Here is a 72,089-nt window from a genome sequence, read left to right on the forward strand (position 1 = left end):
CCCGTGCGAGTGCCGTTGCCCTGGACAGGTGGGTGGGCCCACTCTTGGGCGACAGCACTGGCACAGGGTCCCTCATAGTACAATCAAGTGTCTCTGACGGTGGGGGTGCACACCTGCCATCAGACACACCGGCGTACTATGAGGGACCCCGTGCCAGTACTGCCGCCCACGAGTGGGCCCCCCCTGCTTGCTCAGGGCCCCAGCACTTGCAATACTTACCTCTCCCTGCTCCACCGCTGTGTAGTATGGACTGTTAAATCCTTCACTGGGACTGCCAATACAAATTTGGTGAACTGAGAGATGATGGTTAAGACGTAGCTATGCCCTGTCCTGCTGGGCTCTATCTTCAGATGATCAATGGCTTACATTTGTTATGGACGTCGACTCACAATGAGATGCAGTGGTGGTTTATCATCAGCTTTCACAGTTTTCCGACCCACAGACGTGTGACATTCTTGCCCACATTTTTAAATGTGTCCTCTCATGCCAATCCAATAGAATCGCCTACGGCCTGTGGCTTCTGTCTTTTGCACTCCAAAGTTACCTGACAGATGATGATAGGCAGTGAGGACAATGTCTACATCTCTCCCTGTGATCACAATATTGATGGAGATGAGTAACGGTGATGATATCCACGGTACTGCGATACAGCAAACCTTTCTTCACAAGAACTGTTTTCGCTGTCTCCACAGACAAAGTAATTGAGGGTCAGCATCACCTCTGAGAATTCTCCGGGGAGTTTTTCCCGTAATTAGTAATTCCCAAATTTCTGCAATCACTCGACTTTCCGTCTGTACTTGTATCCATCTCGTTTCCTCTTGCGGAGAGTCTGGACTGTCTTACGGAGACTGAAATATATATGAAGATTGAAAAATACCCCAACAGTGAATACTGGTGTATGCTTCGAATATATTACCCTTTTTCTACTTTTTGGATTCTTGTCTAAACCATACTGAGGCTGTGAGTGTCTTTGTCGGACTACGGAAATATACAAGGAGATTTTTAATGTGTAAACTATGCTACATATATACCTGTTGTCCGGTGATACTGTACCCTTTCTGAACTTTCTACAATCTTGTCGAATTCATACTGGGCCTGTGACCGTCTGAGTCTGCCTCCTGATATATAGACATAGATTTGTAATGTGTAAACTATGCTACATATATACCTGTTATCCGGTGATACAGTACCCTTTCTCAACTTTCTACAATCTTGTTGAATCCATACTGGGCCTGAGACCGTCTGAGTTTGCCTCCTGATTAGAGCACAAGCACAAAGCACACATCAGACACATCACACAAGCATAGAGCACACATCAGACACATCACACAAGTACAGAACACACATCAGACACATCACACAAGCACAGTGCACACATCAGACACATCACACAAGCGCAGAACACACATCAGACACATCACCAAGCACAAAGCACACATCAGACACATCACACAAGCATAGAGCACACATCAGACACATCACACAAGTACAAAGCACACATCAGACACATTACACAAGCACAGAGCACACATCAGACACATCACACAAGCACAGAGCACACATCAGACACATCACCAAGCACAAAGCACACATCAGACACATCACACAAGCATAGAGCACACATCAGACACATCACACAAGTACAAAGCACACATCAGACACATTACACAAGCACAGAGCACACATCAGACACATCACACAAACACAGAGCACACATCAGACACATCACACAAGTCCAGAGCACACATCAGACACATCAAACAAGAACAGAGCACACATCAGACACATCACACAAGTGAAGAGCACACATCAGACACATCACACAAGAACAGAGCACACATCAGACACATCACAAAAGTCCAGAGCACACATCAGACACATCACACAAGAACAGAGCACACATCAGACACATCACACAAGCACAGAGCACACATCAGACACATCACCAAGCACAAAGCATACATCAGACACATCACACAAGCATAGAGCACACATCAGACACATCACACAAGTACAAAGCACACATCAGACACATTACACAAGCACAGAGCACACATCAGACACATCACACAAACACAGAGCACACATCAGACACATCACACAAGTACAAAGCACACATCAGACACATCACACAAACACAGAGCACACATCAGACACATCACACAAGCGCATAGCACACATCAGACACATCACCCAAGCACATAGCACACATCAGACACATTACCCTAGCATAGAGCACACATCAGACACATCACACAAGAACAGAGCACACATCAGACACATCACACAAGCACAGAGCACACATCAGACACATCATCAAGCACAAAGCACACATCAGACACATTACACAAACACAGAGCATACATCAGACACATCACACAAGGACAGAGCACACATCAGACACATCACACAAGCACAGAACACACATCAGACACATCATACGTGCACAGCCCACATATCAGACACATCACACAAGCACAGAGCACACATCAGACACATCACACAAGCACAGAACACACATCAGACACATCACACAAGCACAGAGCATACATCAGACACATCACACAAGCACAGAACACACATCAGACACTGTAGAAAAATATATATATATATATCTTCTTGCACGGTTGAGAATCAAAAAGTAAAAGCAATGTTGAGTTGAGGATAAAATAAATCTTGTTTTTAATTGTTCATTCAAAAAGTGATTACAAAAATGAAGAAAAGTAAGTTCATGACATGCAATAATTATTTGAAGAGAAAACGAGCAGTTCTTACATATAGTCTTGAGCAGCTGTCCGGGTGTTCGAGAGTCTCAAGGGATATGAGATCTCCTGAACAAGAGTTAGACCGGCTTTATATACTATTCTGCCCTATAAACTATAACCACATATGGTGGCTTGCCACTATGTTCAGAAGTTCTTCCATATTAAGTGAACCGTAGTTATTTTAACAATATGCATACAGTTATTTATGCATTACCTTAGTCTGAGATATTTAAGCCTAAAGTCTGAGATCTTTAGAACCATTCATTATCTCTAAATAGTCACATTTTGACAGCTTTGACTATCTTGACCTATACATTTGACAAGAGAGACAGCTGTGTGAGCCAAGGAACTCAGAATAACTCAGTCACACTCTAACGTAAGCAAAGCCTGTTAGCTAGATTCTGTATGAGAGAATTAATCCATATATTTTTTATTATAGAAATACTGATATTTTACAGTCCCCCCTGATTATGATTTGAGACATATCATAATCAATCCTAACTCATTCTCTCACCATTCGTATCACATTCATTCTTTATTCTGAAAACCTTGTATCACCATCTGCCCTGAATGTCATCTGAATTTTCAAACCTATTGTAAAAACAAAAATTAGATCAGAGAGTTATATTTTTTTCGTTTTAACATCTCTCTTAAAATATCATCTTCCTTTTTCATTTCTACCTTTATATTCTTATAAATTCTCCTAATTTTACACATAATAATTATTTGATATATTATACACAGCAAAACTATGATAAATAAAATAACGATCGGATTAGACAATACATTTCCTGCTGCCATTTTCGCTGAAGACTGTGACCAACTAGTTACAGATTTTCCTAAATTTCTCCACCAAGATGAGCCTGACATACTCGTCCATTCATGTTCAATATCATTTAGATTACCTTGTTCATGTCTAAATACAATTTCAGCTTCTTTTAATTGTTTTGTCAGCAGATTTAATAAACCCTTGTCTTTCTTTATTTCATTTGTCCACAAATCCCAAGGGAATTTATTGACTTGTGACAAATTGAACTGGATCGGAAGGATTTTCAGACGTCTTGAGCCTATTGACGTAATATTAATACTTCCTTCCTTCTTTGTGAGAGTTTTAACATTTCCCTCAATACAATATAAACCCATTGTCAGATTTTCGACATGTACACAAGATGAGAAGAATGCAGAAACTGCTTCTCTTCCTGACATGACTTGGAAACAAGTTTTGTTAGCGCTTACTGGTGTCACCAAGTTATGTATCGTGTGGACATTCTCAACTCTGGCATGACAAGAAGTATGATTATGGAAACATGAATGATAAATGACTTTATCCTGTCCAGGTAGACACATTACCTTGGAAACAAAATTTAAGCATGACGAAATGTCTAATTGTTCAGTGTTGATACCATCAAATGCAAAATCTGTGTACTGTAATTGATAATATAACAATTGTGTAGGGCTGACAGGAATTCCCAGAACACCTATAGGAACCAGGGTTTCTTCTCTTCCTGACACTGGAATCAATGATGTTCCTGCACAAATGTTCTGTTCACATCCTAACCACTTATTTACCCACAAATCTGTATGGTTTAACGCAAAGTTATATTCTATGGGCAAATTTCTTATTAGCCCTAAAGGGGTAATTCCACTTTGTAAGGCTTGTGCAATCATTTTCAGATTGGTGGAATATTCAATCTGAATTTCTAGACATGTTTTGGCCACTTGAGATTCCTGTTCACTTTCCATTAAAGCTAAAGTAGCATCTTGAAGATGTGATACAGAAGATCCCAATACAGTAGCAGTGTTCAAAACCATCTTTTCAAGGACTTGATTCAAACTTTTCTGAATCTTTACCCCTTTTCCTCCAATATACCCAATATTTTCCAGATCTGATTTAAGTGTATGAATGTCCATAGTGTTAATTAAACTTCCTACTGTTCCTAATCCCCCCAAAATACCTTCAAACACTCCCCTCTTACTCCTAACCTGTGTTGAAGTTCTTTTCCCAAACCATTGTTCTATTCCCATCTCCATGTTAGTGAGATGTGGTTGACACTGGGGATATCTAGAAGAGATTTTCCAGTTAGACATGTTAAAGGTCCATACCATGGTCAGAAACACTCCATCACGTAACAGAGGTTTAGTTTGGAACTGATTGATCTGAAAAGGAGTAGATGGTTGAAATCTTGTCTGTGTGCATACATTATCTACTGCTGACCATATATTTACCTTTACATCTCTACATTGTTTGTAGTTATATTTCGTTAAAATGCAACATTGGTAAAGTCCAGAATCCTTAGGAGATGGATTATCTACAGAAAAAATAAAATCCTTATTTAACCATCTCACGTTACCGGATTGACCTCTGTGTATAACATTTGTTGGACCATTTGAAAAACTTCCCAAAAATGATTTATCTTTGGTCCATATTAACAAAGATTCTGAAGGTAGCTCTAACCTCGTGCTGCATTTTAGTAATAAAGGAGACATATTTTCTTGACTATATACTGCTTGTGGTGTAACCCTTACTTCTGGAGCTATAGTATTTGAAACTGTAAAAACTACAGATACCTGTACTTGTACTGGTTCTCTGGTTATCTGAAAATTCCATGTTTTTACCCAATCCTCGTCTCCTTCTGTAATAGAAAGAAATGCAGGATCTAAAACTTTCCCAAATAGTTGTGTCCTTAACCAAGCATCTGTTTTGGATGTTTCAACTTTCCCTTTTGCGATCATATCATTTGTAATGTCGCCTGACCACACAGCTTTCTCTTCACCTCTTATCTCTATATTCCAGAATAACACATCTGTAGGACTACATTCCCATGTGCCTGTCTTATTATTGTGTATATAATCTCCTTGTAACTGTGTGAACTTCGTCTTAGGTCCTGTGGCTGCGTGTAATATTATGTCAGTGTCATGTATGAAGTGTAGCTCAATACAGCATTTTGCACCAAAACCCATGCAAATGTTTCCAGTAATATCTACTGAATCGTCCGGTATGTCCTCATCTATTAAGCTTTGTAGATTCGTTCCTCTTGGTTTCCTTGGATGTAAAGTTCCTTTGAAAAGTTCCTTCACTTCACTAGTATTTGTTCCATGGTGTGAAATATCTTCAGCGTAGATCACAGTTGAAACAGTACAAAACAGCAGAAATGTGATTCCCATCAGATAGTAGCTTTTCCTGGGAAATTTCTTTTTCTCCTGAAGGATTGGTGTTGAATCCCTTCCATCAAGGACGTGGAGTTTCGTATTCCAGTTCTTATTGGAATCCATTTCTTCCTAAAAGAAATGCAGTATCATTATTTTGCAATATACAGTTTGCATTGATCAACATGTACCCACAATTTTTGTTGTCTGCGGGTATTTTTAACCACCTTAGATGCTCGTTGCACAAGTATCATCACTTGTCCCATGGTTTCGATAATTTCAAAGGGACCTTCCCAATTACTTTCCCAAGGTCCATTCTTCCTGAAAGTTTTAATCATCACTAGAGCCCCTTTCTTGAATTTGGATACATATGGTGGCTCCATTCTCTGCATTCTTGATGCAGCATGTGGAAGAATCGTTTTCAAATTTTCCTGTAACAATTGCAACCATTTGGACCTTGCAACAGCATCTTTTTGTGGTGTAGACAAAAATGGTTCATGAGGAAAAATCAATGGCATTTTTCTTCCTGTCATCAGTTCAAAAGGAGTAAACTGAGTTGTGGCAGAGGTTGTTCCTCTTACACTCAACAGTACAAAAGGTACTGCATCAACCCAAGTATTGCCTTTGTCCAATAACATCTTGGCAATTCTGGATTTTATTGTTCTATTCATCCTTTCCACAATACCAGCAGACTGTGGATGGTAGGGTACATGAAACTGTTGTCGTACCCCTAGAATAGCACAAACGGCTTGCATGATTTTTCCTGTAAAGTGACTTCCTCGATCAGAGGTGATCATTCTTGGGATCCCCCAAGTACAAAAGACATGATTAACTAATGCTCTAGCTGTAGACAAAGCATCATCTTTCCTGACAGGTAAAATTTCAACCCACTTAGAAAAAACATCTACCACAACCAATGCATACCTGAGACCATTTTTACCTGATGGTAACGGTCCAATGTAGTCGATTTGCAACGTAGACCATGGACCATCTGCAGGTGCGATTCGGAGTAGTGGCGGTTTCTGTCCTTTTGGTCTTGGATTAATTTGGGCACAAATGAGACATGATTGAACAACACTTTGCACTGTCTCTTCCATCTTTTCCCAGTAAAATTTCTCTCTGAGAATGCCTAACAATTTTTGTTGGCCCAAATGACCCAAACTTTCATGATTGTATTTTGTGAACTCAACCTGTAGATGTCTTGGGACAACAGGACGCAACTCCCCGTTTAAGTCATGACACAAAACCCCGTTTTCACAAACAAAGGGAGGTTTTGGATCAACCCGGGAAGCAACAAGAGATGAGTCTTTTTCTTGTTCTTCCGCAAAAGAAGGGATATGCGTGTCTGTTCTTTGAACTGCTGAAACCTCGAGAGGTTCAGGTTCAAACACCTCTTCTCCTGTCAGGGCTGCCTCTTTGGCTAGCATATCTGCGGTTGCATTTCCAACAGATAATTCATCATCAGATTTTTTATGGGCCGGAACCTTGACAATAGCAAAACCATTAGGGTTTTTTGATGCTATCCTGAAAATTGTCTTCAGTGTGTCACTGTGTACAAGAGTCTTATTAGATGAATCTACATAGCCTCTTTTTTCCCAAACTGACAAGTAATCTGTCAGTGATCTTACAACATAAGAGCTATCACTGTAGATCACAATGGGACACTGATCATCTGCTTCATTCAGCTGTAGTACCATTTTTACTGCTTCTAGCTCTGCTCTTTGAGCTGAAAAATGACTCGGTAATTTGTGCTTCACAACCTGTCCTCTTTTGGGATAAAAAATGGCATATCCTGAATAATAGTGCCCATCTGAATAGAATCTGGAACCATCTACAAAAATTGGTTCGTCTGTTACCTCTGCTTTCCGTCTGAAAAGTGATGGACTTGGATCCTGAAAAGACTGTAAACAATCATGAGTTTGTCCTTCATATTGCATCAGCTGAGGAAGAACATATTTGGCCTTGTAATCTACCTCAATTTGTTTGGGAGACAATGACAATAACCAATGAGCAAATCTCTGATGTGACACACCTGGGATATTATTCTCAAAGAGAAGTTTTAGTGTAGAGTGAGGAGTTTGCAAAATGATTTTGTTGAACCCGACAATATGTTCGGTTGCTTTGACTGCAAAGTACACACCTACCAAGTGTCTTGCACAGGTCTCAAAACCTTTTTCAACAGGTGAGAGAAGTTTTGAAAAATAGCCCAAAATTCTCCACTCTTCTCCCTGTAATTGCAGTAATACAGCAGAAACAGATGTTCCTGATGTATGCACTTGCAAAGCAAATGGAGCCGAAGGATCTACTGTGGACAAAGCAGGTGCATTTTGTAAATTCATTTTCAATTGTTCAAATGAGGTTTGCTGTTCATCACCCCAAGGACCAAAGTAATCACTGTTTTCACCTTTCAAAAGATCATATAAAGATCTGGCCTTATCTGCAAAATTCTCAATGAAATCCCTTGAATAATTCATAAGACCTAAAAAATGTCTCAATGCCTTGTGTGATGTCGGAATTGGTAGGGAAGCAATTGCCTCAATTCTTTCCTGCAGTGGCTGCCTTTTTCCTGGACTCAACAGCACTCCTAAAAATCTGACCTCAGTCTGCATTAATTTGACCTTTTTGGTGTTCAATTTCAACCCTGCATCATGCAGCAACTCAAACAATTCTGTCAGAAGAGAAACATGTGTCTCTTTATCCTCTGTAGACAATAAAATATCATCCACATATTGCAGAATGCAATCAGGCCTCGAAAATCTGGATAATACCTTTGCCAATGCCTGATGAAAAACACTAGGTGACAAATGTGCTCCTTGAGGTAACCTGCAAAACAGATATTGCTCGTCCAAGAAAGTAAATGCAAACTTATACTGACAACTCTTTTCAAGAGGTATACTGAAAAAACCATTGCTAATGTCCAGTACAGAGAAGTATTTGGCCTTTGCATTTAACCTTGCCATCATGTCATGAGTATCTGCCACAATTGGTGCGACATTGGGTGTATGCTTATTGAACATCCGTAAATCCAATATCATTCGATAAGAACCATCAGATTTCAAAACACACCACAAAGGATTGTTACTTACAGAATTAGCCTTTCGGATAACACCTTGATCTAACAATTCCTGTATGATCTTTGACATAGAGTCAATTGATTCTGGAGGCAATTTATACTGACGCTGTGGCGGGGGATCACGCCCCTCCACATTCACGATAACGTCCTTCATTGTTCCAACCTGATTCCTGAACTGAGCCCAAAGAGAAGGAAAAAGCTGTACAATTTCTGTCAATACCTCGTCATCATTAGTGTCAGGCCACAAATGGTCTGATGACACCACATCATTCAAGCAAATACTTCCAACATGGCTATAATCATTAGGATCAATGACTACCGGTTTACAACCATTGGAATCTTTCCAGATCACTTGATTTCCTAGGTCAACTACCCATCCGAATTTCTGCATAAAATCTGTGCCAAGTATATTTTCAGAATCACGACAATACCAGATGTCAATTTCTGTTTTGAAAGAACTAGGTATTTCCAAAATCACATTGGGAACTAAGGTCGCTTTAGTTCCACCTTTTCCACTGAAACCGACAATTGTACAAACTGGTGAATCTGGGTTTAGCTTCAAATCAAGGTTTGTAACACTTAACTGAGCTCCTGTGTCAATGAGGAATACAGCATTCTGTCCTGCTAAACTTACTTTGATAAATGGTCTTCCACAGTCATCCAATGTAACCCGAGTCACAAATTCCAATGGATGTGGTACAGGAATAGTCTGTGATTGTCAGAAAGATGAAGGAGATGGGAGAAGACCAGTGTCCTTTTTAAAAGACCTTGGAATTCTATCCCTTGACTCTGTTTCCTTCACTGTCATTTCTCTGATCTGTCTGATTAATGGTGCATATGGTGACTGTGTTTGTCTGTTGGCAGTATGAGCAGGTGCAGATGATTGTAATGCAGGTGCGGAAGGTGTGTTGTGTGATTTTGGCATGAGTCCGTTTTCCCTTCCAAGCTTACCTGTTCCTTGTGTACCCATCTCTGATTCTGCTCTCAAAAATTTCCTGCACTGCCACTTCAAGTGTCCAGGTATACCACAAAAATAACAATGGATATTGTTCCTTTGTGTAGTATTTTTACCTCTATGCTCAATGTAATCCCTGCTCTTGGAGAATACTGTGGCTCTAGGTTTCAGTTGACTGTCTTCCTTCTCATGAACTACCGCTATTTTAGCCTTGACCTGATTTTGTTTCATGGATCTCCTTATTCTGTCAATAAAAACTGTTGCTTCTTGCAATGATGGCTGAGTGTTAGCCAATTGCACTGAGGCAGGATCTAAGTACTTGAACTTCTTTACAAAAAATTTGATCATGGATGCTGGCTCTTCGTGAGGCCTGAGATCCATTACCATCCTATAGGCCTGTTCAAACTTTACCAAAAAAGAGAATGGGTCTTCAGAAATATTTGTTTGTAAACTCCCTAAAATATCAACTGTAGGCATGTCTTCTCCGGTTGTAAACAATACTAATTGTCTAAGTCTGTCTTCTTTTGTACTATGTGCCATTTCATTCTCATCATTTAATCTGGGTGTGGTCTGTAATCTTTTTCCCATATGTGAAGGTAACCAAACTTTGAATATTTTATTCTTTTGCTCATCATTCAGATTGTATTTGTCTGTGTTTGATTCAAAAGTGTCCGCATTATAAAAGGCATCCATCTTATCATTGTAATTTGGAATGTCTTTTACAATTTTCATTAGCTGATCGTGTATTTTCAGATTAATGCGTGCTGCTCTGTCATGTAATTTTTTCCGTTGTAATTCTACTGCCTCTAATTCCTCTACTGAAGCATCTGGATTTTGCATATTTGGTACAAATGAAGAGGCAACATCGTCCTCCTGTTTACCTGTTGATCTTGTGTTAACAGAAACCCTCTTTATATCTTGTCGTAATTTAGACAATAACACTGTCCTGGTATCTATTTGATCTTCCAATTGTTCTATATGTTCTGACAAAATCAAACAATTTGGACAATCAAAGTAATCCCCGTCAGACTCTTGTGTATCACCTGGTGTGTCAGTGTGATTAATGTCTTGTGTGACAATGCATGTTTTATAGGTGTTAGGTTCAGTTTTCTCAAAGACTAAGCTATTATACACATGGACTAGCTGCATAACATTCTGAAATTTCCTTTGTAATTTTCTAACTGAAAAAAACCTTTTGTCAATTTTAACATTTTCTGCCTCACATTGATTATACAAACTAGACCATAATTGGGCATCCGTATGATTATGAACAAACTTGAAATCTATGTTACTTTTCTTAGCATAATCATGTATAAAATCCATTATATTTTTTTCTCACCTATTGAGAGTCTTTCCCGTCAATGGATGGTCCTCTGTGTCCTTATGCAATCCTCAGATCTCCGTCTGGATGAGACGCATGCAGCTCTTTACGATCCTCACCCGTCGTCTTCAGGTTCAGTGTGATTTTTGTGCCGTGAAATAGTAGAATTCCTGAGGAAGCTTGTACAACAGGTGGTTTTTAGCAGAGTTCGTGCTCCCCCCTTGTACAATCGAGGAAGGAATGCCAGCCAAAATTAGCACAAAAGATCAGTCTGGCTACGGCTCGCCAAAATGTAGAAAAATATATATATATATATCTTCTTGCACGGTTGAGAATCAAAAAGTAAAAGCAATGTTGAGTTGAGGATAAAATAAATCTTGTTTTTAATTGTTCATTCAAAAAGTGATTACAAAAATGAAGAAAAGTAAGTTCATGACATGCAATAATTATTTGAAGAGAAAACGAGCAGTTCTTACATATAGTCTTGAGCAGCTGTCCGGGTGTTCGAGAGTCTCAAGGGATATGAGATCTCCTGAACAAGAGTTAGACCGGCTTTATATACTATTCTGCCCTATAAACTATAACCACATATGGTGGCTTGCCACTATGTTCAGAAGTTCTTCCATATTAAGTGAACCGTAGTTATTTTAACAATATGCATACAGTTATTTATGCATTACCTTAGTCTGAGATATTTAAGCCTAAAGTCTGAGATCTTTAGAACCATTCATTATCTCTAAATAGTCACATTTTGACAGCTTTGACTATCTTGACCTATACATTTGACAAGAGAGACAGCTGTGTGAGCCAAGGAACTCAGAATAACTCAGTCACACTCTAACGTAAGCAAAGCCTGTTAGCTAGATTCTGTATGAGAGAATTAATCCATATATTTTTTATTATAGAAATACTGATATTTTACAGACACATCACACAAGCACAGAGCATACATCAGACACATTACACAAGAACAGAGCACACATCAGACACATCACACAAGCACAGAGCACACATCAGACACATCATCAAGCACAAATCACACATCAGACACATTACACAAACACAGAGCATACATCAGACACATCACACAAGCACAGAACACACATCAGACACATCACACAAGCACAGAGCACACATCAGACACATCACACAAACACAGAGCATACATCAGACACATCACACAAGCACAGAACACACATCAGACACATCACACAAGCACAGAACACACATCAGACACATCACACAAGTGCAGAGCACACATCAGACACATCACACAAGGACAGAGCACACATCAGACACATCACACAAGAACAGAGCACACATCAGACACATCACCCAAGCACCTAGCACACATCAGACACATTACCCTAGCACAGAGCACACATCAGACACATCACACAAGCACAGAGCACACATCAGACACATTACACAAACACAGAGCATACATCAGACACATCACACAAGCACAGAACACACATCAGACACATCACACAAGCACAGAGCACACATCAGACACATCACACAAACACAGAGCATACATCAGACACATCACACAAGCACAGAACACACATCAGACACATCACACAAGCACAGAACACACATCAGACACATCACACAAGTCCAGAGCACACATCAGACACATCACACAAGAACAGAGCACACATCAGACACATCACACAAGCACCTAGCACACATCAGACACATTACCCTAGCACAGAGCACACATCAGACACATCACACAAGCACAGAGCACACATCAGACACATCACACAAGCACCTAGCACACATCAGACACATTACCCTAGCACAGAACACACATCAGACACATCACACAAGCACAGAACACACATCAGACACATCACACAAGTCCAGAGCACACATCAGACACATCACACAAGAACAGAGCACACATCAGACACATCACACAAGCACCTAGCACACATCAGACACATTACCCTAGCACAGAGCACACATCAGACACATCACACAAACACAAAGCACACATCAGACACATCACACAAGAACAGAGCACACATCAGACACATCACACAAGTACATAGCACACATCAGACACATCACACAAGAACAGAGCACACATCAGACACATCACACAAGCACAGAGCACACATCAGACACATCACCAAGCACAAAGCACACATCAGACACTTCACACAAGCATAGAGCACACATCAGACACATCACACAAGTACAAAGCACACATCAGACAGATTACACAAGCACAGAGCACACATCAGACACATCACACAAACACAGAGCACACATCAGACACATCACACAAGCGCAAAGCACACATCAGACACTTCACACAAGCATAGAGCACACATCAGACACATCACACAAGTACAAAGCACACATCAGACACATTACACAAGCACAGAGCACACATCAGACACATCACACAAGTACAAAGCACACATCAGACACATCACACAAGCGCATAGCACACATCAGACACATCACCCAAGCACATAGCACACATCAGACACATTACCCTAGCATAGAGCACACATCAGACACATCACACAAGTCCAGAGCACACATCAGACACATCACACAAGCACAGAGCACACATCAGACACATCACCAAGCACAAAGCACACATCAGACACATCACACAAGCACAGAGCACACATCAGACACATCACCAAGCACAAAGCACACATCAGACACATCACCAAGCACAGAGCACACATCAGACACATCACACAAGAACAGAGCACACATCAGACACATCACACAAGCACAGAGCACACATCAGACACATCACCAAGCACAAAGCACACATCAGACACATCACACAAGCATAGAGCACACATCAGACACATCACACAAGTACAAAGCACACATCAGACACATTGCACAAGCACAGAGCACACATCAGACACATCACACAAACACAGAGCACACATCAGACACATCACACAAGCACAGAACACACATCAGACACATCACACAAGTGCAGAGCACACATCAGACACATCACACAAGCACATAGCACACATCAGACACATTACACAAGCACAGAGTGCACATCAGACACATCACACAAGGACAGAGTACACATCAGACACATTACCCAAGCACAGAGCACACATCAGACACATCACACAAGCACAGAGCACATATCAGACACATCACACAAGCACAGTGAACACATCAGATATATCACACAAGCACAGAACACACATCAGACACATTACACAAGCACAGAGCGCACATCAGACACATCACACAAGGACAGAACACACATCAGACACATCACACAAGCACAGAACACACATCAGACACATCACACAAGTGCAGAGCACACATCAGACACATAACACAAGGACATAGTACACATCAGACACATCACACAAGCACATAGCACACACCAGACACAACACACAAGCACATAGCACACATCAGATACATTACCCTAGCACAGAGCACACATCAGACCCATCACACAAACACAGAGCACACATCAGACACATCACACAAACACAGAGCACACATCAGACACATCACCAAGCACAAAGCACACATCAGACACATCACACAAGTACAAAGCACACATCACACACATTACACAAGCACAGAGCACACATCAGACACATCACACAAGCACAGAGCACACATCAGACACATCACACAAACACAAAGCACACATCAGTCACATCACACAAGTACATAGCACACATCAGACACATCACACAAACACAAAGCACACATCAGTCACATCACACAAGTCCAGAGCACACATCAGACATATCACACAAGCACAGAGCACACATCAGACACATCACCAAGCACAAAGCACACATCAGACACATCACACAAGCATAGAGCACACATCAGACACATCACACAAGTACAAAGCACACATCAGACACATTACACAAGCACAGAGCACACATCAGACACATCACACAAACACAGAGCACACATCAGACACATCACACAAGCACAGAGCACACATCAGACACATCACACAAACACAAAGCACACATCAGACACATCACCCAAGCACATAGCACACATCAGACACATTACCCTAGCATAGAGCACACATCAGACACATCACACAAGTCCAGAGCACACATCAGACACATCACACAAGAACAGAGCACACATCAGACATATCACACAAGCTCAGAGCACACATCAGACACATCACCAAGCACAAAGCACACATCAGACACATCACACAAGCATACAGCACACATCAGACACATCACACAAGTACAAAGCACACATCAGACACATTACACAAGCACAGAGCACACATCAGACACATCACACAAACACAGAGCACACATCAGACACATCACACAAGCACAGAACACACATCAGACACATCACACAAGCACAGAGCACACATCAGACACATCAAACAAGTCCAGAGCATACATCAGACACATCACACAAGTACAAAGCACACATCAGACACATTACACAAACACAGAGCACACATCAGACACATCACACAAGCACAGAACACACATCAGACACATCACACAAGAACAGAGCACACATCAGACACATCACAAGAGTCCAGAGCACACATCAGACACATCACACAAGAACAGAGCACACATCACACAAGAACAGAGCACACATCAGACACATCACAAGAGTCCAGAGCACACATCAGACACATCACACAAGTGCAGAGCACACATCACAAAAGAACAGAGCACACATCAGACACATCACAAAAGTCCAGAGCACACATCAGACACATCACACAAACACAGAACACACATCAGACACATCACACAAGAACAGAGCACACATCAGACACATCACACAAGCACAGAGCACACATCAGACACATCACCAAGCACAAAGCATACATCAGACACATCACACAAGCATAGAGCACACATCAGACACATCACACAAGTACAAAGCACACATCAGACACATTACACAAGCACAGAGCACACATCAGACACATCACACAAGCACATAGCACACATCATACACATTACCCTAGCATAGAGCACACATCAGACACATCACACAAGTCCAGAGCACACATCAGACACATCACACAAGCACAGAGCACACATCAGACACATCATCAAGCACAAAGCACACATCAGACACATCACACAAGCACAGAGCACACATCAGACACATCACACAAGCACAGAGCACACATCAGACACATCACACAAGCACAGAGCACACATCAGACACATCACACAAGTACAAAGCACACATCAGACACATTACACAAGCACAGAGCACACATCAGACACATCACACAAACACAGAGCACACATCAGACACATCACACAAGCACAGAACACACATCAGACACATCACACAAGCGCATAGCACACATCAGACACATCACCCAAGCACATAGCACACATCAGACACATCACACAAGAACAGAGCACACATCAGACACATCACACAAGAACAGAGCACACATCAGACACATCACACAAGCACAGAGCACACATCAGACACATCACACAAGCATAGAGCACACATCAGACATATCACACAAGTACAAAGCACACATCAGACACATTACACAAGCACAGACCACACATCAGACACATCACACAAACACAGAGCGCACATCAGACACATCACACAAGCACAGAAAACACATCAGACACATCACACAAGCACAGAACACACATCAGACACATCACACAAGCACAGAACACACATCAGACACATCACACAAGCACAGAACACACATCAGACACATCACACAAGCACAGAACACACATCAGACACATCACACAAGTGCAGAGCACACATCAGACACATCACACAAGAACAGAGCACACATCAGACACATCACACAAGAACAGAGCACACATCAGACACATCACCCAAGCACAGAACATACATCAGAAACATCACACAAGCACAGAGCACACATCAGACACATCACACAAGCACAGAACACACATCAGACACATCACACAAGAACAGAGCACACATCAGACACATTACCCTAGCACAGAACACACATCAGACACATCACACAAGCACAGAGCACACATCAGACACATCACACAAGCACAGAACACACATCAGACACATCACACAAGCACAGAGCACACATCAGACACATCACACAAGTCCAGAGCACACATCAGACACATTACACAAGCACATAGCACACATCAGACACATCACACAAGCACAGAACACACATCAGACACATCACACAAGCACAGAACACACATCAGACACATCACACAAGTGCAGAGCACACATCACACACATCACACAAGGACAGAGCACACATCAGACACATTACACAAGCACATAGCACACATCAGACACATTACCCAAGCACAGAGCGCACATCAGACATATCACACAAGCACAGAGCACACATCAGACACATTACACAAGCACATAGCACACATCAGACACATCACACAAGCACAGAGCACACATCAGACACATCACACAAGCAGAGAGCACACACCAGACACATCACACAAGCACATAGCACACATCACACAAGCACAGACCACACATCAGGCACATAACACAAGCACAGTGCACACATCAGACACATCTCACAAGCACAGAGCACACATCAGACACATCACACAAGCGCAGAACGCACATCAGACACATCACACAAGCACAGTGCGCACATAAGACACATCACACAAGCACAGAGCGCACATCAGACACATCACACAAGCACAGAGAACACATCAGACACATCACACAAGCACAGAGCACACACCAGACACATCACACAAGCACAGAGCACACATCAGGCACATCACACAAGCATAGAACACATATGACACATCACACAAGCACAGAGCACACATCAGACACATCACACAAACACAAAGCACACATCAGACACATCACACAAACACAAAGCACACATCAGACACATCACACAAGAACAGAGCACACATCAGACACATCACACAAGTCCAGAGCACACATCAGACACATCACACAAGCACAGAGCACACATCAGACACATCACCAAGCACAAAGCACACATCAGACACATCACACAAGCATAGATCACACATCAGACACATCACACAAGAACAGAGCACACATCAGACACATCACACAAGCACAGAGCACACATCAGACACATCACCAAGCACAAAGCACACATCAGACACATCACACAAGCATAGAGCACACATCAGACACATCACACAAGTCCAGAGCACACATCAGACACATCACACAAGAACAGAGCACACATCAGACACATCACACAAGCACAGAGCACACATCAGACACATCACACAAACACAAAGCACACATCAGACACATCACACAAGAACAGAGCACACATCAGACACATCACACAAGTCCAGAGCACACATCAGACACATCACACAAGAACAGAGCACACATCAGACACATCACCAAGCACAAAGCACACATTAGACACATCACACAAGCACAGAACGCACATCAGACACATCACACAAGGACAGAGCACACATCAGACACATCACACAAGTCCAGAGCACACATCAGACACATCACACAAGAACAGAGCACACATCAGACACATCACACAAGCACAGAGCACACATCAGACACATCACCAAGCACAAAGCACACATCAGACACATCACACAAGCATAGAGCACAAATCAGACACATCACACAAGCACAGAGCACACATCAGACACATCACACAAGCATAGAGCACAAATCAGACACATTACACAAGCACAGAGCACACATCAGACACATCACACAAACACAGAGCACACATCAGACACATCACACAAGCACAGAACACACATCAGACACATCACACAAGCACAGAACACACATCAGACACATCACACAAGTGCAGAGCACACATCAGACACATCACACAAAAACAGAGCACACATCAAACACATCACACAAGTCCAGAGCACACATCAGACACATCACCCAAGCACAGTGAACACATCAGACACATCACACAAGCACAGAGCACACATCAGACACATCACACAAGCACAGAAGACACATCAGACACATCATACAAGTACAGAGCACACATCAGACACATCACACAAGCACAGAACACACATCAGACACATTACCCAAGCACAGAGCACACATCAGACACATCACACAAGGACAGAGCACACATCAGACACATCACACAAGCACAGAACACATCAGACACATCACACAAGCACAGAACACACATCAGACACATCACACAAGCACAGAACACACATCAGACACATTACCCAAGCACAAAGCACACATCAGACACATCACACAAGCACAGAGCACACATCAGACACATTACACAAGCACATAGCACACATCAGACACATTACCCAAGCACAGAGCGCACATCAGACACATCACACAAGCACAGAGCACACATCAGACACATTACACAAGCACATAGCACACATCAGACACATTACACAAGCAAAGAGAGCACATCATACACATTACACAAGCACAGAGCACACATCAGAAACATGACACAAGCACAGAGCACACATCAGACACATCACACAAGCACATAGCACACATCACACAAGCACAGACCACACATCAGACACATCACACAAGCACAGTGCACACATCAGACACATCACACAAGCACAGAGCACACATCAGGCACATAAAACAAGCACAGAACACACATGAGACGCATCACACAAGCACAGAACACACATCAGACACATCTCACAAGCACAGAGCACACATGAGACACATCACACAAGCGCAGAACGCACATCAGACACATCACACAAGCACAGTGCGCACGTAAGACACATCACACAAGCACAGAGCACACACCAGACACATCACACAAGCATAGAGCACACATCAGGCACATCACACAAGCATAGAACACATATGACACATCACACAAGCACAGAGCACACATCAGACACATCACACAAGCACAGAGCACACATCAGACATATCACACAAACACAAAGCACACATCAGACACATCACACAAGAACAGAGCACACATCAGACACATCACACAAGTCCAGAGCACACATCAGACACATCACACAAGTCCAGAGCACACATCAGACACATCACACAAGAACAGAGCACACATCAGACACATCACACAAGTCCAGAGCACACATCAGACACATCACACAAGCACAGAGCACACATCACACAAGGACAGAGCACACATCAGACACATCACACAAGCACAGAACACACATCAGACACATCATACGAGCACAGCCCACACATCAGACACATCACACAAGAACAGAGCACACATCAGACACATCACACAAGTACATAGCACACATCACACACATTACCCTAGCATAGAGCACACATCAGACACATCACACAAGTCCAGAGCACACATCAGACACATCACACAAGAACAGAGCACACATCAGACACATCACACAAGCACAGAGCACACATCAGACACATCACCAAGCACAAAGCACACATCAGACACATTACACAAGCATAGAGCACACATCAGACACATCACACAAGCACAGAGTACACATAAGACACATCACACAAGCACAGAGCACACATCAGACACATCACCAAGCACAAAGCACACATCAGACACATCACACAAGTACATAGCACACATCAGACACATTACCCTAGCATAGAGCATACATCAGACACATCACACAAGTCCAGAGCACACATCAGACACATCACACAAGCAGAGAGCACACATCAGACACATCACCAAGCACAAAGCACACATCAGACACATCACACAAGCATAGAGCACACATCAGACACATCACACAAGCACAGAGTACACATAAGACACATCACACAAGCACAGAGCACACATCAGACACATCACCAAGCACAAAGCACACATCAGACACATCACACAAGCATAGAGCACAAATCAGACACATCACACAAGTACAAAGCACACATCAGACACATCACACAAACACAGAGCACACATCAGACACATCACACAAGCACAGAACACACATCAGACACATCACACAAGCGCATAGCACACATCAGACACATCACACAAGCACAGAACACACATCAGACACATCACACAAGCACAGAACACACATCAGACACATCACACAAACACAAAGCACACATCAGACACATCACACAAGAACAGAGCACACATCAGACACATCACACAAGTACAAAGCACACATCAGACACATTACACAAGCACAGAGCACACATCAGACACATCACACAAACACAGAGCACACATCAGACACATCACACAAGCACAAAACACACATCAGACACATCACACAAGCGCATAGCACACATCAGACACATCACACAAACACAAAGCACAAATCAGACACATCACACAAGAACAGAGCACACATCAGACACATCACCAAGCACAAAGCACACATCAGACACATCACACAAGCATAGAGCACACATCAGACACATCACACAAGTACAAAGCACACATCAGACACATTACACAAGCACAGACCACACATCAGACACATCACACAAACACAGAGCACACATCAGACACATCACACAAGCACAGAACACACATCAGACACATCACACAAGCACAGAACACACATCAGAAACATCACACAAGTGCAGAGCACACATCAGACACATCACACAAGAACAGAGCACTCATCCGACACATCACACAAGTCCAGAGCACACATCAGACACATCACACAAGAACAGAGCACACATCAGACACATCACACAAGTACAAAGCACACATCAGACACATCACACAAGCACAGAACACACATCAGACACATCACACAAGTGCAGAGCACACATCAGACACATCACCCAAGCACCTAGCACACATCAGACACATTACCCTAGCACAGAGCACACATCAGACACATCACACAAGCACAGAACACACATCAGACACATGATACGAGCACAGCCCACACATCAGACACATCACACAAGCACAGAGCACACATCAGACACATCACACAAACACAAAGCACACATCAGACACATCACACAAGAACAGAGCACACATCAGACACATCACACAAGTACCTAGCACACATCAGACACATTACCCTAGCATAGAGCATACATCAGACACATCACACAAGTCCAGAGCACACATCAGACACATCACACAAGCACAGAGCACACATCAGACACATCACCAAGCACAAAGCACACATCAGACACATCACACAAGCATGGAGCACACATCAGACACATCACACAAGTCCAGAGCACACATCAGACACATCACACAAGCACAGAGCACACATCAGACACATCACCAAGCACAAAGCACACATCAGACACATCACACAAGCATGGAGCACACATCAGACACATCACACAAGTACAAAGCACACATCAGACACATCACACAAACACAGAGCACACATCAGACACATCACACAAGCACAGAACACACATCAGACACATCACACAAGCGCATAGCACACATCAGACACATCACCCAAGCACATAGCACACATCAGACACATTACCCTAGCATAGAGCACACATCAGACACATCACACAAGTCCAGAGCACACATCAGACACATCACACAAGAACAGAGCACACATCAGACACATCACACAAGCACAGAGCACACATCAGACACATCACACAAGCATAGAGCACACATCAGACACATCACACAAGTACAACGCACACATCAGACACATTACCCTAGCATAGAGCACACATCAGACACATCACACAAGCACAGAGCACACATCAGACACATCACACAAGAACAGAGCACACATCAGACACATCACCAAGCACAAAGCACACATCAGACACATCACACAAGCATAGAGCACACATCAGACACATCACACAAGTACAAAGCACACATCAGACACATTACACAAGCACAGAGCACACTTCAGACACATCACACAAACACAGAGCACACATCAGACACATCACACAAGCATAGAACACACATCAGACACATCACACAAGCACAGAACACACATCAGACACATCACACAAGTGCAGAGCACACATCAGACACATCACACAAGTCCAGAGCACACATCAGACACATCACACAAGAACAGAGCACACATCAGACACATCACGCAAGTCCAGAGCACACATCAGACACATCACCCAAGCACCTAGCACACATCAGACACATTACCCTAGCACAGAGCACACATCAGACACATCACACAAGCACAGAACACACATCATACACATGATACGAGCACAGCCCACACATCAGACACATCACACAAGCACAGAGCACACATCAGACACATCACACAAACACAAAGCACACATCAGACACATCACACAAGAACAGAGCACACATCAGACACATCACACAAGTACCTAGCACACATCAGACACATTACCCTAGCATAGAGCACACATCAGACACATCACACAAGTCCAGAGCACACATCAGACACATCACACAAGAACAGAGCACACATCAGACACATCACACAAGAACAGAGCACACATCAGACACATCACCCAAGCACCTAGCACACATCAGACACATTACCCTAGCACAGAGCACACATCAGACACATCACACAAGAACAGGGCACACATCAGACACATCACGCAAGTCCAGAGCACACATCAGACACATCACACAAGAACAGAGCACACATCAGACACATCACACAAGAATAGAGCACACATCAGACACATCACCCAAGCACCTAGCACACATCAGACACATTACCCTAGCACAGAGCACACATCAGACACATCACACAAGCACAGAACACACATCAGACACATGATACGAGCACAGCCCACACATCAGACACATCACACAAGCACAGAGCACACATCAGACACATCACACAAACACAAAGCACACATCAGACACATCACACAAGAACAGAGCACACATCAGACACATCACACAAGTACCTAGCACACATCAGACACATTACCCTAGCATAGAGCATACATCAGACACATCACACAAGTCCAGAGCACACATCAGACACATCACACAAGCACAGAGCACACATCAGACACATCACCAAGCACAAAGCACACATCAGACACATCACACAAGCATGGAGCACACATCAGACACATCACACAAGTCCAGAGCACACATCAGACACATCACACAAGCACAGAGCACACATCAGACACATCACCAAGCACAAAGCACACATCAGACACATCACACAAGCATGGAGCACACATCAGACACATCACACAAGTACAAAGCACACATCAGACACATCACACAAACACAGAGCACACATCAGACACATCACACAAGCACAGAACACACATCAGACACATCACACAAGCGCATAGCACACATCAGACACATCACCCAAGCACATAGCACACATCAGACACATCACACAAGTCCAGAGCACACATCAGACACATCACACAAGAACAGAGCACACATCAGACACATCACACAAGCACAGAGCACACATCAGACACATCACACAAGCATAGAGCACACATCAGACACATCACACAAGTACAACGCACACATCAGACACATTACCCTAGCATAGAGCACACATCAGACACATCACACAAGCACAGAGCACACATCAGACACATCACCAAGCACAAAGCACACATCAGACACATCACACAAGCATAGAGCACACATCAGACACATCACACAAGTACAAAGCACACATCAGACACATTACACAAGCACAGAGCACACTTCAGACACATCACACAAACACAGAGCACACATCAGACACATCACACAAGCATAGAACACACATCAGACACATCACACAAGCACAGAACACACATCAGACACATCACACAAGTGCAGAGCACACATCAGACACATCACACAAGAACAGAGCACACATCAGACACATCACACAAGTCCAGAGAACACATCAGACACATCACACAAGAACAGAGCACACATCAGACACATCACCCAAGCACCTAGCACACATCAGACAAATTACCCTAGCACAGAGCACACATCAGACACATCACACAAGCACAGAGCACACATCAGACACATCACACAAACACAAAGCACACATCAGACACATCACACAAGAACAGAGCACACATCAGACACATCACACAAGTACATAGCACACATCAGACACATCACACAAGCACAGAACACACATCAGACACATCACACAAGAACAGAGCACACATCAGACACATCACACAAACACAAAGCACACATCAGACACATCACACAAGTACATAGCACACATCAGACACATCACACAAGTCCAGAACACACATCAGACACATCACACAAGTCCATAGTACACATCAGACACATCACACAAGAACAGAGCACACAACAGACACATCACACAAGCACAGAGCACACATCAGACACATCACCAAGCACAAAGCACACATCAGACACATCACACAAGCATAGAGCACACTTCAGACACATCACACAAGTACCTAGCACACATCAGACACATCACACAAGTCCAGAGCACACATCAGACACATCACACAAGCACAGAGCACACATCAGACACATCACCAAGCACAAAGCACACATCAGACACATCACACAAGCATGGAGCACACATCAGACACATCACACAAGTCCAGAGCACACATCAGACACATCACACAAGCACAGAGCACACATCAGACACATCACCAAGCACAAAGCACACATCAGACACATCACACAAGCATGGAGCACACATCAGACACATCACACAAGTACAAAGCACACATCAGACACATCACACAAACACAGAGCACACATCAGACACATCACACAAGCACAGAACACACATCAGACACATCACACAAGCGCATAGCACACATCAGACACATCACACAAGCACAGAACACACATCAGACACATCACACAAACACAGAGCACACATCAGACACATTACCCTAGCATAGAGCACACATCAGACACATCACACAAGTCCAGAGCACACATCAGACACATCACACAAGAACAGAGCACACATCAGACACATCACACAAGCACAGAGCACACATCAGACACATCACACAAGCATAGAGCACACATCAGACACATCACACAAGCACAGAGCACACATCAGACACATCACACAAGAACAGAGCACACATCAGACACATCACCAAGCACAAAGCACACATCAGACACATCACACAAGCATAGAGCACACATCAGACACATCACACAAGTACAAAGCACACATCAGACACATTACACAAGCACAGAGCACACTTCAGACACATCACACAAACACAGAGCACACATCAGACACATCACACAAGCATAGAACACACATCAGACACATCACACAAGCACAGAACACACATCAGACACATCACACAAGTGCAGAGCACACATCAGACACATCACACAAGAACAGAGCACACATCAGACACATCACACAAGTCCAGAGAACATATCAGACACATCACACAAGAACAGAGCACACATCAGACACATCACCCAAGCACCTAGCACACATCAGACAAATTACCCTAGCACAGAGCACACATCAGACACATCACACAAGCACAGAGCACACATCAGACACATCACACAAACACAAAGCACACATCAGACACATCACACAAGAACAGAGCACACATCAGACACATCACACAAGTACATAGCACACATCAGACACATCACACAAGCACAGAACACACATCAGACACATCACACAAACACAAAGCACACATCAGACACATCACACAAGTACATAGCACACATCAGACACATCACACAAGTCCAGAACACACATCAGACACATCACACAAGTCCAGAGTACACATCAGACACATCACACAAGAACAGAGCACACAACAGACACATCACACAAGCACAGAGCACACATCAGACACATCACCAAGCACAAAGCACACATCAGACACATCACACAAGCATAGAGCACACTTCAGACACATCACACAAGTACAAAGCACACATCAGACACATTACACAAGCACAGACCACACATCAGACACATCACACAAACACAGAGCACACATCAGACATATCACACAAGCAGAGAACACACATCAGACACATCACACAAGCACAGAACACACATCAGACACATCACACAAGTGCAGAGCACACATCAGACACATCACACAAGAACAGAGCACACATCAGACACATCCCCCAAGCACAGAGCACACATCAGACACATCACCAAGCACAAAGCACACATCAGACACATCACACAAGCGTAGAGCACACATCAGACACATCACACAAGTACAAAGCACACATCAGACACATCACACAAACACAGAGCACACATCAGACACATCACACAAGCACAGAACACACATCAGACACATCACACAAGTGCAGAGCACACATCAGACACATCACACAAGAACAGAGCACACATCAGACACATCACACAAGTCCAGAGCACACATCAGACACATCACACAAGAACAGAGCACACATCAGACACATCACACAAGTACAAAGCACACATCAGACACATCACACAAACATAGAGCACACATCAGACACATTACACAAGCACAGAGCACACATCAGACACATCACACAAACATAGAGCACACATCAGACACATCACACAAGCACAGAACACACATCAGACACATCACACAAGTGCAGAGCACACATCAGACACATCACACAAGAACAGAGCACACATCAGACACATCACACAAGTCCAGAGCACACATCAGACACATCACACAAGAACAGAGCACACATCAGACACATCACCCAAGCACCTACCACACATCAGACATATTACCCTAGCACAGAGCACACATCAGACACATCACACAAGGACAGAGCACACATCAGACACATCACACAAGCACAGAACACACATCAGACACATGATACGAGCACAGCCCACACATCAGACACATCACACAAGCACAGAGCACACATCAGACACATCACCAAGCACAAAGCACACATCAGACACATCACACAAGAACAGAGCACACATCAGACACATCACACAAGTACATAGCACACATCAGACACATTACCCTAGCATAGAGCATACATCAGACACATCACACAAGTCCAGAGCACACATCAGACACATCACACAAGAACAGAGCACACATCAGACACATCACACAAGTACAAAGCACACATCAGACACATCACACAAACACAAAGCACAAATCAGACACAACACACAAGCACAGAACACACATCAGACACATCACACAAGCGCATAGCACACATCAGACACATCACAAAAGTCCAGAGCACACATCAGACACATCACACAAGAACAGAGCACACATCAGACACATCACACAAGCACAGAGCACACATCAGACACATCACCAAGCACAAAGCACACATCAGGCACATCACACAAGCATAGAACACACATCAGACACATCACACAAGTACAAAGCACACATCAGACACATTACACAAGCACAGACCACACATCAGACACATCACACAAACACAGAGCACACATCAGACACATCACACAAGCACAGAACACACATCAGACACATCACACAAGCACAGAACACACATCAGACACATCACACAAGTGCAGAGCACACATCAGACACATCACACAAGAACAGAGCACACATCAGACACATCACACAAGTCCAGAGCACACATCAGACACATCACACAAGAAACGAGCACACATCAGACACATCACACAAGTACAGAGCACACATCAGACACATCACACAAGCACAGAACACACATCAGACACATCACACAAGCACAGAACACACATCAGACACATCACACAAGTGCAGAGCACACATCAGACACATCACACAAGAACAGAGCACACATCAGACACATCACACAAGTCCAGAGCACACATCAGACACATCACACAAGAAACGAGCACACATCAGACACATCACACAAGTACAAAGCACACATCAGACACATCACCCAAGCACAGAACACACATCAGACACATCATACAAGGACAGAGCACACATCAGACACATTACCCTAGCACAGAGCACACATCAGACACATCACACAAACACAGAGCACACATCAGACACATCACACAAGCACAGAACACACATCAGACACATCACACAAGCGCATGGCACACATCAGACATATCACCCAAGCACATAGCACACATCAGACACATTACCCTAGCATAGAGCACACATCAGACACATCACACAAGAACAGAGCACACATCAGACACATCACACAAGCACAGAGCACACATCAGACACATCACCAAGCACAAAGCACACATCAGACACATCACACAAGCATAGAGCACATATCAGACACATCACACAAGTACAAAGCACACATAAGACACATTACACAAGCACAGAGCACACATCAGACACATCACACAAACACAGAGCACACATCAGACACATCACACAAGTGCAGAGCACACATCAGACACATCACACAAGAACAGAGCACACATCAGACACATCACACAAGAACAGAGCACACATCAGACACATCACACAAGTCCAGAGCACACATCAGACACATCACACAAGTGAAGAGCACACATCAGACACATCACACAAGAACAGAGCACACATCAGACACATCACACAAGAACAGAGCACACATCAGACACATCACACAAGTCCAGAGCACACATCAGACACATCACACAAGAACAGAGCACACATCAGACACATCACACAAGTCCAGAGCACACATCAGACACATCACACAAGAACAGAGCACACATCAGACACATCACCCAAGCAGCTAGCACACATCAGACACATCACACAAGGACAGAGCACACATCAGACACATCACACTAGGACAGAGCACACATCAGACACATCACACAAGCACAGAACACACATCAGACACATCACACAAGCACAGAGCACAAATCAGACACATCACACAAGCACATAGCACACATCACACAAGCACAGACCACACATCAGACACATTACACAAGCACAGAGCACACATCAGACACATCACACAAGCACAGAGCACAAATCAGACACATCACACAAGCACAGTGCACACATCACACAAGCACAGACCACACAACAGACACATCACACAAGCACAGTGCACACATCAGACGCATCACACAAGCACAGAACACACATCAGACACATCACACAAGTGCAGAGCACACATCAGACACATCACACAAGTCCAGAGCACACATCAGACACATCACACAAGAACAGAGCACACATCAGACACATAACCCAAGCACCTAGCACACATCAGACACATTACCCTAGCACAGAGCACACATCAGACACATCACACAAGGACAGAGCACACATCAGACACATCACCCAAGCAGCTAGCACACATCAGACACATCACACAAGGACAGAGCACACATCAGACACATCACACTAGGACAGAGCACACATCAGACACATCACACAAGCACAGAACACACATCAGACACATCACACAAGCACAGAGCACAAATCAGACACATCACACAAGCACATAGCACACATCACACAAGCACAGACCACACATCAGACACATTACACAAGCACAGAGCACACATCAGACACATCACACAAGCACAGAGCACAAATCAGACACATCACACAAGCACAGTGCACACATCACACAAGCACAGACCACACAACAGACACATCACACAAGCACAGAACACACATCAGACGCATCACACAAGCACAGAACACACATCAGACACATCACACAAGTGCAGAGCACACATCAGACACATCACACAAGTCCAGAGCACACATCAGACACATCACACAAGAACAGAGCACACATCAGACACATAACCCAAGCACCTAGCACACATCAGACACATTACCCTAGCACAGAGCACACATCAGACACATCACACAAGGACAGAGCACACATCAGACACATCACACAAGCACAGAACACACATCAGACACATCATACAAGCACAGAGCACAAATCAGACACATCACACAAGCACATAGCACACATCACACAAGCACAGACCACACAACAGACACATCACACAAGCACAGTGCACACATCAGACACATCACACAAGCACAGAACACACATCAGACGCATCACACAAGCACAGAGCACACATCAGACACATCATACAAGAACAGAGCACACATCAGACACATCACACAAGTCCAGAGCACACATCAGACACATCACACAAGAACAGAGCACACATCAGACAGATAACCCAAGCACCTAGCACACATCAGACACATTACCCTAGCACAGAGCACACATCAGACACATCACACAAGGACAGAGCACACATCAGACACATCACACAAGCACAGAACACACATCAGACACATCATACGAGCACAGCCCACACATCAGACACATCACACAAGCACAGAGCACACATCAGACACATCACACAAGCGCAGAACAAACATCAGACACATCACCCAAGCACAGAGCACACATCAGACACATCACACAAGCACAGAATACACATCAGACACATCACACAAGCACAGAGCACACATCAGACACATCACACAAGCACAGAAGACACATCAGACACATCTCACAAGCACAGAGCACACATCAGACACATCACACAAGCGCAGAACGCACATCAGACACATCACACAAGCACATAGCACACATCAGACACATCACACAAGCACAGAAGACACATCAGACACATCACACAAGTACAGAGCACACATCAGACACATCACACAAGCACAGAGCACACATCAGACACATCACACAAGCACATAGCACACATCAGACACATCACACAAGCACAGAACACACATCAGACACATCACACAAGCACAGAGCACACATCAGACACATCACACAAGCACAGTGCACACATCAGACACATCACACAAGCACAGAACACACATCAGACACATCACACAAGCACAGAGCACACATCAGACACATCACACAAGTACAAAGCACACATCAGACACATTACACAAAGCTCAGAGCACACATCAGACACATCACACAAGCACAGAGCACACATCAGACACATCACACAAGCACAGAGCACACATCAGACACATCACACAAACACAGAGCACACATCAGACACATCACACAAGCACAGAGCACACATCAGACACATCACACAAGCACAGAAGACACATCAGACACATCTCACAAGCACAGAGCACACATCAGACACATCACACAAGCACAGAATACACATCAGACACATCACACAAGCACAGAGCACACATCAGACACATCACACAAGCACAGAAGACACATCAGACACATCTCACAAGCACAGAGCACACATCAGACACATCACACAAGCGCAGAACGCACATCAGACACATCACACAAGCACAGTGCGCACGTAAGACACATCACACAAGCACAGAGCACACATCAGACATATTACACAAGCACAGAGCGCACATCAGACACATCACACAAGCACAGAGAACACATCAGACACATCACACAAGCACAGAGCACACACCAGACACATCACACAAGCGCAGAACGCACGTAAGACACATCACACAAGCACAGAGCACACATCAGACACATCACACAAGCACAGAGAACACATCAGACACATCACACAAGCACAGAGCACACATCAGACACATCACACAAGCACAGAAGACACATCAGACACATCACACAAGTACAGAGCACACATCAGACACATCACACAAGCACAGAGCACACATCAGACACATCACACAAGCACATAGCACACATCAGACACATCACACAAGCACAGAGCACACATCAGACACATCACACAAGCACAGTGCACACATCAGACACATCACACAAGCACAGAACACACATCAGACACATCACACAAGCACAGAGCACACATCAGACACATCACACAAGCACAAAGCACACATCAGACACATTACACAAAGCTCAGAGCACACATCAGACACATCACACAAGCACAGAGCACACATCAGACACATCACACAAGCACAGAGCACACATCAGACACATCACACAAACACAGAGCACACATCAGACACATCACACAAGCACAGAGCACACATCAGACACATCACACAAGCACAGAAGACACATCAGACACATCTCACAAGCACAGAGCACACATCAGACACATCACACAAGCACAGAATACACATCAGACACATCACACAAGCACAGAGCACACATCAGACACATCACACAAGCACAGAAGACACATCAGACACATCTCACAAGTACAGAGCACACATCAGACACATCACACAAGCGCAGAACGCACATCAGACACATCACACAAGCACAGTGCGCACGTAAGACACATCACACAAGCACAGAGCACACATCAGACATATTACACAAGCACAGAGCGCACATCAGACACATCACACAAGCACAGAGAACACATCAGACACATCACACAAGCACAGAGCACACACCAGACACATCACACAAGCACAGAGCACACATCAGGCATATCACACAAGCATAGAACACATATGACACATCACACAAGCACAGAGCACACATCAGACACATCACACAAGCACAGAGCACACATCAGACACATCACACAAACACAAAGCACACATCAGACACATCACACAAGAACAGAGCACACATCAGACACATCACACAAGAACAGAGCACACATCAGACACATCACACAAGAACAGAGCACACATCAGACACATCACACAAGCACAGAGCACACATCAGACACATCACCAAGCACAAAGCACACATCAGACACATCACACAAGCATAGAGCACACATCAGACACATCACACAAGTCCAGAGCACACATCAGACACATCACACAAGGACAGAGCACACATCAGACACATCACACAAGAACAGAGCACACATCAGACACATCACACAAGTACATAGCACACATCAGACACATTACCCTAGCATATAGCACACATCAGACACATCACACAAGTCCAGAGCACACATCAGACACATCACACAAGAACAGAGCACACATCAGACACATCACACAAGCACAGAGCACACATCAGACACATCACCAAGCACAAAGCACACATCAGACACATCACACAAGTACAAAGCACACATCAGACACATTAAACAAGCACAGAGCACACATCAGACACATCACACAAACACAGAGCACACATCAGACACATCACACAAGCACAGAACACACATCAGACACATCACACAAGCACAGAACACACATCAGACACATCACACAAGAACAGAGCACACATCAGACACATCACCCAAGCACCTAGCACACATCAGACACATCACACAAGGACAGAGCACACATCAGACACATCACACAAGCACAGAACACACATCAGACACATCATACGAGCACAGCCCACACATCAGACACATCACACAAGCACAGAGCACACATCAGACACATCACACAAGTACAGAGCACACATCAGACACATCACACAAGCACAGAGCACACATCAGACACATCACACAAGCACAGTGAACACATCAGACACATCACACAAGCACAGAACACACATTAGACACATTACCCAAGCACAGAGCACACATCAGACACATCACAGAAGCACATAGCACACATCAGACACATTACACAAGCACAGAGCGCACATCAGACACATCACACAAGGACAGAGTACACATCAGACATATTACCCAAGCACAGAGCACACATCAGACACATCACACAAGCACAGAGCACACATCAGACACATTACACAAGCACAGAGCACACATCAGACACATTACACAAGCACAGAGCACACATCAGACACATCACACAAGCAAAGAGCGCACATCAGACACATCACACAAGGACAGAGCACACATCAGACACATTACCCAAGCACAGAGCACACATCAGACACATTACACAAGCACAGAGCACACATCAGACACATCACACAAGCACAGAGCACACATCAGACACATCACACAAGCACATAGCACACATCACACAAGCACAGACCACACAACAGACACATCACACAAGCACAGTGCACACATCAGACACATCACACAAGCACAGAACACACATCAGACACATTACACAAGCACAGAGCACACACCAGACACATCACACAAGCACATAGCACACATCACACAAGCACAGACCACACAACAGACACATCACACAAGCACAGAGCACACATCAGACACATTACACAAGCACATAGCACACATCAGACATATTACACAAGCAAAGAGCGCACATCAGACACATCACACAAGGACAGAGCACACATCAGACACATTACCCAAGCACAGAGCACACATCAGACACATTACACAAGCACAGAGCACACATCAGACACATTACACAAGCACATAGCACACATCAGACACATTACACAAGCAAAGAGCGCACATCAGACACATCACACAAGGACAGAGCACACATCAGACACATCACACAAGCACAGAGCACACATCAGACACATCACACAAGCACATAGCACACATCACACAAGCACAGACCACACAACAGACACATCACACAAGCACAGAACACACATCAGACACATTACACAAGCACAGAGCACACATCAGACACATCACACAAGCACAGAGCACACATCAGACACATCACACAAGCACAGAGCACACATCAGACACATCACACAAGCATAGACCACACAACAGACACATCACACAAGCACAGTGCACACATCAGACACATCACACAAGCACAGAACACACATCAGACGCATCACACAAGCACAGAACACACATCAGACACATCACACAAGTGCAAAGCACACATCAGACACATCATACAAGAACAGAGCACACATCAGACACATCACACAAGTCCAGAGCACACATCAGACACATCACACAAGAACAGAGCACACATCAGACACATAACCCAAGCACCTAGCACACATCAGACACATTACCCTAGCACAGAGCACACATCAGACACATCACACAAGGACAGAGCACACATCAGACACATCACACAAGCACAGAACACACATCAGACACATCATACGAGCACAGCCCACACATCAGACACATCACACAAGCACAGAGCACACATCAGACACATCACACAAGCGCAGAACAAACATCAGACACATCACCCAAGCACAGAGCACACATCAGACACATCACACAAGCACAGAATACACATCAGACACATCACACAAGCACAGAGCACACATCAGACACATCACACAAGCACAGAAGACACATCAGACACATCACACAAGTACAGAGCACACATCAGACACATCACACAAGCACAGAGCACACATCAGACACATCACACAAGCACAGTGCACACATCAGACACATCACACAAGCACAGAACACATCAGACACATCACACAAGCACAGAGCACACATCAGACACATCACACAAGTACAAAGCACACATCAGACACATTACACAAGCACAGTGCACACATCAGACACATCACACAAGCACAGAGCACACATCAGACACATCACACAAGCACAGAGCACACATCAGACACATCACACAAACACAGAGCACACATCAGACACATCACACAAGCACAGAGCACACATCAGACACATCACACAAGCACAGAAGACACATCAGACACATCTCACAAGCACAGAGCATACATCAGACACATCACCCAAGCACAGAGCACACATCAGACACATCACACAAGCACAGAATACACATCAGACACATCACACAAGCACAGAGCACACATCAGACACATCACACAAGCACAGAAGACACATCAGACACATCTCACAAGCACAGAGCACACATCAGACACATCACACAAGCGCAGAACGCACATCAGACACATCACACAAGCACAGTGCGCACGTAAGACACATCACACAAGCACAGAGCACACATCAGACATATCACACAAGCACAGAGCGCACATCAGACACATCACACAAGCACAGAGAACACATCAGACACATCACACAAGCACTGAGCACACACCAGACACATCACACAAGCACAGAGCACACATCAGGCACATCACACAAGCACAGTGCGCACGTAAGACACATCACACAAGCACAGAGCACACATCAGACACATCACACAAGCACTGAGCACACACCAGACACATCACACAAGCACAGAGCACACATCAGACACATCACACAAGCACAGAGCACACATCAGACACATCACACAAACACAAAGCAAACATCAGACACATCACACAAGAACAGAGCACACATCAGACACATCACACAAGTCCAGAGCACACATCAGACACATCACACAAGAACAGAGCACACATCAGACACATCACACAAGCACAGAGCACACATCAGACACATCACACAAGCATAGAGCACACATCAGACACATCACACAAGCACAGAACACACATCAGACACATCATACGAGCACAGCCCACACATCAGACACATCACACAAGCACAGAGCACACATCAGACACATCACACAAACACAAAGCACACATCAGACACATCACACAAGAACAGAGCACACATCAGACACATCACACAAGTACAAAGCACACATCAGACACATTACACAAGCACAGAGCACACATCAGACACATCACACAAACACAGAGCACACATCAGACATATCACACAAGCACAGAACACACATCAGACACATCACACAAGCGCATAGCACACATCAGACACATCACACAAACACAAAGCACACATCAGACACATCACACAAAAACAGAGCACACATCAGACACATCACCAAGCACAAAGCACACATCAGACACATCACACAAGCATAGAGCACACATCAGACACATCACACAAGTACAAAGCACAAATCAGACACATTACACAAGCACAGACCACACATCAGACACATCACACAAGCACAGAACACACATCAGACACATCACACAAGCACAGAACACACATCAGACACATCACACAAGTGCAGAGCACACATCAGACACATCACACAAGAACAGAGCACACATCAGACACATCACACAAGTCCAGAGCACACATCAGACACATCACACAAGAAACGAGCACACATCAGACACATCACACAAGTACAAAGCACACATCAGACACATCACCCAAGCACAGAACACACATCAGACACATCATACAAGGACAGAGCACACATCAGACACATCACACAAGCACAGAACACACATCAGACACATCATACGAGCACAGCCCACACATCAGACACATCACACAAGCACAGAGCACACATCAGACACATCACACAAACACAAAGCACACATCAGACACATCACACAAGAACAGAGCACACATCAGACACATCACACAAGTCCAGAGCACACATCAGACACATCACACAAGCACAGAGCACACATCAGACACATCACCAAGCACAAAGCACACATCAGACACATCACACAAGTACAAAGCACACATCAGACACATTACACAAGCACAGAGCACACATCAGACACATCACACAAACACAGAGCACACATCAGACACATCACACAAGCACAGAACACACATCAGACACATCACACAAGCGCATGGCACACATCAGACACATCACCAAGCACAAAGCACACATCAGACACATCACACAAGTACAAAGCACACATCAGACACATCACACAAACACAGAGCACACATCAGACACATCACACAAGCACAGAACACACATCAGACACATCACCCAAGCACATAGCACACATCAGACACATCACCAAGCACAAAGCACACATCAGACACATCACACAAGAATAGAGCACACATCAGACACATCACACAAGAACAGAGCACACATCAGACACATCACACAAGTCCAGAGCACACATCAGACACATCACACAAGAACAGAACACACATCAGACACATCACCCAAGCACCTAGCACACATCAGACACATTACCCTAGCACAGAGCACACATCAGACACATCACACTAGGACAGAGCACACATCAGACACATCACACAAGCACAGAACACACATCAGACACATCATACGAGCACAGCCCACACAACAGACACATCACACAAGCACAGAGCACACATCAGACACATCACACAAGCACACAGCACACATCAGACAAATCACACAAGCGCAGAACACACATCAGACACATCACCCAAGCACAGAGTACACATCAGACACATTACACAAGCACAGAGCACACATCAGACACATCACACAAGCACAGCCCACATATAAGACACATCACACAAGTCAGTGAACACATCAGACATATCACACAAGCACAGAACACACATCAGACCCATCACACAAGTACAGAAGACACATCAGACACATCACACAAGTACAGAGCACACATCAGACACATCACACAAGCACAGAGCACACATCAGACACATCACACAAGCAGAGTGAACACATGAGACATATAAAACAAGCACAGAGCGCACATCAGACACATCACACAAGTCAGTGAACACATCAGACATATCACACAAGCACAGAACACACATCAGACCCATCACACAAGTACAGAAGACACATCAGACACATCACACAAGTACAGAGCACACATCAGACACATTACCCAAGCACAGAGCACACATCAGACACATCACAGAAGCACATAGCACACATCAGACACATTACACAAGCACAGAGCGCACATCAGACACATCACACAAGGACAGAGTACACATCAGACATATTACCCAAGCACAGAGCACACATCAGACACATCACACAAGCACAGAGCACACATCAGACACATTACACAAGCACAGAGCACACATCAGACACATTACACAAGCACAGAGCACACATCAGACACATTACACAAGCACATAGCACACATCAGACACATTACACAAGCACAGAGCACACATCAGACACATCACACAAGCACAGAGCACACATCAGACACATCACACAAGCACATAGCACACATCACACAAGCACAGACCACACAACAGACACATCACACAAGCACAGTGCACACATCAGACACATCACACAAGCACAGAACACACATCAAACACATTACACAAGCACAGAGCACACATCAGACACATCACACAAGCACAGAGCACACATCAGACACATCACACAAGTGCAGAGCACACATCAGACACATCACACAAGAACAGAGCACACATCAGATGTGATGTACAATATCTGCAAGATATGTTTTCTGTTGCAATGTGCTAACAAATCCTCCATCCTAGGACATTGTAAACTGTCAGTAGTAGGAATTCCTTCCCCCCAGGTTTTACCAACCCTGCCACTTCCTCTGGAAGAGCAGGAATGTTAATTAGCTAGACCATCTTCCTCACACCATTTGGCTTCTCTCAGCTGAAAGAGAAAAAAGTGCGGGAACTAAACTTCTTTGTTTGAAACAAATAAAACTATGAGAGACTATACCATAAGAACCAAATACCCTAGAGATATGAAAATCATATTTTTGTAACCTGAGCGGTCCCAGCTTCGAGACCGCGTATGTTTCGAAGTTCTACCCTGTCCAGAACATGAGATAGGATTTGCGCCCAAATGGACGGTCATATCGCATAGATGTTTGATGTTTTCTTGATGGGCTCATTACGCTGGGAAACATGATACCACTGATGAGTCCATACCAGCTTCTCCCATAAAGTTATAGCTAATCTAAGTTTTGTAGCCAAAACATAACTTGGATAAGAGAGGTGGGATCAACCCAGAATGCACCTCTCTGTGATGTCACATAGGAAAGTCTATAAGGCATTTCCTGGGCAAACCAGCTCAGAACAGCTGCAGAGTCCGTGCTGACAAGAACTCAGATGAGCGGAGAAGTGCAGCTCCGCCTCCACCCACCTTAGCCGCATGGTCCGCCTAAGGAACAATATGGAACTGTGAGTGCAATCTCTTTGTTTTCTCCACTTTTATTTTATACCTGTACTGTACATATTTTATGTCTCAATTTTATAGCAACTTTTATCTGTAACCACTGTCCTCTTTCGGAAAATAAATGAAATAATTATTTAGATCTGTCTCTATGCTCTAAGACTCGAACTATACGCCTTTGTTAGATAATCGCTACTAATTCAAGGGGTTTGCCACGGACCCTCTTAATTTAACACTGTGAATTAAGTAACCGTGACTGGTGGCAGCACGTTGTATACGGCTATAGAGGCTTGCTGGCAGTCTAGAAGGGTCTTATATTGCTGAGTAAGGGGCTTCAGCCACAGCATTGATAATTCCCTTACTGCAGAAGCCTAATTGCCGGTTCACAACAGGCAGCCCGTCCGGCGACCAATTATCCTAGGTGCAGTTCCCTGACTGACCTGAGGGTAAGGGGGGCGCCGGAGAGCTGCGAGTTCCAAGGTGGAACTGAGAAAGTGGGATATACACAAATCCCCGCAGTACTTGGAAGATTGATAGCAGTGGTGGGGCATCCAAATTAAACTCCCCCTGCGGCAAATTGTAGAGCGAGATTAGCTTGCTGGATATTTTTGTCACATGGTGCCAGCGGTGGGATAACTAAGATAAGCCCCACTGCGCCTGTGATAGCCGTGTGCCGGCATTGTGTCACGCCCCTCCGTCCGCTGATACACCCGTGTCAGTGGTGGGACTGTGACATAGTGGTGACACAGGGTCCGCTGTCCGTCGCGTTTTGGTGGCAGCGGGACTCCCGTTAGTGTCGCCCGTAAGTGGACGAATGGCGGTGGGCTGTTCGTCACATATTGGTGGCAGCGGTGGGATAATCCTAGAGCATTAGTGATTTGGTTTGAGCAATAATTCCTCTCACTAAAGACCTGCACGGTTCCTGCGGGAATCCTGCATCATAGGTTTTGGAGAACAGACTCAGTGGTTACTAGTCCTGAGACATTAGTGTGTACTTGCAAGTATCCCCCTCCCGTTTCTTCGTTTTTCTTTTTCTATCTTTTATTTGGCAACCATGGCGGCGATGACAGTGGAGTGGTATCAGAAGCAGAAAAAGGACACCCTTGCTGGGTTATGCACGTACCGAGGCATAGACGCCGCAGGCGGAACCAAAGATCAAATGATCGCGGCTCTAGTGCAGCTGGACAACGACCAGAATCCAGCGAGCGCAGAAGTTGGCCCAAGTTGCCATGGGGCTGCAGCAGAGGCTCCACTCCTGAGCGCTGGCCCCACATTCAACCAGAACGGGGTGGACCCCTATCTGCAAATGGCCTTGGACGAACTCCCCGCCGAAGACAGGGATGGGCGGGTGAGGCTGATCCAGCAATATCGGCAGGAGGCCCAAGCCGAACGTGAGCGCCAAGCTGAGGCTGAGAGAGCCGAGCGCCAGGCGCAGAGGGCCCATGAACTGGAGGTACTCCAGCGGGGTGGGAATGCCCCCACAGCCCGGAGCGGTGAGCCCAGCAGCATCCAGACTCCTAAACCCCGGCCAGAGCATTTTCCCGTGATGGAAAAGGACGGGGACTTGGACACGTTTCTGCGAGCCTTTGAGAAAGCCTGCAGACAGTACCAGCTGCCCAGAGACCAATGGGCAAGGTACTTGACCCCAGGGCTAAAAGGCAAAGCCCTGGAGGCATTTGCTTCTCTTCCGCCAGAAGCCGATGACGACTATGATGCCATAAAGCAGGCGCTGATCGCCAAATACCGGCTGACACCTGAGGTATACCGAAAGAAGTTCCGACACCTCCAACGTGGCCCACACGATAGCTACAGTGATGTGGTGCAAGGACTCAGGACCCACTTTGACCAGTGGATCCAAGGACTGTCCGTTGAAACCTTTGAGCAGCTACGGGACCTGATGATCAAAGACCAGTTCCTGCATCTCTGCCCAGCTGAGGTCCGACAGTTCATCCTGGACCGCGAACCAACGAACGCGGACAAAGCGGCGCAGATCGCCGACAACCACGAGGCCAACCGGAAGACCGAGACGCGGAGACCAGTCGCCACCAGCTGGAAAGGGGGTAAGCCAGCAACCAACCCCAATGCCCCAGCTAGCCGTCCCTCCGGAGGCCCTGTCCCTGTTGCCAACAGCAGGCCGGCTACTGACAGTCGCCTGTGTCACCACTGCCAGCGGCCTGGTCACTTCTTTTACACCTGTCCGAATAGGCCAAAGAACCCCCCAGCCAAGGCCCCCGGGCCCAACGCCTCTGTTCTTTTGGTGGGAGGTGTGGTTGGGAGGGCTGACGACAACGTTCAACCTGTTCAGGTGGGGGCCCGTCTTGCTACAGGCCTCAAGGACACCGGGGCTGAACGAACCCTCATCCGTCCTGGACTGGCGGCCCCTGAAGAGTTTGTTGAGGGGAAAACCCTGACTGTCACCGGGATTGGAGGCACCCGTTGTCCCTTGCCAGTGGCACGAGTTTTTCTTGATTGGGGTGCCGGGAGCGGGTTGAGGGAGGTGGGAGTGTCTGAAAATTTGCCCACTGATGTTTTATTGGGGACTGACTTGGGGAGGATGGTTGCATACTATGTCCCTGACACCCTTCCCCAAACTGATAATGAGGGTAACGTTAACCCTGATGATGTTGATGATGGGAAACTGAATGTGTTACCTGCTAATGCCTTGATGAGTAATGATGCAACTAACAACCATTCTTTCCCAAGGTATGATGCTGATGCTGATGTGAATGTACCAAAGCAAACTGATAACCATTCTTTTCCTAGGAATGATGATGTATCTGTGCCGACTGAACCCGTTAACCCTTTCTTTGAAACGGTAGATGTGTCCACAGGTACCGAGGTGCTCAGCCCCGTCACTCTGCGGAGTGAGACGGCTGAGGAACCCCTGGCAGGAGCAAGCAACGGTGCTCAAGAGAATGGGGAGGTGCATGGGGACCATGAGGAAGGTAATGCCATGCAGCTGACCAGTGCCACCGAGGAAGGTAACTGGCCCATAAGTAGCACTGCTCCTAAAGTGTTGGGGGTGGATGGGGAGGGAGAGCCCAGGGCAGCACCGGCTGGTGGGTCTGTAGAAATCCCCAGGGAGACAGCATACATAGCAGCTGTCACACGCAGTCAGAGTGCCCAGATCGCAGGTAACGCACTGTCTTCTGGACCCTCTGCTGCTACAGGAGAGACTGAACCAGAGGTGAACCCAGAGCCGTTTCCAGAGGGTCCCAGTAAAGGAGGTACCCTGACGTCACTTCTGGCAGCCTCCAGCATGGAGTTCCAGGCTGCTCTGCACTCAGATGCCAGCCTGGAGAAATTGAGAGGTCTCGCCGAGACGCCCACCTCCAAGCCTGATAAGGAGAGGGTGTTCTGGGAACGAGGAAGGTTGTACCGGGAGACAGTACCCGGAGATCCTAAAAAGGAGTGGTTGAGGGAAAGACAGCTGGTCGTCCCCTATCAGTTCAGAACCGAGTTGTTGCGGATTGCCCATGAGATTCCACTCGCTGGACACTTGGGGATCAGCAAAACAAAGGCACGGCTGTCTCAACACTTCTATTGGCCCAAGATGGGGACAGATGTAACACACTACTGCCGCTCCTGCACCACCTGTCAAAAAGTGGGTAAGGCGGGGCCTGCTCTTCAGGCTCCCCTTATTCCTTTGCCGGTGATAGAGGAGCCTTTCCAGAGAATCGCGGTGGACATTGTAGGACCGCTGTCCGTCCCCAGCAGCTCCGGAAAGCGATACATTCTCACTGTGGTAGACTACGCTACCCGGTACCCAGAGGCAGTAGCTCTGTCTTCAACCAGGGCAGATAAGGTGGCTGACGCACTGGTGACCATCTTTTCAAGAGTAGGATTTCCCAGGGAGATGCTTACCGATCAAGGGCCCCAATTCATGTCTCGCCTAATGGAGGCTCTCTGTGAGAAAATGCAGGTGACGCACCTGGTATCGAGTCCGTATCACCCACAGACTAATGGTTTGTGTGAACGCTTCAACGGTACCCTCAAACAGATGCTCTGCATACTGGTTGAGACCCAAGGGCGCGACTGGGAGCGGTACCTCCCACACCTGCTGTTCGCTTACAGAGAAGTTCCGCAGGCCTCGACCGGGTTCTCCCCCTTCGAGCTCCTGTATGGCAGGCGAGTCCGGGGACCCCTTGGGTTGATAAGAGAATCCTGGGAAGATGAGCCAAACCCCACAGAAGTGTCCATCGTGGATTATGTCATGCGCTTCCGTGACAAGATGCAGACCTTGACGCAGTTGGTGCATGACAACATGACGCAGGCTCAGGCTGACCAGAAGCACTGGTACGACCAGAACGCCCGGGAGCGGACCTACCAGGTGGGTCAAAAGGTGTGGGCGCTGGTCCCTGTACCAACGGATAAGCTTCAGGCAGCCTGGGAAGGCCCGTACGTCGTCCACCAACAGCTCAACCCGGTCACCTACGTGGTCACGCTTGACCATGCTCGGGGTAGGCGCAAGGCCTTTCACGTCAACATGCTGAAGGCGCACTACGAACGTGAAGCTTGCATCCTACCGGTCTGCAATCTGCCAGAGGATGGGGAGGAAGATTCCCTCCTGGACATGCTGGCCCAGGCCAAGGCCAATGGGTCCATTGAGGACATGGAGATAAGTGGTTCGCTCACCGTGTCCCAGCGGTTGCAGTTGATGGCCACCCTGGAACTCTTCCGGCCCGTGTTCACCAACCGTCCTGGGAGGACGGAGTTAGCGGTTCATGAGGTGGACACCGGGAATCATGCCCCATTACGGCGAACACCTTATCGGATCTCTGAAACGGTGCAACAAGTCATGCGCCAAGAGATCGATGAGATGTTAAGGCTGGGAGTGATTCGACGGTCAAAAGGTGCGTGGGCTTCACCTGTAGTCCTCGTTCCTAAAAAGGATCGAACCACCCGGTTCTGCGTGGACTACAGGGGGCTCAACGCCATCACAACCTCTGATGCCCACCCAATGCCGCGCATCGAGGATCTGCTCGAGCGGTTGACAAACGCCAACTACATATCCATCATGGATTTGAGTCGGGGATACTGGCAGATTCCCCTGAGCCCTGAGGCGCAGGAGAAATCCACCTTTATCACCCCCTTTGGACTGTACGAGTCCACGGTCATGCCCTTCGGCATGAAGAATGCCCCTGCCACTTTCCAGCGGATGGTCAACCAACTGCTTCGGGGACTGGAGGAGTACGCCGTGGCGTACTTAGACGATATTGCCGTCTTCAGTTCCACCTGGGAGGAACACCTTCAGCACCTCCAGGAGGTGCTCAAGCGTCTTCACCAGGCAGGCCTGACCATCAAGCCGGGGAAGTGCCAGATAGGCATGCGCAAGGTCCACTACCTGGGGCACCGGGTAGGCGGGGGTTCCATGAGTCCGGAGCCAGGAAAAGTGGACGCAATCGTGTCCTGGCCCACCCCCAGGACCAAGAAACAGGTGAAGTCCTTCTTGGGCACTGCAGGGTACTATAGGCGGTTCGTACAGGACTATAGCGCCCTTGCCAAACCCTTGACTGACCTCACCAAGCAGAGGCTACCCCAAACAGTCAACTGGACAGATGACTGTGAGGCGGCTTTCCAAGCTTTGAAAGCAGCCCTGTGCAACTCTCCAGTGTTGAGAGCAGTCGACAGCAGTCGCCCGTTTCTGGTACAGACCGACGCCAGCGAGTTTGGCCTTGGTACTGTGCTTAGCCAGGTCGACTCGGGGGACCAAGAGCACCCCGTGTTGTACCTGAGCCGGAAACTTTTGCCGAGGGAAGTGGCATACTCGACCATCGAGAAGGAGTGTCTGGCCATGGTGTGGGCACTGCAGCGTTTGCAGCCCTACCTGTATGGGCGCGCCTTCACGGTGGTAACCGATCACAACCCTCTGAGCTGGTTGCACACAGTGTCCGGAACCAATGGAAGATTGCTCCGCTGGAGCCTTGCCCTTCAACAGTACGATTTTACTGTAAAACACAGGAAGGGCAGTGAAAACGGCAATGCCGATGGGTTGTCCCGCCGGGGCGAACCCGCTGAGGTGCGCATAACCGATTACCGAGAGGTAATGCCTCCTTAGCGCCCTCTTAAGGGGGGAGGTGTGATGTACAATATCTGCAAGATATGTTTTCTGTTGCAATGTGCTAACAAATCCTCCATCCTAGGACATTGTAAACTGTCAGTAGTAGGAATTCCTTCCCCCCAGGTTTTACCAACCCTGCCACTTCCTCTGGAAGAGCAGGAATGTTAATTAGCTAGACCATCTTCCTCACACCATTTGGCTTCTCTCAGCTGAAAGAGAAAAAAGTGCGGGAACTAAACTTCTTTGTTTGAAACAAATAAAACTATGAGAGACTATACCATAAGAACCAAATACCCTAGAGATATGAAAATCATATTTTTGTAACCTGAGCGGTCCCAGCTTCGAGACCGCGTATGTTTCGAAGTTCTACCCTGTCCAGAACATGAGATAGGATTTGCGCCCAAATGGACGGTCATATCGCATAGATGTTTGATGTTTTCTTGATGGGCTCATTACGCTGGGAAACATGATACCACTGATGAGTCCATACCAGCTTCTCCCATAAAGTTATAGCTAATCTAAGTTTTGTAGCCAAAACATAACTTGGATAAGAGAGGTGGGATCAACCCAGAATGCACCTCTCTGTGATGTCACATAGGAAAGTCTATAAGGCATTTCCTGGGCAAACCAGCTCAGAACAGCTGCAGAGTCCGTGCTGACAAGAACTCAGATGAGCGGAGAAGTGCAGCTCCGCCTCCACCCACCTTAGCCGCATGGTCCGCCTAAGGAACAATATGGAACTGTGAGTGCAATCTCTTTGTTTTCTCCACTTTTATTTTATACCTGTACTGTACATATTTTATGTCTCAATTTTATAGCAACTTTTATCTGTAACCACTGTCCTCTTTCGGAAAATAAATGAAATAATTATTTAGATCTGTCTCTATGCTCTAAGACTCGAACTATACGCCTTTGTTAGATAATCGCTACTAATTCAAGGGGTTTGCCACGGACCCTCTTAATTTAACACTGTGAATTAAGTAACCGTGACTGGTGGCAGCACATTGTATACGGCTATAGAGGCTTGCTGGCAGTCTAGAAGGGTCTTATATTGCTGAGTAAGGGGCTTCAGCCACAGCATTGATAATTCCCTTACTGCAGAAGCCTAATTGCCGGTTCACAACAGGCAGCCCGTCCGGCGACCAATTATCCTAGGTGCAGTTCCCTGACTGACCTGAGGGTAAGGGGGGCGCCGGAGAGCTGCGAGTTCCAAGGTGGAACTGAGAAAGTGGGATATACACAAATCCCCGCAGTACTTGGAAGATTGATAGCAGTGGTGGGGCATCCAAATTAAACTCCCCCTGCGGCAAATTGTAGAGCGAGATTAGCTTGCTGGATATTTTTGTCACATGGTGCCAGCGGTGGGATAACTAAGATAAGCCCCACTGCGCCTGTGATAGCCGTGTGCCGGCATTGTGTCACGCCCCTCCGTCCGCTGATACACCCGTGTCAGTGGTGGGACTGTGACATAGTGGTGACACAGGGTCCGCTGTCCATCGCGTTTTGGTGGCAGCGGGACTCCCGTTAGTGTCGCCCGTAAGTGGACGAACGGCGGTGGGCTGTTCGTCACATCAGACACATCACACAAGTCCAGAGCACACATCAGACACATCACACAAGAACAGAGCACACATCAGACACATCACACAAGTCCAGAGCACACATCAGACACATCACACAAGAACAGAGCACACATCAGACACATCACACAAGCACAGAGCACACATCAGACACATCACACAAGCACAGAGCACACATCAGACATATCACACAAGCGCAGAACACACATCAGACACATCACCCAAGCACAGAGCACACATCAGACACATCACACAAGCACAGAGCACACATCAGACACATCACACAAGCACAGAAGACACATCAGACACATCACACAAGCACAGAGCACACATCAGACACATCACACAAGTACATAGCACACATCAGACACATTACCCTAGCATAGAGCACACATCAGACACATCACACAAGTCCAGAGCACACATCAGACACATCACACAAGCACAGAGCACACATCAGACACATCACCAAGCACAAAGCACACATCAGACACATCACACAAGCATAGAGCACACATCAGACACATCACACAAACACAGAGCACACTTCAGACACATCACACAAGTGCATAGCACACATCAGAAACATCACACAAGTGCATAGCACACATCAGACACATCACACAAGTACAAAGCACACATCAGACACATTACACAAGCACAGAGCACACATCAGACACATCACACAAACACAGAGCACACATCAGACACATCACACAAGCACAGAACACACATCAGACACATCACACAAGCGCATAGCACACATCAGACACATCACCCAAGCACATAGCACACATCAGACACATTACCCTAGCATAGAGCACACATCAGACACATCACACAAGTCCAGAGCACACATCAGACACATCACACAAGAACAGAGCACACATCAGACACATCACACAAGCACAGAGCACACATCAGACACATCACCAAGCACAAAGCACACATCAGACACATCAAACAAGCATAGAGCACACATCAGACACATCACACAAGTACAAAGCACACATCAGACACATTACACAAGCACAGAGCACACATCAGACACATCACACAAACACAGAGCACACATCAGACACATCACACAAGCACAGAACACACATCAGACACATCACACAAGCACAGAACACACATCAGACACATCACACAAGTGCAGAGCACACATCAGACACATCACACAAGCACATAGCACACATCAGACACACCACACAAGCGCAGTGCGCACGTCTGACAAATCACACTAGCACAGAACACACATCTGACACATTACACAAGCACAGTGCACACATCAGACACATCACACAAGCACAGAGCACACATCAGACACATCACACAAGAACAGAGCACACATCAGACATATCACACAAGTACATAGCACACATCAGACACATTACCCTAGCATAGAGCACACATCAGACACATCACACAAGTCCAGAGCACACATCAGACACATCACACAAGAACAGAGCACACATCAGACACATCACACAAGCACAGAGCACACATCAGACACATCACACAAACACAGAGCACACATCAGACATATCACATAAGCACAGAACACACATCAGACACATTACCCAAGCACAGAGCACACATCAGACACATCACACAAGCACAGAGCACACATCAGACACATTACACAAGCACATAGCACACATCAGACACATTACCCAAGCACAGAGCGCACATCAGACACATCACACAAGCACAGAGCACACATCAGACACATTACACAAGCAAAGAGGACACATCTGACACATTACAATAGCACATAGCACACATCAGACACATCACACAAGCACAGAGCACACATCAGACACATCACACAAGCAGAGAGCACACACCAGACACATCACACAAGCACATAGCACACATCACACAAGCACAGACCACACATCAGACACATCACACAAGCACAGTGCACACATCAGACACATCACACAAGCAGAGAGCACACATCAGGCACATCACACAAGCACAGTGCACACATCAGACACATTACACAAGCACAGAGCACACATCAGACACATCACACAAGCACATAGCACACACCAGACACATTACCTAGCACAGAGCACACATCAGACACATCACACAAACACAGAACACACATCAGACACATCACACAAGTACAAAGCACACATCAGACACATTACACAAGCACAGAGCACACATCAGACACATCACACAAGCACAGAGCACACATCAGACACATCACACAAGCACAGAGCACACAACAGACACATCACACAAGAACAGAGCACACATCAGACACATCACACAAACACAGAGCACACATCAGACACATCACACAAGCACATAGCACAGATCAGACACATCACACAAGCACAGAACACACATCAGACACATCATACGAGCACAGCCCACACATCAGACACATCACACAAGCACAGAGCACATATCAGACACATCACACAAGCACAGAGCACACATCAGACACATCACACAAGCGCAGAACACACATCAGACACATCACCCAAGCACAGAGCACACATCAGACACATCACACAAGCACAGAGTACACATCAGACACATCACACAAGCACAGAGCACACATCAGACACATCACACAAGCACAGAAGACACATCAGACACATCACACAAGCACAGAGCACACATCAGACACATCACACAAGCACAGAGCACACATCAGACACATCACACAAGCACAGAGCACACATCAGACACATCACACAAGCACAAAGCACACATCAGACACATCACACAAGTCCAGAGCACACATCAGACATATCACACAAGCACAGAGCACACATCAGACATATCACACAAGCACAGAGCACACATCAGACATTTCACACAAGCACAAAGCACACATCAGACACATCACACAAACACAGAGCACACATCAGACATATCACATAAGCACAGAACACACATCAGACACATTACCCAAGCACAGAGCACACATCAGACACATCACACAAGCACAGAGCACACATCACACACATTACACAAGCACAGAGCACACATCAGACACATCACACAAGCACAGAGCACACATCAGACACATCACACAAGCACAGAGCACACATCAGACACATCACACAAGCACAAAGCACACATCAGACACATCACACAAGTCCAGAGCACACATCAGACATAACACACAAGCACAGAGCACACATCAGACATATCACACAAGCACAGAGCACACATCAGACATATCACACAAGCACAAAGCACACATCAGACACATCACACAAACACAGAGCACACATCAGACATATCACATAAGCACAGAACACACATCAGACACATTACCCAAGCACAGAGCACACATCAGACACATCACACAAGAACAGAGCACACATCAGACACATCACACAAGTCCAGAGCACACATCAGACACATCACACAAGAAACGAGCACACATCAGACACATCACACAAGTACAAAGCACACATCAGACACATCACCCAAGCACAGAACACACATCAGACACATCATACAAGGACAGAGCACACATCAGACACATTACCCTAGCACAGAGCACACATCAGACACATCACACAAACACAGAGCACACATCAGACACATCACACAAGCACAGAACACACATCAGACACATCACACAAGCGCATGGCACACATCAGACATATCACCCAAGCACATAGCACACATCAGACACATTACCCTAGCATAGAGCACACATCAGACACATCACACAAGAACAGAGCACACATCAGACACATCACACAAGCACAGAGCACACATCAGACACATCACCAAGCACAAAGCACACATCAGACACATCACACAAGCATAGAGCACATATCAGACACATCACACAAGTACAAAGCACACATAAGACACATTACACAAGCACAGAGCACACATCAGACACATCACACAAACACAGAGCACACATCAGACACATCACACAAGTGCAGAGCACACATCAGACACATCACACAAGAACAGAGCACACATCAGACACATCACACAAGAACAGAGCACACATCAGACACATCACACAAGTCCAGAGCACACATCAGACACATCACACAAGAACAGAGCACACATCAGACACATCACACAAGAACAGAGCACACATCAGACACATCACACAAGTCCAGAGCACACATCAGACACATCACACAAGAACAGAGCACACATCAGACACATCACCCAAGCAGCTAGCACACATCAGACACATCACACAAGGACAGAGCACACATCAGACACATCACACTAGGACAGAGCACACATCAGACACATCACACAAGCACAGAACACACATCAGACACATCATACGAGCACAGCCCACACAACAGACACATCACACAAGTACAGAGCACACATCAGACACATCACACAAGCGCAGAGCACACATCAGACACATCACACAAGCGCAGAACACACATCAGACACATCACCCAAGCACAGAGCACACATCAGACACATCACACAAGCACAGAGTACACATCAGACACATTACACAAGCACAGAGCACACATCAGACACATCACACAAGCACAGAAGACACATCAGACACATCACACAAGCACAGCCCACATATAAGACACATCACACAAGTCAGTGAACACATCAGACATATCACACAAGCACAGAACACACATCAGACACATCACACAAGCACAGTGAACACATGAGACATATAAAACAAGCACAGAACACACATCAGACACATCACACAAGCACAGTGCACACATCAGACATAACACACAAGCACAGAACACACATCAGACACATTACCCAAGCACAGAGCACACATCAGACACATTACACAAGCACAGAGCGCACATCAGACACATCACACAAGGACAGAGTACACATCAGACATATAACCCAAGCACAGAGCACACATCAGACACATCACACAAGCACAGAGCACACATCAGACACATTACACAAGCACAGAGCACACATCAGACACATTACACAAGCACAGAGCGCACATCAGACACATCACACAAGCAAAGAGCGCACATCAGACACATCACACAAGGACAGAGCACACATCAGACACATTACTCAAGCACAGTGCACACATCAGACACATTACACAAGCACAGAGCACACATCAGACACATCACACAAGCACAGAGCACACATCAGACACATCACACAAGCACATAGCACACATCACACAAGCACAGACCACACAACAGACACATCACACAAGCACAGTGCACACATCAGACACATCACACAAGCACATAGCACACATCACACAAGCACAGACCACACAACAGACACATCACACAAGCACAGTGCACACATCAGACACATTACACAAGCACATAGCACACATCACACAAGCACAGACCACACAACAGACACATCACACAAGCACAGAGCACACATCAGACACATTACACAAGCACAGAGCACACATCAGACACATCACACAAGCACAGACCACACAACAGACACATCACACAAGCACATAGCACACATCAGACACATTACACAAGCAAAGAGCGCACATCACACAAGCACAGACCACACAACAGACACATCACACAAGCACAGTGCACACATCAGACACATTACACAAGCACATAGCGCACATCAGACACATCACACAAGCACAGACCACACAACAGACACATCACACAAGCACAGAGCACACATCAGACACATCACACAAGCACAGAGCACATATCAGACACATTACACAAGCACATAGCACACATCAGACACATTACACAAGCACATAGCACACATAAGACACATCACACAAGCACATAGCACACATCACACAAGCACAGACCACACAACAGACACATCACACAAGCACAGAGCACACATCAGACACATTACACAAGCACAGAGCACACATCAGACACATTACACAAGCACATAGCACACATCAGACACATTACACAAGCAAAGAGCGCACATCAGACACATCACACAAGGACAGAGCACACATCAGACACATTACCCAAGCACAGAGCACACATCAGACACATTACACAAGCACAGAGCACACATCAGACACATTACACAAGCACATAGCACACATCAGACACATCACACAAGCACATAGCACACATCACACAAGCACAGACCACACAACAGACACATCACACAAGCACAGAGCACACATCAGACACATTACACAAGCACAGAGCACACATCAGACACATTACACAAGCACATAGCACACATCAGACACATTACACAAGCAAAGAGCGCACATCAGACACATCACACAAGGACAGAGCACACATCAGACACATTACCCAAGCACAGAGCACACATCAGACACATTACACAAGCACAGAGCACACATCAGACACATTACACAAGCACATAGCACACATCAGACACATTACACAAGCAAAGAGCGCACATCAGATACATCACACAAGGACAGAGCACACATCAGACACATTACACAAGCACAGAGCACACATCACACAAGCACAGACCACACAACAGACACATCACACAAGCACAGAGCACAAATCAGACACATCACACAAGCACATAGCACACATCACACAAGCACAGACCACACAACAGACACATCACACAAGCACAGAACACACATCAGACACATTACACAAGCACAGAGCACACATCAGACACATCACACAAGCACAAAGCACAAATCAGACACATCACACAAGCACAGTGCACACATCACACAAGCACAGACCACACAACAGACACATCACACAAGCACAGTGCACACATCAGACACATCACACAAGCACAGAACACACATCAGACGCATCACACAAGCACAGAACACACATCAGACACATCACACAAGTGCAGAGCACACATCAGACACATCACACAAGTCCAGAGCACACATCAGACACATCACACAAGAACAGAGCACACATCAGACACATTACCCTAGCACAGAGCACACATCAGACACATCACACAAGGACAGAGCACACATCAGACACATCACACAAGCACAGAACACACATCAGACACATCACACAAGCACAGAGCACAAATCAGACACATCACACAAGCACATAGCACACATCACACAAGCACAGACCACACAACAGACACATCACACAAGCACAGTGCACACATCAGACACATCACACAAGCACAGAACACACATCAGACGCATCACACAAGCACAGAGCACACATCAGACACATCATACAAGAACAGAGCACACATCAGACACATCACACAAGTCCAGAGCACACATCAGACACATCACACAAGAACAGAGCACACATCAGACAGATAACCCAAGCACCTAGCACACATCAGACACATTACCCTAGCACAGAGCACACATCAGACACATCACACAAGGACAGAGCACACATCAGACACATCACACAAGCACAGAACACACATCAGACACATCATACGAGCACAGCCCACACATCAGACACATCACACAAGCACAGAGCACACATCAGACACATCACACAAGCGCAGAACAAACATCAGACACATCACCCAAGCACAGAGCACACATCAGACACATCACACAAGCACAGAATACACATCAGACACATCACACAAGCACAGAGCACACATCAGACACATCACACAAGCACAGAAGACACATCAGACACATCTCACAAGCACAGAGCACACATCAGACACATCACACAAGCGCAGAACGCACATCAGACATATCACACAAGCACATAGCACACATCAGACACATCACACAAGCACAGAAGACACATCAGACACATCACACAAGTACAGAGCACACATCAGACACATCACACAAGCACAGAGCACACATCAGACACATCACACAAGCACATAGCACACATCAGACACATCACACAAGCACAGAGCACACATCAGACACATCACACAAGCACAGTGCACACATCAGACACATCACACAAGCACAGAACACACATCAGACACATCACACAAGCACAGAGCACACATCAGACACATCACACAAGTACAAAGCACACATCAGACACATTACACAAAGCTCAGAGCACACATCAGACACATCACACAAGCACAGAGCACACATCAGACACATCACACAAGCACAGAGCACACATCAGACACATCACACAAACACAGAGCACACATCAGACACATCACACAAGCACAGAGCACACATCAGACACATCACACAAGCACAGAAGACACATCAGACACATCTCACAAGCACAGAGCACACATCAGACACATCACACAAGCACAGAATACACATCAGACACATCACACAAGCACAGAGCACACATCAGACACATCACACAAGCACAGAAGACACATCAGACACATCTCACAAGCACAGAGCACACATCAGACACATCACACAAGCGCAGAACGCACATCAGACACATCACACAAGCACAGTGCGCACGTAAGACACATCACACAAGCACAGAGCACACATCAGACATATTACACAAGCACAGAGCGCACATCAGACACATCACACAAGCACAGAGAACACATCAGACACATCACACAAGCACAGAGCACACACCAGACACATCACACAAGCGCAGAACGCACGTAAGACACATCACACAAGCACAGAGCACACATCAGACACATCACACAAGCACAGAGAACACATCAGACACATCACACAAGCACAGAGCACACATCAGACACATCACACAAGCGCAGAACGCACGTAAGACACATCACACAAGCACAGAGCACACATCAGACACATCACACAAGCACAGAAGACACATCAGACACATCACACAAGTACAGAGCACACATCAGACACATCACACAAGCACAGAGCACACATCAGACACATCACACAAGCACATAGCACACATCAGACACATCACACAAGCACAGAGCACACATCAGACACATCACACAAGCACAGTGCACACATCAGACACATCACACAAGCACAGAACACACATCAGACACATCACACAAGCACAGAGCACACATCAGACACATCACACAAGTACAAAGCACACATCAGACACATTACACAAAGCTCAGAGCACACATCAGACACATCACACAAGCACAGAGCACACATCAGACACATCACACAAGCACAGAGCACACATCAGACACATCACACAAACACAGAGCACACATCAGACACATCACACAAGCACAGAGCACACATCAGACACATCACACAAGCACAGAAGACACATCAGACACATCTCACAAGCACAGAGCACACATCAGACACATCACACAAGCGCAGAACGCACATCAGACACATCACACAAGCACAGTGCGCACGTAAGACACATCACACAAGCACAGAGCACACATCAGACATATTACACAAGCACAGAGCGCACATCAGACACATCACACAAGCACAGAGAACACATCAGACACATCACACAAGCACAGAGCACACACCAGACAGATCACACAAGCACAGAGCACACATCAGGCATATCACACAAGCATAGAACACATATGACACATCACACAAGCACAGAGCACACATCAGACACATCACACAAGCACAGAGCACACATCAGACACATCACACAAACACAAAGCACACATCAGACACATCACACAAGAACAAAGCACACATCAGACACATCACACAAGTCCAGAGCACACATCAGACACATCACACAAGAACAGAGCACACATCAGACACATCACACAAGCACAGAGCACACATCAGACACATCACCAAGCACAAAGCACACATCAGACACATCACACAAGCATAGAGCACACATCAGACACATCACACAAGTCCAGAGCACACATCAGACACATCACACAAGAACAGAGCACACATCAGACACATCACACAAGGACAGAGCACACATCAGACACATCACACAAGAACAGAGCACACATCAGACACATCACACAAGTACATAGCACACATCAGACACATTACCCTAGCATATAGCACACATCAGACACATCACACAAGTCCAGAGCACACATCAGACACATCACACAAGAACAGAGCACACATCAGACACATCACACAAGCACAGAGCACACATCAGACACATCACCAAGCACAAAGCACACATCAGACACTTCACTCAAGCATAGAGCACAAATCAGACACATCACACAAGTACAAAGCACACATCAGACACATTAAACAAGCACAGAGCACACATCAGACACATCACACAAACACAGAGCACACATCAGACACATCACACAAGCACAGAACACACATCAGACACATCACACAAGCACAGAACACACATCAGACACATCACACAAGAACAGAGCACACATCAGACACATCACCCAAGCACCTAGCACACATCAGACACATTACCCTAGCACAGAGCCCACATCAGACACATCACACAAGGACAGAGCACACATCAGACACATCACACAAGCACAGAACACACATCAGACACATCATACGAGCACAGCCCACACATCAGACACATCACACAAGCACAGAGCACACATCAGACACATCACACAAGTACAGAGCACACATCAGACACATCACACAAGCACAGAGCACACATCAGACACATCACACAAGCACAGTGAACACATCAGACACATCACACAAGCACAGAACACACATCAGACACATTACCCAAGCACAGAGCACACATCAGACACATCACAGAAGCACATAGCACACATCAGACACATTACACAAGCACAGAGCGCACATCAGACACATCACACAAGGACAGAGTACACATCAGACATATTACCCAAGCACAGAGCACACATCAGACACATCACACAAGCACAGAGCACACATCAGACACATTACACAAGCACAGAGCACACATCAGACACATTACACAAGCACAGAGCACACATCAGACACATCACACAAGCAAAGAGCGCACATCAGACACATCACACAAGGACAGAGCACACATCAGACACATTACCCAAGCACAGAGCACACATCAGATACATTACACAAGCACAGAGCACACATCAGACACATCACACAAGCACAGAGCACACATCAGACACATCACACAAGCACATAGCACACATCACACAAGCACAGACCACACAACAGACACATCACACAAGCACAGTGCACACATCAGACACATCACACAAGCACAGAACACACATCAGACACATTACACAAGCACAGAGCACACACCAGACACATCACACAAGCACATAGCACACATCACACAATCACAGACCACACAACAGACACATCACACAAGCACAGAGCACACATCAGACACATTACACAAGCACATAGCACACATCAGACATATTACACAAGCAAAGAGCGCACATCAGACACATCACACAAGGACAGAGCACACATCAGACACATTACCCAAGCACAGAGCACACATCAGACACATTACACAAGCACAGAGCACACATCAGACACATTACACAAGCACATAGCACACATCAGACACATTACACAAGCAAAGAGCGCACATCAGACACATCACACAAGGACAGAGCACACATCAGACACATCACACAAGCACAGAGCACACATCAGACACATCACACAAGCACATAGCACACATCACACAAGCACAGACCACACAACAGACACATCACACAAGCACAGAACACACATCAGACACATTACACAAGCACAGAGCACACATCAGACACATCACACAAGCACAGAGCACACATCAGACACATCACACAAGCACAGAGCACACATCAGACACATCACACAAGCACAGACCACACAACAGACACATCACACAAGCACAGTGCACACATCAGACACATCACACAAGCACAGAACACACATCAGACGCATCACACAAGCACAGAACACACATCAGACACATCACACAAGTGCAAAGCACACATCAGACACATCATACAAGAACAGAGCACACATCAGACACATCACACAAGTCCAGAGCACACATCAGACACATCACACAAGAACAGAGCACACATCAGACACATAACCCAAGCACCTAGCACACATCAGACACATTACCCTAGCACAGAGCACACATCAGACACATCACACAAGGACAGAGCACACATCAGACACATCACACAAGCACAGAACACACATCAGACACATCATACGAGCACAGCCCACACATCAGACACATCACACAAGCACAGAGCACACATCAGACACATCACACAAGCGCAGAACAAACATCAGACACATCACCCAAGCACAGAGCACACATCAGACACATCACACAAGCACAGAATACACATCAGACACATCACACAAGCACAGAGCACACATCAGACACATCACACAAGCACAGAAGACACATCAGACACATCACACAAGTACAGAGCACACATCAGACACATCACACAAGCACAGAGCACACATCAGACACATCACACAAGCACAGTGCACACATCAGACACATCACACAAACACAGAACACACATCAGACACATCACACAAGCACAGAGCACACATCAGACACATCACACAAGTACAAAGCACACATCAGACACATTACACAAGCACAGAGCACACATCAGACACATCACACAAGCACAGAGCACACATCAGACACATCACACAAGCACAGAGCACACATCAGACACATCACACAAACACAGAGCACACATCAGACACATCACACAAGCACAGAGCACACATCAGACACATCACACAAGCACAGAAGACACATCAGACACATCTCACAAGCACAGAGCATACATCAGACACATCACCCAAGCACAGAGCACACATCAGACACATCACACAAGCACAGAATACACATCAGACACATCACACAAGCACAGAGCACACATCAGACACATCACACAAGCACAGAAGACACATCAGACACATCTCACAAGCACAGAGCACACATCAGACACATCACACAAGCGCAGAACGCACATCAGACACATCACACAAGCACAGTGCGCACGTAAGACACATCACACAAGCACAGAGCACACATCAGACATATCACACAAGCACAGAGCGCACATCAGACACATCACACAAGCACAGAGAACACATCAGACACATCACACAAGCACTGAGCACACACCAGACACATCACACAAGCACAGAGCACACATCAGGCACATCACACAAGCATAGAACACATATGACACATCACACAAGCACAGAGCACACATCAGACACATCACACAAGCACAGAGCACACATCAGACACATCACACAAACACAAAGCAAACATCAGACACATCACACAAGAACAGAGCACACATCAGACACATCACACAAGTCCAGAGCACACATCAGACACATCACACAAGAACAGAGCACACATCAGACACATCACACAAGCACAGAGCACACATCAGACACATCACACAAGCATAGAGCACACATCAGACACATCACACAAGCACAGAACACACATCAGACACATCATGCGAGCACAGCCCACACATCAGACACATCACACAAGCACAGAGCACACATCAGACACATCACACAAACACAAAGCACACATCAGACACATCACACAAGAACAGAGCACACATCAGACACATCACACAAGTACAAAGCACACATCAGACACATTACACAAGCACAGAGCACACATCAGACACATCACACAAACACAGAGCACACATCAGACATATCACACAAGCACAGAACACACATCAGACACATCACACAAGCGCATAGCACACATCAGACACATCACACAAACACAAAGCACACATCAGACACATCACACAAAAACAGAGCACACATCAGACACATCACCAAGCACAAAGCACACATCAGACACATCACACAAGCATAGAGCACACATCAGACACATCACACAAGTACAAAGCACAAATCAGACACATTACACAAGCACAGACCACACATCAGACACATCACACAAGCACAGAACACACATCAGACACATCACACAAGCACAGAACACACATCAGACACATCACACAAGTGCAGAGCACACATCATACACATCACACAAGTCCAGAGCACACATCAGACACATCACACAAGAAACGAGCACACATCAGACACATCACACAAGTACAAAGCACACATCAGACACATCACCCAAGCACAGAACACACATCAGACACATCATACAAGGACAGAGCACACATCAGACACATCACACAAGCACAGAACACACATCAGACACATCATACAAGGACAGAGCATACACCAGACACATCACACAAGCACAGAGCACACATCAGGCACATCACACAAGCATAGAACATATATGACACATCACACAAGCACAGAGCACACATCAGACACATCACACAAGCACAGAGCACACATCAGACACATCACACAAACACAAAGCAAACATCAGACACATCACACAAGAACAGAGCACACATCAGACACATCACACAAGTCCAGAGCACACATCAGACACATCACACAAGAACAGAGCACACATCAGACACATCACACAAGCACAGAGCACACATCAGACACATCACACAAGCATAGAGCACACATCAGACACATCACACAAGCACAGAACACACATCAGACACATCATACGAGCACAGCCCACACATCAGACACATCACACAAGCACAGAGCACACATCAGACACATCACACAAACACAAAGCACACATCAGACACATCACACAAGAACAGAGCACACATCAGACACATCACACAAGTACAAAGCACACATCAGACACATTACACAAGCACAGAGCACACATCAGACACATCACACAAACACAGAGCACACATCAGACATATCACACAAGCACAGAACACACATCAGACACATCACACAAGCGCATAGCACACATCAGACACATCACACAAACACAAAGCACACATCAGACACATCACACAAAAACAGAGCACACATCAGACACATCACCAAGCACAAAGCACACATCAGACACATCACACAAGCATAGAGCACACATCAGACACATCACACAAGTACAAAGCACAAATCAGACACATTACACAAGCACAGACCACACATCAGACACATCACACAAGCACAGAACACACATCAGACACATCACACAAGCACAGAACACACATCAGACACATCACACAAGTGCAGAGCACACATCAGACACATCACACAAGAACAGAGCACACATCAGACACATCACACAAGTCCAGAGCACACATCAGACACATCACACAAGAAACGAGCACACATCAGACACATCACACAAGTACAAAGCACACATCAGACACATCACCCAAGCACAGAACACACATCAGACACATCATACAAGGACAGAGCACACATCAGACACATCACACAAGCACAGAACACACATCAGACACATCATACGAGCACAGCCCACACATCAGACACATCACACAAGCACAGAGCACACATCAGACACATCACACAAACACAAAGCACACATCAGACACATCACACAAGAACAGAGCACACATCAGACACATCACACAAGTCCAGAGCACACATCAGACACATCACACAAGCACAGAGCACACATCAGACACATCACCAAGCACAAAGCACACATCAGACACATCACACAAGTACAAAGCACACATCAGACACATTACACAAGCACAGAGCACACATCAGACACATCACACAAACACAGAGCACACATCAGACACATCACACAAGCACAGAACACACATCAGACACATCACACAAGCGCATGGCACACATCAGACACATCACCAAGCACAAAGCACACATCAGACACATCACACAAGTACAAAGCACACATCAGACACATCACACAAACACAGAGCACACATCAGACACATCACACAAGCACAGAACACACATCAGACACATCACCCAAGCACATAGCACACATCAGACACATCACCAAGCACAAAGCACACATCAGACACATCACACAAGAATAGAGCACACATCAGACACATCACACAAGAACAGAGCACACATCAGACACATCACACAAGTCCAGAGCACACATCAGACACATCACACAAGAACAGAACACACATCAGACACATCACCCAAGCACCTAGCACACATCAGACACATTACCCTAGCACAGAGCACACATCAGACACATCACACTAGGACAGAGCACACATCAGACACATCACACAAGCACAGAACACACATCAGACACATCATACGAGCACAGCCCACACAACAGACACATCACACAAGCACAGAGCACACATCAGACACATCACACAAGCACACAGCACACATCAGACAAATCACACAAGCGCAGAACACACATCAGACACATCACCCAAGCACAGAGTACACATCAGACACATTACACAAGCACAGAGCACACATCAGACACATCACACAAGCACAGCCCACATATAAGACACATCACACAAGTCAGTGAACACATCAGACATATCACACAAGCACAGAACACACATCAGACCCATCACACAAGTACAGAAGACACATCAGACACATCACACAAGTACAGAGCACACATCAGACACATCACACAAGCACAGAGCACACATCAGACACATCACACAAGCACAGTGAACACATGAGACATATAAAACAAGCACAGAGCGCACATCAGACACATCACACAAGTCAGTGAACACATCAGACATATCACACAAGCACAGAACACACATCAGACCCATCACACAAGTACAGAAGACACATCAGACACATCACACAAGTACAGAGCACACATCAGACACATTACCCAAGCACAGAGCACACATCAGACACATCACAGAAGCACATAGCACACATCAGACACATTACACAAGCACAGAGCGCACATCAGACACATCACACAAGGACAGAGTACACATCAGACATATTACCCAAGCACAGAGCACACATCAGACACATCACACAAGCACAGAGCACACATCAGACACATTACACAAGCACAGAGCACACATCAGACACATTACACAAGCACAGAGCACACATCAGACACATTACACAAGCACATAGCACACATCAGACACATTACACAAGCACAGAGCACACATCAGACACATCACACAAGCACAGAGCACACATCAGACACATCACACAAGCACATAGCACACATCACACAAGCACAGACCACACAACAGACACATCACACAAGCACAGTGCACACATCAGACACATCACACAAGCACAGAACACACATCAGACACATTACACAAGCACAGAGCACACATCAGACACATCACACAAGCACAGAGCACACATCAGACACATCACACAAGCACATAGTACACATCACACAAGCACAGACCACACAACAGACACATCACACAAGCACAGTGCACACATCAGACACATCACACAAGCACAGAACACACATCAGACGCATCACACAAGCACAGAACACACATCAGACACATCTCACAAGCACAGTGCACACATCAGACACATCACACAAGCACACAACACACATCAGACACATTACACAAGCGCAGAACGCACATCAGACACATCACACAAGCACAGTGCACACATCAGACACATCACACAAGCACACAACACACATCAGACACATCTCACAAGCATAAAGCACACATCAGACACATCACACAAGCACAGAACACACATCAGACACATCTCACAAGCACAGAGCACACATCAGACACATTACACAAGCGCAGAACGCACATCAGACACATCACACAAGCACAGTGCGCACGTAAGACACATCACACAAGCACAGAGCACACATCAGACATATCACACAAGCACAGAGCACACATCAGACATATCACACAAGCACAGAACACACATCAGACGCATCACACAAGCACAGAACACACATCAGACACATCTCACAAGCACAGAGCACACATCAGACACATCACACAAGCGCAGAACGCTCATCAGACACATCACACAAGCACAGAGCACACATCAGACATATCACACAAGTACAGAGCGCACATCAGACACATCACACAAGCACAGAACACACATCATACGCATCACACAAGCACAGAACACACATCAGACACATCACACAAGCGCAGAACGCACATCAGACACATCACACAAGCACAGTGCATACATCAGACACATCACAGAAGCACAGAGCACACATCAGACACATTACACAAGCACAGAGCGCACATCAGACACATCACACAAGGACAGAGTACACATCAGACACATCACACAAGGACAGAGCACACATCAGACACATCACACAAGCACAGTGAACACATCAGACATATCACACAAGCACAGAACACACATCAGACACATCACACAAGCACAGTGCACACATCAGACATATCACTCAAGTACAGAACACACATCATACACATTACCCAAGCACAGAGCGCACATCAGACACATTACACAAGCACAGAGCACACATCAGACACATTACACAAGCACATAGCACACATCAGACACATTACACAAGCACAGAGCGCACATCAGACACATCACACAAGGACAGAGTACACATCAGACACATTACCCAAGCACAGAGCACACATCAGACACATCACACAAGCACAGAGCACACATCAGACACATTACACAAGCACAGAGCACACATCAGACACATTACACAAGCACAGAGCGCACATCAGACACATCACACAAGCACAGAGCACACATCAGACACATTACACAAGCACAGAGCACACATCAGACACATTACACAAGCACAGAGCGCACATCAGACACATCACACAAGCACAGAGCACACATCAGACACATCACACAAGTCCAGAGCACACATCAGACACATCACACAAGCACAGAACACACATCAGCCACATCACACAATCACAGAGCACACATCAGACACATCACACAAGCATATAGCACACATCAGACACATCACCCAAGCACATAGCACACATCAGACACATTACCCTAGCATAGAGCACACATCAGAAACATCACACAAGTCCAGAGCACACATCAGACACATCACACAAGAACAGAGCACACATCAGACACATCACCAAGCACAAAGCAAACATCAGACACATCACACAAGCATAGAGCACACATCAGACACATCACACAAGTACAAAGCACACATCAGAAACATTACACAAGCACAGAGCACACATCAGACACATCACACAAACACAGAGCACATATCAGACACATCACACAAGCACAGAACACACATCATACACATCACACAAGCACAGAACACACATCAGACACATCACACAAGTGCAGAGCACACATCAGACACATCATACAAGAACAGAGCACACATCAGACACATCACACAAGTCCAGAGCACACATCAGACACATCACACAAGAACAGAGCACACATCAGACACATTACCCTAGCACAGAGCACACATCAGACACATCACACAAGGACAGAGCACACATCAGACACATCACACAAGCACAGAACACACATCAGACACATCATACGAGCACAGCCCACACATCAGACACATCACACAAGCACAGAGCACACATCAGACACATCACACAAGCACAGAGCACACATCAGACACATCACACAAGCGCAGAACAAACATCAGACACATCACCCAAGCACAGAGCACACATCAGACACATCACACAAGCACAGAAAACACATCAGACACATCACACAAGCACAGAGCACACATCAGACACATCACACAAGCACAGAAGACACATCAGACACATCACACAAGTACAGAGCACACATCAGACACATCACACAAGCACAGAGCACACATCAGACACATCACACAAGCACATAGCACACATCAGACACATCACACAAGCACAGAGCACACATCAGACACATCACACAAGCACAGTGCACACATCAGACACATCACACAAGCACAGAACACACATTAGACACATCACACAAGCACAGAGCACACATCACACACATCACACAAACACAGAGCACACATCAGACACATCACACAAGCACAGAACACACATCAGAGACATCACACAAGCACATAGCACACATCAGACACATCACACAAACACAAAGCACACATCAGACACATCACACAAGCGCAGAACGCACATCAGACACATCACACAAGCACAGAGCACACATCAGACATATCACACAAGTACAGAGCGCACATCAGACACATCACACAAGCACAGAACACACATCATACGCATCACACAAGCACAGAACACACATCATACGCATCACACAAGCACAGAACACACATCAGACACATCACACAAGCGCAGAACGCACATCAGACACATCACACAAGCACAGTGCACACATCAGACACATTACACAAGCACAGAGCGCACATCAGACACATCACACAAGGACAGAGTACACATCAGACACATCACACAAGGACAGAGCACACATCAGACATATCACACAAGCACAGAGCACACATCAGACACATCACACAAGCACAGAACACACATCAGACGCATCACACAAGCACAGAACACACATCAGACACATCTCACAAGCACAGAGCACACATCAGACACATCACACAAGCGCAGAACCCACATCAGACACATCACACAAGCGCAGAGCACACATCAGACATATCACACAAGTACAGAGCGCACATCAGACACATCACACAAGCACAGAACACACATCATACGCATCACACAAGCACAGAACACACATCAGACACATCACAGAAGCACAGAGCACACATCAGACACATTACACAAGCACATAGCACACATCAGACACATCACACAAGCACAGAGCACACATCAGACACATCACACAAGGACAGAGCACACATCAGACACATCACACAAGCACAGTGAACACATCAGACATATCACACAAGCACAGAACACACATCATGCACATTACCCAAGCACAGAGCACACATCAGACACATCACACAAGCACAGAGTACACATCAGACACATCACACAAGGACAGAGCACACATCAGACACATCACACAAGCACAGTGAACACATCAGACATATCACACAAGCACAGAACACACATCATACACATTACCCAAGCACAGAGCACACATCAGACACATTACACAAGCACATAGCACACATCAGACACATTACACAAGCACAGAGCGCACATCAGACACATCACACAAGGACAGAGTACACATCAGACACATTACCCAAGCACAGAGCACACATCAGACACATCACACAAGCACAGAGCACACATCAGACACATTACACAAGCACAGAGCACACATCAGACACATTACACAAGCACAGAGCGCACATCAGACACATCACACAAGCACAGAGCACACATCAGACACATTACACAAGCACAGAGCACACATCAGACACATCACACAAGCACAGAGCACAAATCAGACACATCACACAAGCACATAGCACACATCACACAAGCACAGACCACACAACAGACACATCACACAAGCACAGTGCACACATCAGACACATCACACAAGCACAGAGCACACATCAGGCACATCACACAAGCACAGAACACACATCAGACGCATCACACAAGCACAGAACACACATCAGACACATCTCACAAGCACAGAGCACACATCAGACACATCACACAAGCGCAGAACGCACATCAGACACATCACACAAGCACAGTGATCACATCAGACACATCACACAAGCACACAACACACATCAGACACATCTCACAAGCATAGAGCACACATCAGACACATCACACAAGCGCAGAACGCACATCAGACACATCACACAAGCACAGTGCGCACGTAAGACACATCACACAAGCACAGAGCACACATCAGACATATCACACAAGCACAGAGCACACATCAGACACATCACACAAGCACAGAACACACATCAGACGCATCACACAAGCACAGAACACACATCAGACACATCACACAAGCACAGAGCACACATCAGACACATCACACAAACACAGAGCACACATCAGATACATCACACAAGAACAGAGCACACATCAGACACATCACACAAGCACATAGCACACATCAGACACATCACACAAACACAAAGCACACATCAGACACATCACACAAGCACAGAACACACATGAGACACGTCACAGAAGCACAGAACACACATCAGACACATCACACAAGCACAGAGCACACATCAGACACATCACACAAGCACAGAGCGCACATCAGACACATCACACAAGCACAGAGCGCACATCAGACACATCACACAAGCACAGAGCACACATCAGACACATCACACAAGCACAGATCACACATCAGACACATCACACAAGCACAGAACACACATCAGACACATCACACAAGCACAGACCACATATCAGACACATCACACAAGCACAGAGCACACATCAGACACATCACACAAGCAAAGAGCGCACATCAGACACATCACACAAGCACAGAGCACACATCAGACACATCACACAAGCACAGAACACACACCAGACACATCACACAAGCACAGAGCACACATCAGACACATCACACAAGCACAGAGCACACATCAGACACATCACCAAGCACAAAGCACACATCAGACACATCACACAAGCATAGAGCACACATCAGACACATCACACAAGTACAAAGCACACATCAGACACATTACACAAGCACAGAGCACACATCAGACACATCACACAAGTACAAAGCACACATCAGACACATTACACAAGCACAGAGCACACATCAGACACATCACACAAGCACAGAGCACACATCAGACACATCACACAAGCACAGAGCACACATCAGACACATCACACAAACACAGAGCACACATCAGACACATCACACAAGAACAGAGCACACATCAGACACATCACACAAGCACATAGCACACATCAGACACATCACACAAACACAAAGCACACATCAGACACATCACACAAGCACATAGCACACATCAGACACATCACACAAGCACAGAACACACATGAGACACGTCACACAAGCACAGAACACACATCAGACACATCCCACAAGCACAGAGCGCACATCAGACACATCACACAAGCACAGAGCGCACATCAGACACATCACACAAGCATAGAGCACACATCAGACACATCACACAAGCACAGAGCATACATCAGACACATCACACAAGCACAGATCACACATCAGACACATCACACAAGCACAGAACACACATCAGACACATCACACAAGCACAGACCACATATCAGACACATCACACAAGCACAGAGCACACATCAGACACATCACACAAGCAAAGAGCGCACATCAGACACATCACACAAGCACAGAGCACACATCAGACACATCACACAAGCACAGAACACACACCAGACACATCACACAAGCACAGAGCACACATCAGACACATCACACAAGCACAGAGCACACATCAGACACATCACACAAGCACAGAGCGCACATCAGACACATCACACAAGCTCAGAGCGCACATCAGACACATCACACAAGCACAGAACACACATCAGACACATCACACAAGCACAGACCACATATCAGACACATCACACAAGCACAGAGCACACATCAGACACATCAAACAAGCACAGTGCACACATCAGACACATCACACAAGCACAGAGCACACATCAGACACATCACACAAGCACAGAACACACATCAGACACATCACACAAGCACAGAACACACATCAGACACATCACACAAGCACAGACCACATATCAGACACATCACACAAGCACAGAGCACACATCAGACACATCAAACAAGCACAGTGCACACATCAGACACATCACACAAGCAGAGAGCACACATAAAACACATCACACAAGCACAGAGCACACATCAGACACATCACACAAGCACAGAGCACACATCAGACACAT

At 45.8% G+C, this 72,089-nt stretch overlaps 1 protein-coding gene across 1 annotated transcript; it reads right to left on the reverse strand.

The window, feature by feature from the left end:
* Positions 1 to 2,665: 2,665 nt before the first annotated feature.
* Positions 2,666 to 12,177, reverse strand: LOC141085249 (uncharacterized). The gene is made up of 2 exons (XM_073570521.1): positions 11,280 to 12,177; positions 2,666 to 6,044 (listed from the first exon to the last, which is right to left on the reverse strand). Exon 2 carries the CDS (start codon positions 6,036 to 6,038, stop codon positions 3,375 to 3,377), a length of 2,664 nt encoding a protein of 887 aa, XP_073426622.1. The 5' UTR covers positions 6,039 to 6,044; positions 11,280 to 12,177; the 3' UTR covers positions 2,666 to 3,374.
* Between the last annotated feature and the right edge of the window lie 59,912 nt (positions 12,178 to 72,089).

Source organism: Dendrobates tinctorius, unplaced genomic scaffold (assembly GCF_039654945.1).
Source record: "Dendrobates tinctorius isolate UK_male_01 unplaced genomic scaffold, ASM3965494v1 ptg000028l, whole genome shotgun sequence".
Lineage (NCBI taxonomy): Eukaryota > Metazoa > Chordata > Amphibia > Anura > Dendrobatidae > Dendrobates > Dendrobates tinctorius.

What these genes read in the sequence shown, in the direction of transcription:
- LOC141085249 (XM_073570521.1), bottom strand. Translation starts at nt 6,038, where the DNA reads ATGGATTCCAATAAGAACTGGAATACGAAACTCCACGTCCTTGATGGA.